We start from the raw sequence: 72,089 nt of genomic DNA, 5'->3' as shown, positions 1-72,089 counted from the left end.
AGCATTTGAAAAGAAAGCATGCATGTGTGCGGGGGTTTCAGAAAAAAATAAATAAAGAAAAACAGGGAGACAGAGAGAGATGGTGAGAGATTAAGAGAGGAAGAGAGTGAATTCCATCAACGGAGGGGTGAGATGATGGGGGGATATGGGACAGTGGAGGGAGGGGGCACATCTCGGAAGGGCAGAGCAAAGCGGGCACAGGTGACTGTCATGTGTGATGATTATTATTACTGTACACCTGCTCCTCCACACTAATTAACTTTGGATATGCAAATCAGCCCTATTGCATCATGGCCTCTCTCTCCTCCCCTACAGATAAGAGGATGTTCAGCTGCTGGATTTAATTAGGATAATGAACGGTCGAACCGCTGAGGGAAAGAGAGAGGAGGAGGAGAAGGAGAGGGAGAAAGGGATGAAGAGAGAGAGAAAAGAAGAGGGAGAGAGGTAGATGAATGAAAGTGAAGCTGGATGAGACGGAAAAGGAAGAAATATGTCAAGGGAGAGGCAAAATTAGACAAAAGATAGAAACAGGGGATGATGAGGGGGAAAGTCTGGAGTTTTGATTGAAAGAGAGATGGATGGAGGCAGAAAAAGAAAGAAGAGTGAGGGTGGGAGGGACCGTCCCCACACAGAAACCCCTCCCCAGCTTGACTTCGAAAGCTTCGTTTGAAAGAAGAACAAACAAACAACAAACAATACACCGAAGAGCGCTCTGACATACTTTTACAGATCGTACTTACTAATGCGCACGCTTTCTGTCGTGCTCTGAAGTCTCCTTGCCGATGAGTTTGTCAAGCCTACTGAGCTCTGATGGGGTTGGATTGATGAGATCTTCGGGGGAGGACTGGAGCGAGGCTGCGGAGGAGACGGCAGGTGTTCTGACAAGGACAACAGCACTCGTGACTCCGTGCCAAAGGAGAAGTGCAGACTCTGGGGCTGACAGGCCGCACTAGTGCTGGCCTAGACCGCACCGGACAGAGCCGTCTCCCGTTAGCCAGTTACCCACTGTGAAAACAAACCTGCCAGAGTGACACGTCCGCATTTCCAAACAGCTCAGTTCAGGACCTTATTGTCCAGTTTTATAGCACCGGCTTTCTTTTTAATAGCAATTCAGCTGGTGAATTGACGGGCTGCGGAATGATAGTGTTGCCGGGAGTTTAGAGATCTGGTGCTCAGACTAATTGCCCTGTCAACACCAGGGCTGGAAATAGCCCTATCTCTGAAATGACAAGAGAGAGGATGAGCCCGAGACCGGGCGGAAAACGAGAGAGAGATGGAATGATAGGAGGAGAGGAAGAGAGAGATGATGTGTGTTAAAGAGCGAGAGAGGAGGAAATGCCATTAGTTTTCACTCTCTCTCATTCTGCATGACAAACAAAGCATTTCATATTCACACACACACACACACACAGAAAAACAGGATTTTTCTATCATAGGACTTTCCATTGACTTCTGTTTTTTTTACTTCTGACTTTTGTTTTTATACTGAGCTGCTCATACGAAAATTCTGTCATCAATTATTTAGCCTCATGCCACTAAACCTGATTGACTCTTCTGTGATACAAACCTTTGTATTATTCTATTTTATTTTAAATTTTATAATTTTATTTTTTAAATGTTTATATTTTATTTTAATTTCATTTTATTTTAGAAGAATACCTCACCTGTAAATAAAAATGTCATTATTTATATTACATAAACAAAAGTGTATAAAAGAACTATAGAGTGGAGGAAAAAAACAGTTATCATAAACCATATACATAACATTAATCCAATATGCCCAATATAAAAATTGATGGCTGGCTACTAAGTGTAAACATGTAAAATTGTCGATATAGTTACAAAAATCAATGATGTTTGGAATCACTGATATTAAACCTGACATCCTTTACTCAACCTCATATCCCCATGTACCTCTTTCGTATGTAGAACATAAAAAGAACATATTTCAATACACTCTTAAAAATAAAGGTTCTTTACTGTCATCAATAGTTCTGTGAAGAACCTTGAACATCCATGGAACCCTTCAAATGCAGAAAAGGTTCTTTAGATTTTTAAAATGTTCTTCAAAATGGTTATTTTAGAAACTGCTCACTGAGGTTCTCTGAGGAACCAAAACTTGCTCTTCTATGGCATCACTGCAAAAACACCCTTTTGGAAACTTTATTTTTATGAGTGTAGTATGGTTACTAACATTCTTCAATATATATACTTTTATGTTGAGTAGAAGAAAGTGGAGTATACGGGTTTGGAATGACATGAGGTTGTGTAAACGACAACAGTTATCATTTTTGGGTGAATTATCACTTTAACGTTTAGACTGTGGAAAAGAACAGCATGAACATTCTGCAAAACTTCTCCAATTTGCGTTCCATGAAGGAAAGAAAATGAACAATAGGAGTAAATGAAGACAGAATAGTTATGGATGCGCTTGACTCTAAGACATTTAACATGTTTAACAAGAGGAAAACATCTCTACATTGTGAGGAACATCTCACGACAGCATGTGACTCATAGGTTATTTAAATGTTTCTAAAAGTTTCAAACCATCTCAGTATTACAGAAAAAGAATGGCATCCGCAGAAGTTGAAAAACAATCAGAATTCCCACAAATACTCATACATAAACTTTACATCAAAGCACTGACCTAGCAATATCCAATATGGCGAGTGGATTACACTGTTATAAAGTGGAAAAACTCTTGATGATGAGTCTGTTCCAGATCTGCTGTTATTGTTCTGCAGGAGGAAGATGGTTCAGATTGCCTTGCACCACTGCCTCTCCAGAGCGACCTGCAGCCCGGAGTTCCTCTCCCCCACTTTTAATCTTTCTGCTTCAGGTGATTGATTGGAAAAGGAATGAGCTGTTTATTGGATGCAAGGGAAACAAATTGCTGTTTTAAGTGTGTTGCCTTGATACCAGACATGACTTAAGATGAAGCGCCTAACTCTCTCACTCGATTTTTTTTTCCTCACATATCTCTCCCTCTCTCCCCGGTGTGTGCTATGCACAACCTTCATTTGGAGAGCTGCCAACGCAATCCCACTTTCACCCGCTGCATAAGTGTGCACTCTCACATAGCAGCCATTTAACATGGCATCTGTTTCAGACGCCTTTTATCAACCTATAAAATCAGCCCTTAGGTTTCCTGCGCACGCAAACGAACTTGTGATCTGGATGAACGGTGGATTTCGCTTCATAAATAGAACCGTAACCATGCTGAAGTCACTCCCAAATAATCAGAGATTTGATCGCTGGGTGAAAAGCGGGGGATGTGGAAACACCGATAACCAGTCAAGGGTTATCATACGGGACTCAGATACAGACAACCGCTGTCAGCTTAGCCTTACATTCATTAACACATGTTGGCAGATTTCATGACTACTCAACATATACCTGACACTTTGATGGTCTTGGAGAAGAGCCAGATCTCCCACATTACAGGCCTTGTTGTGTGAAAGACATATGGACCCATCTTGGCATGGGCTTGGCGCACACTGTGAGGGCATGGTCCACTGCGGACTGGCCATAATTACACAGCAATGGATAGACAGGAAACCGACTGGAGATGAACAGAACTCAGATAGGATAACAGGCCCATTACGACTAGCATTAGGGCTGTGCAATTAATCAAATTTGATTATCATGCGCATCTAGTCAGTGAAACCGGTTTCTTGATTAGTAGTTAATCGCCATCACCTGCTTTCAAATGGAGCGGGAATTACTACACAGAACCGTAATTCACTGACAAGCTAGGCAATTTCGTGTTCATAATCGAAGGCGATTCGTATCTTGTCGGTGAACTACGGCTCTGTGTAATAATTCCCGCTTTGAAAGCAGGTGATGGCGATTTACTGCCAATCACTGAACCGGCTTTACTGACGAAATGCGCATGATAATCAAATTAGATTTAACTGCACAGCCCTAACTAGCATACTACTGACAGATAATCATCAGATCCAGACCTAGATCCACAATCAAATGGAGAGAAACAACCAGGATCTATGAACATCACATGAACAAAATATAAATATGGAAGAATAAATATAACATTAATAATATAATAAATAAAAAAAATTAATTAACATTTTTAATGTATTTCTAATGCTTTTATAGTGACCACAGGCTGTCAAACTCAAACTCTCTTACACGTGCCATATATATTTAAAATGATTCTTGTGATGGCAAAAGCTGAATTTTCAGCAGCCAGTACTCCAGTCTTCAGTGTCACACGATCCTTCAGAAATGAAATATATATATATTTTTATATATATATATTATATATATAATTATTTAAACTTTGGGTGCACTATTAATTTAAGAAAACTGCACCTGCTTCTCCAGAAGTCAAAGTTTTCTACTAACCAGATATAGACAAGTGTGGAAACTTTTCAAACAGGAGTAAGACCTGCAACAACTTGGGCAAGGTTATAACAATCTCCCGTGCATTTAGATTAATCACAATGTCATTGTCAATCAAAACACCGCCAGTTTTACGTTCATCAGATTTATGAGAAAACTCCTGCCTTTCCCCTTCCTTTATTTTATTCTTTAACCGCATGAACGAATGTGCCCGTTCTCTGGAGGAAAGCGCCACGTGACCTACTTAATGACAATCTGTCTCCGTGCTCACATTTCTCCACTCGGCTTATTTATTTGATAAAGTGCGATGCCTTTCCTTTTGTTGTCCTTAATCGGAGCTTAACGTCTTTACTCTGAGATCAATAAACTTTATGAATTATTTTGCCGCCGTCTATTTTTATGGTTCCTTTTGCTCATTAGCATGGTTGGCTTTATTAGCTGAGGCTGCCAGTGTCTTTAGCCGGTCCTGTGTTCCTTAGGTACAGTAAATATCACTCATGTTGTAATTAATATGCACACCCTCAGCACTAATTAAAACACAGACCCCTCCAACCAGCTGGGCCCAAGCAGAAAGAGCGGCAGTCGTGCCGTAATGAACTTGTTGTAAATGTGAGCCCAGCCATCGGATATCATATCCCTAGGAGCTGACAGCATGCAACGGAGGGAGAAAGTAATAAGATCCATGAACTTGTTAATACCCACCCAACCATCCAGAAGCAAACCCCCACCATCTCTGGAAAGAGAGGATATTTTAATGACACATCTCTAATTAAAGCCTTACTTTATCTCCTGTGTTTGCTTAAGAGAGATTGAACGACAGCGAGAGAAATCGAGAGAGAGAAAGAGAGGCGACAGGTCTCAAGCAATGAAATAAATGTTCATAAAAACATAACTTTGTTTAAGGTGAAAAATTACTTCCAAATGAGTTGTAATGGATAAATATAGTAGCTACACCAGCTATATGCATAGGCCTACCTTTCTTATGCATTAAACAGAATATAACTATAGTTAATTAACACAGAGCAAGTGAATACACAGAGGTTTAACCCATTATATTAAAATGCAAATTATAATTCTTCACAGAATGGCAAGTCAATACAATCCATTACAGAATTTTCATACAGGGATTACGACCCCTCGGTTTTTCATTAGTATAGAAAGCTTACTTTCTGTGTATATTGTAGGCGACCTCTCCCTAATGACCTCCTCCCTTGCAGACTAATGTGTTATAAATGTATCTTAGATCATTGAGCAAACAGTGGGAAAGGTCAAGGCTATAAAAGAAGAACAGCAGAGAGTCTGAAGAAAAAGCACAACGTTCACAAAGCTCCCATCTCGCCACTAGTCTCTGCTGTTGGATAACTTTTCAAGCCTGCTCTCCACGATCCACACAAACGTGCATTCCTCTGGCCTGAAAATGTGCCGCTTTACTCCAGAGTTCGAGAGGTTGAGAATGTGTGGATGAGAGCGTGTTCATGCACATACAGCTAGCTTTGACTGTTCTTATCACAAGTGCATATCATATTAGAACAGGTTAGATTTTAGACTACACAACCGTATAAGTCATAAAAATGTTTATGTTTAGGGAATAGTTCAACCTAAAATGAAAATTCTGTTATTTAGGCTACTCACCCTCCTGTCGTTCCAAACCGGCAAGACTGCAAAACAAACAAAAAAACAATAGGCACCGTCACAAAATTTGTTATGGTTTTCCTGGTTATAATGGGACTATTGGTTTTAATGGATACTGTAATGGACCCTGTTGGTCTCTACTGGTAATTGGTCACCTTCTATTGGTGGCTTGTTAAAACCAATAAATCCTAATGGAATATGTCCCAAAGTACACTACAGAAAACCATTTTTTAATGGTTTTAATGGTTAAAAGTTGATGGTTTGTAATGTTTGTAATGTATTTGTAGTGGAAACCATTAGAATTTCCTATGATGGTTCTGTTGTTGTTGTTTTTCAGCACAGAGAAGACATTTTAAGATGGCGTGTGTTTGATTTACAAAAATGTTCAAAATATCTTCTTTTGCTTTTCAAAGAAGAAAGAAATGCAGGTTAACAACATGAGTGTGTGTAGATAACAACATCATTTTTGGTGAACTATCCCTTTAACAGATTTCACCAGCATTCTGTCTGCTCAAAACACTGATAATTAATTTCTACCCGTCTGAAAGTCCTAATGGCAGAGAAAACTTTCATCAGCCAAACAAAATGCTATGAGGTGCTGATATCACAGCAGTTTAATTCATGTTGCAGCTAAACATGTGGTCCAAGCTGAAACTAATGAAGTCTTTCTAATTCAGTTATAGTTTATTAATGTCAAAGACACAAGTCCATTAATCAAGTTATAACGCAACTGTGTGCTGAGAGAAATGGCTGGATTTGGTGCGGTAATAAGATCACATACATTTTAAAGGTCTACGATTATCACCATGGGTTCCCGGGCTCAAGTAAGAACTCCAAAAATGATTTTCATTCGGCGCTCATTAATATGCAAAATTATTCAAATGAGATTGTAATTAAGCATCTACTCAGTGGAAACCCTTTTCATGATAATTTATGATAAACTCTGTAGCTGCTTTGATTGAGATTGATTTTTCGGTGCAGAGAAACTGTCATGAATACAAAACTGATTTCTTTCCCTTTCTCTCATCTGCACAGGTATACAGATGCAGCATACCCTATGATTATTATGATGTAGGCAGCTTATAAAGATATATTAAGCTAATCTGAAGAAATTCATCTGACGAATCTGAGGCAAAATGGAAATCCTATTTTTCATGTAAAATCGTTATCTGTACAACCTGCTTCCGGGGCCTTAAATACTATAAACATTGTGGTTCAATTAAAAAGAGAAAACAAAAAAAAGAGAGAAGATAACTCGAGTATTTTACATTTGATGCACGGTTGAACAAGGGCTTAGAAGGGAAGTAAATGGAGGGTGAGAGCATGAGAAGAGACAGAGAAAGACAAATAGAAAAAAAGGGGAATTATTATAGCCCAAGGGTTTCTGTGTTTCTCATAGTCATTCCCTGCTCTTAACAACCCACTGGAGACCAAATTAAAAAGAACTGTTAACTTATGAGGTTCACAACTGAACCACACACAGTCTAATGCTTGCTAATGCCTTTTGTATGATCTGATGGTACTGAGAGGCAGTTAAAATAGCTAAATTAATGCCCAGCACGGGATGTCAGAGACAGTTTCTTCACAGATGGACGTTAAAGTCTTAACAGGCATGGAATACGGTATTGATTTTTTCGTAAAACTTCAATTAAATATTTCCTATACAGTGTGATCTTACTCCGATGAATCCATAGTGAGTAAATTTTCAGTCGTTTATGTGAAAGTGTGTATTTGTGTGTGTTTATTTGTGTGTGTATACGACGTCCACAGATGGAGACAGAACACGCTGAAAGTAGATGAGCTGTGGGTGGATACATGGATGATAATAGGCATCATAATTAAGCAAACCCAAGCAAGCACATAAGGGACTCAATATCTATTGTTATTAAGGCAGAACATAAAAGGAAAAGGTATGCTAAGTAAAGAATATTATTGTAATTGGCACACAGGTGAATAATTCAGCAAAATTCTCAAAGCTTGTTAAGGTTCCCTGATGTGTACAGCTAGAGAAACTGTATGCCTTTCTACTGTCATTCAACTCATAGATTTGGGCTACTATAAATATCCACAACGATAAACAGTCATTGCATTAGAACTGAAGATTGCACATCTATTTTAAATTCTTTTTCTCCCTCTCATCCTTTCACAATATAAGAAACTGCGTGCTCGTGTAATTTGGTTTTGGTAGAAACATACACTAAAGTTCAAAAGTGTGGAAGAAATCTTGGGAGTAAGATTTATTTTATGTAAAAAGAAATTAATAAATGCTGTTCTTCTGAACTTCCCATTCAAAGAATCTTGAAAGAATGAAATGCGCGAACGCAACATTGACAATGATAAGAAATATTTTTTGACCACAAAATCACTATTAGAATGATTTCTGTAGAATACACCATTACCAGAGGAAAAATTTACAATTTTCTGTAACATATTTTAAAACGTTTTATTTAAATGTAATATTTAAAATTAAATATATATTTTACATTTTAATAATATTTAACAATATTAACCGGTTTACTTTATTTTTGATCAAATACATGCAGCCTTGGTAAGCATAAGAGTATTCTTTCAAAAATATTAAAACTGACCCCAAACTTTTGTATAATATTATCTATCTATTAGTGTAAACAATAACAGTTATCAAAACATTTTTCAGTAGCATATTATAATAACTTTAACAAACACATTAATGCTTTTGTCTGTTAATAGCATTTGCCCCATTTTCTGTCTACAACAGTGGAACGAGTGCTGGCTTTAGAAGCAGTGCCAGGCCTACACTGTATAAACAAAAGTAAATTATCTCCTTCAGCTGAAGACCAGTATAAACAAAGGTCACTGATTAGCAAGTTGTTGATATGGCTTAATTGTGAGAGTTTGTGTCTGAGCGGTATGAGGGAAGACACTTGTGGTCAGGCTGAGAGAGCTAAAGAGGGGAGACATGGAGAGGAGAGAAGAGCAAACCCAGAAGGGTCATAAGAGGTCAAATCAGCAAACTAAACCACACCACATTGACCTGCATATTGGCCGCCTTCAAGTAGTAGTACTGCTTGTACTATCAAACAAGCATGAAACATCTTCTAGAGAGAGTAGAAGTAAAGCCGGTTTCAGAGTCATTTCATTTTCTTCCTGCCTATTGAACTCACCAGATTCATTGTATGTTGGTTTAAAAGATCCAGTTCAAAATTATTTTAGATTAGAAAATTTTGATAATCCTTTCCTCCAAATTAAAAATCCAGAATCAGATTCTTGAAATAAAACACAACCATCAATGAGTTTGATAGGCTATAAACAGGTAAGGATACACTTTTCCTTTTTTTTGAAGGTTCATTTAGATTTATGTACAGTTTAATTAATTAATTTCTGAAAATAAAATGTCACAGACCTATTTAGACTATCTGTTTACAGACAGGCTAGCAATTAAGAATGACAGATCATTCAAACTTAAAATTAAGGATATCGTAAAAGATGTTTGTGGATTCCAAGTACACACTCTTGAAAACCTGAATTGCATCGACCAAAAACAATGAAAGGTGTCAGAAATCCGGTGGCGGCATTGCTGGTGCTTTACTTCACATCCAGCATTGTGTGGTTCTAATTGGTTGTCCTGCAGGGCAAAGAAGAGTGCACATGTCTGGGGAGACCATGTCAAAGCAGCACAGAACATGTGCACACACACACACACACACACACGGTTTGAAACACAACTCCCCTGTGCCTGACTCTGTCCTCTTTCTCTTTCTTTCGCTTGCTCTCTCTGTCTACCTGACCCTAAGATCGATCCAGGCACAGAGCACCAGACAGCTTCATTAACCCTGGGATACAGGAACTACAGGTTACAGCCAGGCCTCACTGTATGTTTACTACAGAGGAAAGAGTAAACCAACATTCTCGCCTTCCTATTCCCACTTTTATGCCTGTCTAGCTAAAGCTAACAGCAACACAGCAAACAATAGAAGAAAACAAATGCTTTCAAGTAGTAAAAAACAATAAGTGTTCCATTTGAGAAACACACTATGTAGACTTCAATTGACAAATTTGGGGTTGGAAAGAAAGTTTGTTAATGTTTTTGAAAGAAGTCTCTTATGCGCACCAAGGCTGCATTTATTTGATCAAACACAGCAAAAACAGTAATAGTCAAATATTACTACAATTTACAGTAACTGAATTTAATATATCCTAACGTAGTTTATACATAAGTTGCAAAGCAGGATTTTAAGCAGCCATTACTGCAGTCTTCAGTGTCACATGATCCGTCAGAAATCATTCTAGTATGCTGATTTGGTGCTCAGCAAACATTTATTATCTTGATCAGTGTTGAAAACAGTTGTTCTGCTTAATATTTCTGTGGAAACCATGATAACCCCCCCCCCCCCCCAGATTATTTTATGAATACAAAGTTCAAACATAACAGCATTTATTAGAAAATGTTACAATGTACAAGTGTTTACTGTAATCCTTGATGAATTATTTGGAGAAAAAAAAGTTGCTGACAAAACTTTTGAACTGCACAGCTCATATGCATAAACATACATATTTATTGAACAATTGCGGCAGAGCAGCTTTACAGCTCAAATATTTAGTATTATCATATACACTCAATGATATCAATTAAACCTTTCTGAATTTTGAATTTAATTTGCTACTTGCCCGAACAAGGACTAGTCTTTGGTCACTTGAAAAGCTATGAAAATATTATGAAAACATGTAAATGATTGTTGCCCATGGGCACAGAAACAAGAATAACTTAAAAGCACATATTCCAGTTCCTTACGTAAGCTATAATAAAGATTGTGAGCACTCAGACAGAACCAATTCAACATTACAGGAAGAAATCAAAATATCCATAAAAGGTCTAGCTCTATCTATTGATTTAAATGAGTTGGACTCCAGCTAGATTGTTGCTATGCAATATTCTCCGGGTTTTAGCCCCACTCTTTTTTATTATTTGTTTATCTAAGATGAGCACATAATAAAGACCACTGCAGAATGCACAGTTCTAAAAGAGAAAAAATTACATCATAACCACCACCAATCTGCACAAATAGTGGCACATCATGAAGAGATATATAGCCCTAAATGATGTTTGGTTTGGGGTTTTACATTTCAATTTAGCCCCAGGCCTTAGAGACATTAAGGCCCTAATGTACATCTTGGTCAGTGCGAGTTCCCTGGAGCAGTCCGCATGCTTTATTAGCAAGTCTCTGGCCTCCTCGTAATAGCAAACCAGTCTCTCATTACTGGTCATTAGATTCATATTACTTGTATTTGAAATAGCAATACATCTTGCTACCATAACTAGTTTTAAAGGCCTTGATAATGCACTACAGAGAAAGAAAATACTCGGAGCAAAACAGTTTGTAATTGGAACATGGTGTAGAGGCTGTTTGCTAGTATGGACTGCTAATGTGCTTCTCTTGTATAATAACTTGTACAATCAGTACAGAAATGTGCAGACTGAAATAATCTTGCATTTAAGGCATACTTTGACTCAGAAGAACGTATAATTTTGCAGGCAATGCCTTGGGGTTACAATATCATAAGTCGACATGTAATGCAGACAATATTAAACAGCTTCTTTTAGTGTGCTGAATGAACACTTGATAATGGAACCGATGCAATAAGACCCATAGTGGGAATAAGAGAGAGAATTTCAGCATTTTTTTCTCTCTACAAGCTAATAAAGAACTGCGCACATGAAGAATACTAAACATGTGCTGAAAGCCCCAACACAGCCAACATGTTACACCTTGACAGCGCTGCTTCTTGCCAACCGTGTATGTCAATGTAATGATCTGTGATATGTCAGGTCATTATGCCCTTTTACATATGCATACATAAATGCATTCTCAAATACATAACTTTTTTTATTGTGTAGGGTTAAGCCGTGACATTTTAAAATGCATTTTCCTCATCTGTTCGGCATATTCTTTTTTGACGCCGATGTTTTCCTTTCACAGAGTATTACTGCTACCTGACCTAAAAAGGTCAAAACCAACACAACACAATCGCGCACACGCACACGCACACGCACACACACACGCACACACACACACACACACGGATATGCACAAGTTACATCGGTGAAAGTTTTAATTGTCTTATACTAACACTGCATTTCAAAATGCAGAAAAGTATCATCTTCAGCATGTTAGAGCCCTGTCACCTGTGACCAATTCTCAGAAAAGAATAATTTTACAAAATGTTCTCATTTTAAATCAATGTTTTAGAATTATTTTTCAAAAATCAAAACACTGAAGCCAGTGTAACCCCTGTAACACATGTAAATTAACCAAGTGAAACAATTCAATTTGAAATTATACAAACAATATTTTTTGATGGCAAACTCACCATGTGCAACACCTTATTCCCTCTCTGAACTTTGACCTTTGAATGATTTTTTCACAACTTTTAATATTTTCAAAATACAAGCTCTTTTTCTTCCTGTTTTTCTTCCTATTTTTTGTTAAAATCAGTGGCATAAAGATAAAAAGTTTTTTTTATTTTTTATTTAATGAATACTTATGATTTTATATTTAATTTAATTGTATATATAATTTAACAAAAAATATGACATGAAGAGGACTAGGGGACTAATTTTTTTTTTTTTAAACATTACTCAATTTATCATTTAATAAAATGTTTGTGGAAAATGAAAGCTTTTAAATAGAGTTCACTTAACATTAAAATTTTTATTATGACATCTATTCTGAACATGGCAAATACAGGGATGTGCCCCATGCATTCGAGAAAGTGACAGACAGAACATGACAGAAGGAGAAGTGTGGCATACATTCTCAAGACGGTTTCACAAGAGCTGATCTGTCACTTCTTGATGGCTTGGGTGAAAATTACAGCCTGTTAGTTTAAAGTCCATTTTGAGTATACATAGCACATTAAGAGACTCATTATCTATTTCAGACCATATGGACCAGGGTTGAGGTGGGTCACTGCAAGGCCATACTAAGCTGCTCTCTCTAATTGCAACAATTATGCCATCTTCATTACAAGGGGCATTTATGGAAAATGGTGTCATGGCCCCTCAAGATTGGTGTCACTGCACTCTGGACTACAAGAGAGCCAAGGAGTTATACCCTGCAGCCCACACAGCCCAAATGAGCTCATATCCCAGTGATTCTGAGCTGAATGTGGCCCGGGGAATTTTTCTACTGATTTCTATAAAGTTGCATGCCTTTTTCACATCTATTGTAAGCTCTTGAAACATTCCCTGCGGAGTAGGCCTAATTAGATACAGTATATGGCACACCTAATCTATAATCAGTTTTAGCCGAATGAAAAGTATATTTTTGTAAGATTCTTGAACGAATTGTTCTTTTGATTCGGATCTTCTCAATGAACCTGCCAAAACGATTCATATTCACACTGAATGGTTTGTTCACAAATTAGGGTGAACAGCTTGTACAGGAAAAATAAGTTACTTAAAAAATAATAGTAGCCTATTAACAGGAGATAATGGAAGTGTTTTTTTGTGACATGATAACGGTTGACTTTGGATTTTATTTTAAATGTGCAAAAAAAACACACACCACAGATGTACAGTAAATCAACGTTGTCTACTGTAAATGCTAATTATATTTACTCTGCATTTTAGAAAATGACTTTGTTTTATGAGTTGAAATGAGCAGAAAGTGAACTGATTCAACTGAATCTTTGCAACAAACTGTTCGAATGAACCGATTCGTCCCTATTTTGAATGGCATCGGCTCTGCCCTGTGATGAAACATATGCTGCGGCTGTTGCTCCGCCTTTCCACCTATTTTATTGGTGGTTGAATATGAACGGAATACGCGTTCCTGTTTTTTGATTGGTTGTTCAAGATTTGCGGGAGTGTCTCTGTCAGGAAGTAGCACTAGCAAGCTGTTGCAGTAAAACGATGCGGAACTGAGTAGAAGAGTTGAAACTGAAATTATGATGAGTCGAAATTCTGTTTCTGTATAATATTATGCTTCTTATAGAGTGTTGACATGCTTTTATAAGAACGCGTTGTTGTTCGAACTAATTTGTTTGTGAAACAGCACTGAAATAAGGCTGTTAGCCAGGAGCCACTTTATATTTTCGTCGTCAGTCATTAGTCTCACTTTGTACACGACATTTTAACATCATGGCACCAAAGAAATACACATTACCCCGTCCACTTCCAGAAGGATGCATTTTAACAGATTCAGAAAAGAAGAGTTGGCGCATCGGTAAAATAATTGGAAAAGGTGGTTTTGGACTGATTTACCTGGGTAAAGACTTTATATTCTGCATAAATATGTATTGCCAAACTCCATTATAATTTAATTTTCTTATATGGCATTAGACATGGTGGCAGAGTAACTTAGGGCAGCATAATTCATTTATAAAGCAAGTGAACCTTGAATCTTTTTTGATTTGTTCACATTTTACAGCCTCTCGCGATGTGAATGTCCCTGTTCGTGATGACACTGATTTTGTGATCAAAATGGTAAGAAATATATTAAAACAGTCTGAATAAATATCATTAACAATCATATAAATGGGCTAAATGTGTACTGTGCTTCTAATTTTTACTGTCTATACTGCACATTTTCAGGAATATCATGAAAATGGACCTTTATTCTCAGAATTGAAATTTTACCAACGAGCAGCAAAGCCAGATACTAGTAAGATACTTTGTTCCTTTTTTAAACTTATATTCTGTCCAAATTTTGTAATGGAATTCTGTTGTTATGCAAGACATAATAATAATAAGAAGAAGAAGAAAAAACATAAACACTGATTGTATTATTGCCAAAGGAGGTAGAAACAGATGCAGTCTTTAGAGTAGTGTTGAATGAAAATGCTGAAGACCCCTCATCTTCATCTGAGAGTTCTCAAACATGGAGTGCGTGTCACTGATGAAGTGGCTATAGATGTAAATTAGCCTGGCTAGGCGAATTAATAAACCAAAGCAAACATGCACCTCTGTGGTCGTTAGTGCAATCCCAGCTTGTTTGAGCTCTAATTCAGAGTGAGTGACCAAATTGCTGATAATGATGCTGGTTTCTCCAAAGGGCCCCTGACCACCTGTCAATCTGGTGCACAGCCAGTCAAGACAGATTCTCCTTCCAGCTAGGCTGGAAGAAGTGCTTCTTTATCAGTGTGTGAGAGATATGTATATATCACATTATGTGTTTATAAAGCATGTGCAAATATATAAAATGGCTAAAACATTTTTAACTCTTAAATCACAGTGAACAAATGGAAGAAGTCCAAACAGCTGGAGTTTTTGGGGATTCCAACTTACTGGGGGTCTGGACTGACGGAAAGTAACGGAACAAGGTATTGTACTTGAGTTTGACTTATCTTACATCATGGCATGAGTACTTTGGCTCATGTAATTATTTCTCATCCTGTCTGGATCTCAATGGAAAATAAATAAATAATAATAAAAAATAAATGATAAGTCTGGGTTTAGTGCAAAAGCAGCTTTTAAAACGGTAAAATAAAAGTGTGTCCGGAACAAACTTTGCTGTGTATTTTTATTATTCTCATGTGTAAATAATATAAAACAGTCTTGCCCACTGTTAAACGGCTCACAAAAATCTTTACCCATTACTGACACATTTAAAGTCACATCCACTAGTATATACTGTCATACGGGGTAGCCTTGAATTTGACATTAATTTATTTTTTTTTTTTATAGTCTTGTTTTTAGTATTAATAATTGTGAATTTAAGTACATTTTCATTTTGGTTTCTGGTTGTGTAGGTACAGGTTTATGGTGATGGATCGGCTGGGTGCAGATCTGCAGAAGGTGTTTATGGAGAATGGTGGGCAAGTGAAGAAGCCCACTGTGCTACAGTTGGGCGTTCTCATGGTGAGACACCGCTGAATGTGCAACATTTAGTTTGAGTTCAGAGCTACTTGCCAGTGTTATCATCTATATACTCTTATTTTTAATGTTTGTATTTAGCTGTAATTTCAGTTTTAGTAACTTTAGTACTTCAGCTTAAACTTATTTTATTTCAGATAGCTGTCAAGTCTACATTGCTAATTTTAATTCAAGTTAATTAAGTTTTACATCTTATATTTTAATTTGTTTCATCTTAATTTCAATTATTGAAACTATTTTTAGTTATAGTTAACAAAAACAACATTGCTGTTTGCTTCATTACAATTTATCAACACACTGTAACCCATGAGTATGTATAATGTGACCTCATTATATATAGAGGGTTTGGTTAAACGTAATAAGTGTGACAAGGCAAAAAGTCTTTATAGCATTACTTAATAAATTGGATTTTGAGTAAACTTTAGTTGCATTTGCTGGGAGTCCAGCTATCTTGCATCCAGCTCATCTGCCAGTAGTCATTACGGTAGGTCATTATGGGGTTTCTAAATTATTCATGTTAACCTTCCATCTGTCACTTTGCCCTCTACAGCTGGATGTGCTGGAATATATTCATGACAATGAGTACGTCCATGCTGACATTAAGGCTGCCAATATATTACTGGGACACAAAGATCCAAGCAAGGTGAGTCTGCATACACATCAACACAATCACATCTTAAACGATTGGTTATCTTTTAGTGTATAAATGACCTATTCAAGTGCAGCACATACTCAAATGAAAGTGTTTTCTATTACTTTAATTGATCGTCTACTAAGACAGAGAGCCAGCACTGATGACATTTGGAACTTATTATTGAGTATAATCAACGTCTCAATCTGCTGTCACAACCTAAATACTGACCCCATTTCTTTGTGCTTTGCAGCGCTAACATAGCATATACAGTAGGAGAGATTCAGTTTGATAGAAAATGTCTTTGGGATGATTTATGATGACTTTATCTCCTGCAGGTGTACTTGGTTGACTATGGTCTCTCATACAGATACTGTCCTAATGGTGAGCATAAAGAGTACAAAGAGAACCCCAAGAAAGGACACAATGGCACTATTGAGTATACAAGCATTGACGCTCACAAAGGAGTAGGTAATGTGAAATGTGTCGTTTATTTTATCTTTTGAAACCACTCTGTGTTATTACATAGATAGAAACATATGTTATTATGCACAATTTTATTATGTCCTGCGTTTCCCAGTTAAAGTAAACCTGAATTGCCATTTACAACCCATTTTACTTCCATAATTTTATTTGTAAGTGAAACAGGATATTCAATGAGAGGAAGAAAAATAAACATAGATTGGGACTTTTTTATCTATCTGGAATTGTAATACGGAAAAGGAAAGTGGTTTTGTAAATTTGATTAAGAATTACATAGAGAGCCCTTCTTTGGAATAGCAATGTATTATCCATAATTAGACAAGGAACATGCATTAAGGAGGTAAATAGTGTCAGTTTTAGTCTCATGTTCACTTTAAAGGAAGAGGTTCACCAAAAAGTACAAATTCACTATCCATTTTACTCACCTTATAATGGGGTCCTGTTTATATTGCTAGGACTTGTCAGTATCATGTCCTCAACTCTGGGTCATGCTATTGGAAACACATTAACTTGTAAATTGTGTACAGTCCTTTTTATTGGATATTGATTGTTCTAGCCATGCTTGCTTGGGCAGACTTAATTCAAGAAATCCCTAATTAGTCAAAGTCATAACCTGCATCTTGTATGCATTTACTATTAATTAAAGCTTTGATGTTATGTTGAACTGGGACTCAAAGCCAATATCTCTGAATGCATTGGCCATAAGATATTACAGGAGTTCAATACTGAATACACAGTGGTAAAGCTTGCTAATAGCCATGTTTCTGTTAATTTTGAAAGTGCATGAAACAAAGACAAGATGCCCAGTCAGCAGAAAAATATTTAAAGTTCAATATTTTACAATGGGTGATTTTTTATTTTTTTTTCTCTCTAAATGTAGCAAGTTGTTGTAGCAAGAACTCCATGATGCCAAGTGGTCTACAGAAATGTTTTGTGAAATATTTATTATATTTTAAAACGTATTAAAGTATATTTTTAACGTATTAAAATATTATTTGGTCAAAGTTAACATGTTAGATTAATTTACATGTTAAATATATTCACAATACAATTTTTTAACACATTTATTGAATTTTATGATATTACAGTTTCAGTAATTTTCTTTAATATATTTAAAAAAAAATAGGGATGCATAAATCTAAATATTTGCCTTTATATTTTTGAAAGCACTATTATGCTCCTTTTTACAATATGTAATATAAGTCTCAAGTGTCTCCAGAAAGTTTATGTGAAGTTTCAGCTCAAAAATACCCCACAGATAATTTTTTTATATCATTATGAAAATGCCTATTTTGAGTGGAAGCAGAAACATGCTGTTTTCGTTCATGTCTTTTTAAATGCAAATGAGCTGCTGCTCCATGTCCCCTTTTCCTGAATAGGGCTGTACCTTTACAGCTCATATCTCAGATACTCTGCTAAAAAACAGCATGTGTTTGATTTTGATTATCATGTGTATCGCATTGAAATCATGCGTTTTAAAACCATATTAATTAAAATTTCTGATATACGGTTTTCTGAGCGCACACATCCAAAGGACGCGCACAGAAAGCGGCTGTCACACGGAATCTGACGCACTCCTCTTTTCACAAGCTTGCAGAGAAAGGCTTACGTTTCCTGGGTTGGCAGATGCACTGGGGACCTTAATATAGCACTTTAAACACAGAAAAAAGTAAGTTTTTCATGATATGTCACCTTTAAGGAGATTATCATGTTTGTGGGTCCATCGTATCAACAAGTTATAAAATCACTAGCATGACAAAAAAGTTATTTCCAGTAAGGTGTTATATTATAAATTTGGTTTTATATGTGGAGGATGAATATGTGGGAAGGCCTTTGTGTATTATTTGAAAAAAAAAAAAAAGTGCATGACTCGTAGCTCATAGCGTGGACTCAGTACAACACATTGTTTGATACATCAGAAAGTAAATCATGCTCAGGTTCAGACCAAGGTCTGGCTGCTTTCAGACAAGACCATGTTCTTACCTGATATAATTTGTTAACTTTTCATGAACAGGATTCTACATATGGTCCTGATTCTGTCTCACTGCTCTGTAAATGTATGGCCAGTTGTACTGTGTAAATCACACTGCATATGGCAAGTGATATAACACTTGAGAGTTTATAAAAACACCTACCCACTGATGCACCGACTCGGGAGTTCAGTGTCCTGATCCACTCCTAAAGCTAAACTCAAAGCAGAGAGGCTGTAAATTTGACAAAGCTCATTTGTGTCACTATCAAGCAATCTGTGGTCGAGGTGACGTCACCGCACTAGCTGTCTTGACGTAAGCTGTCGTCGGCTGTTGTGTAGGTCATTAGCATCGTCTGCCCTGAAGATGAATGCAGATTGCAGAGTGTTTCTTTTCATTTGGCCCCTGGCACCCTATGTAGATGTTGATTTGTTACCATGGTGAGGAGTGCTGAGACGGGCACTTCATGTCCTGCTGAACCCCGTGCTAAAGGCCTAATTATCACCTGTAGGGTTGAAGTGAGCCGGCTGAAATTCAGAAAGAGAGGTTCAAGAGTTTGACATGGCGCTTTGGATAATCACAATAACAATAGGCCATAATTATGAACAACAGCTTCTATCTGATGGAAGGTGTTGTACTCAGCCTGGAATACATCATTCTTGTGGATCGGCCTTTTTATAAGTGAATTGGTGTCAGGACTAGGCCAGGCAGCCCACCCCTTCGGTTCCCTATTACAGAGGCGGACAAAATGTTTACAGAGCATGCCTTATCTTGTGCACTTTGGTCTTTAGTCATAGTGCCCTTTTTACATGCCACTTAAGAGGCTTTTTTTTCCTCAAGGTCAGCTGTGAGAGATGTTAAAATCTTTTCTATTAAATTGTGTGTTTGCTAAATTAGTTTGGTCAAGGTTGAAGAAAAATAAAGAAAACCTATATACGTGGCCTAATGGTGTTGCTGGCTAGCGGGCAGGGAGGCTGACTCCGTAATGGGCATGGCAGGATCAATGATGGTCATGGATTTAGGCAGAGATTTTCCCTTTTGATGAATGCAGTCGATAGGTAATTTCTCAGGAGATGGACTGCAGTTACAGTATTGAGTTAGTACACTCTCTAGGCACGAACAAATGATGTGCCTTAATTTACCCTTATTGATGAAGTTGGAGCTTTTCATGAAGGGACATGCTTAACGGGAGTTTAACTCTCATATATGAGTAGAACTGACAAAACTGTTCCATTCAGATTTAAATTTAGGTGAATGTAATTCATTGAGGGTCCTTGGCTTAAAGTCAACCTGTAATTGGTCAGTCTGGCCCAAAATGTATTTTAGTTTAATAGCTGGGATCCAAAATTAATATTTCGTATTTAAATGTTGCTGCTGTCTGTCTGGTTGGTGTAAGACTAATAAGTTGGTTTAAGTGAGGCCATTTCACACTCAGTGCTCATAAGCAAATGCTTTTGCTGTAATATTAGAGTGGTGTTGTTAAAACTGAACTAGATAGATTCCCATTGAGCTTATGCAAGTGTGAAACTAGCTCTCTTCGGCTTATTTGAAGACCAAAAATACTAATCTCTTCTGCTCCTGAGGTTAAGAACAGTTGCGTAGAATCTAGTGTGAGTTGTTAAGCATTTCAATAAAAACGAAATAAAAAAATTAGTGCAGAGTAAAAAAAAAAAAAGTTGATTTTAAACTCCTTTGAGTTGTTCTCACAGGCTTCACGCAAAAACAAACATGACCAGTTTAGTCTGACTTGCAAGCAAATGACTTTTGTGAGCTGCTTCTGTTCAGTAAATCAAAAATATACAGCATGAATCGTGTAGCCTGATTCCTAAATAAATGAGTCTTACGAGCTGGTTCTTTTCAGTGTATCAGAAACATGCAGTGTGACGTGTAGCCAGAATCCCAACTGAGTGCTTCAGTTTCCTTTGAAACATCAGGCTCTTATGAGTTGGTTCTTGTAATGAATCGTCCAAGAAGATGATTTGAATCCATCTGAAGCTTGGTATAATTTACAGAATTAGATGTGTAAGAATATGTAAGCAAAATTGACATTTACAACGGCATGATTAAAACAGTTGGCATCTTACTTAATCAAATTAAAGTCTGAATCAAATCAAGAGTTTGCGAATAAGAAATACACCGATTTGAGAAATCTCTATTGATACCTAGCCCAGGGTAGACACCTTTAGAACATCTTTAGAACAGTAAAAGATGAAGTGGCCTTGTAAAAAATGTTTAGTATTCAAAAGACATTTACACTAGATGGCAGTTGTGTTATGTGCTACAGCAGATGTGGAGTTGGAGGAGGTCTAGGGAGCACACGCGCTCAAGCTCTTCTCTTAAGGCCAGCAGAGACCCCACGGAATCCAGAAACATGTGGAAACTATTTGGGCCCAGACATTTATTTCTTTGTTTTACTGCTTGGCTCTCCATCGGAGAGAGTGTCGGGCCGGGCCACAGGCTGTCTGGATCATGTCAGAGGCCGTCAGGATCAGGTTCCTGGACGAGTCGCCAGACCAGACGAAGGAGGTGGGAGTGTGAGAGAGATGTGAGGAACGCTGGTGGGAGGAAACTGACCTACTCTTTCAACTCTCAGCCCCTCTTAGAAAAGCCCCGTTAGCCTGTGAGGCAGGCCAGGGCACCAGCTGAGAAAACAAAATACTCCTCTCTATCAACCCCCCCCTCCATTTCTCTGCCTTTTTATAAGGGCATATTTCAGTAGCCAATGGACAGGTCATTCAATCAAAGGGTTTTAACTTGCTTCTCAGATGACACTCAACTTTTTTTCCTTATCTTCGCTTTCTCCAACAGCCCCATCCAGACGAGGAGACTTGGAGGTGTTGGGCTACTGCTTGCTTCACTGGCAGTGTGGAACTCTGCCCTGGCTCTCATCTCTGAAGAACCCAGCTGAGGTCCAGGAGACCAAGGCCAAGTACGTTCCCCTTTTCACCACAGGTCTAGGCCTTGTGCTCTGCTGTGTACAGTGGCTGCCGATAGGGCTGCACGATTAACCTTTATCGCATCGATATTGAGGTTTTAACTCCCGCAATAACCTAACCTCAGGAGTCTGAGGTTTTTTCCCCCGCCTGTGACATTTGAGTGACAAACCTATTAGCCAATCAAAATGGTCGAATCTCGCGTTCCTGGCTTGCTGGCCAATTAGAAATGGCAATGGAAACAAGGTTGTATGCAGTGCACCGGCTTTCTGTCAGCAGCAAAGCATCTAACACACAACGTGTACCTCGAATTGTGCCAATAGAAAAAGCTTGTAACTGCGCAGAAATGGCCGAAGGCACTTCTTCGGTGACGGGAGAGGAAGCGGGGGAGCACTTGGTTAACAAGAAGGGTGGTACTTCAGCTGTTCGGACTTATTTTGGATTCACGAAGAACGACGTGGAGCAAAAGAGTGCTAAATCTAAAATATGTCGACGTGCCGTGGCCAGATCCAGAGGAAACACTACCAATCTATACCAGCATCTTAAAAATCACCACCGACAGCAATATGATGCATGCACATCAAAATGCACGCAAAAATCGAAAATCGCATCGCAATCGCAATATTTGTCAGAAAAACCGCAATTAGGTTTTTTCTCAAAATCGTGCAGCCCTAGCTGCCGATCAGAAGCTTTCTGTGCTTTTTCAGCCTGAATTATTCACTCAACTGCTTCGTTAAAGCCTTAAAACTCCACCAAAGGTGTAAGGCCACATATTTTCTTTCTTGACTGGAAATTTAAGATGTGGATTATAAGAATCTTTAGAATAGAGAATAGAGCTTTTCACAATAAAATATGTTGTGTATTTCAATGAGTTGAAAGCAAAGATGTGTATTCAGATGCATTTAGCAACATTACCTTTAATCTTTCCCTTTATCATCTCTTGACCACAGACTGATGTCTAAACTGCCAGATTCTGTCCTGATCATGTCCACCTCCAACTCCAGCACGGGTAGGTGCATGTGAGCGTGCGGACCATTTGCATTGATCAACAAGGTATGGGGCAGGGACTTAGCTTCCTCGCCATCTCCACAAGCGCAATCTCCTTGCCTCTCCTTCATCAACGGACTCTAGAGTCCCTGCAGTATCTTTCCCCCCTCCACAGGGAGCGAGGGCACGTGCGTCTTCTGAAAGGGGGCTTTGTGATCTATGATTATGATGAGGCCTTATTCCCCCAACCTTGAGAGGCTGGCTGCAGCTGGACCAGAAAGATAAGACCTCTAACATGCATCAAGGCTGCGCATGTGGTATACATTCAGCTGGGCTGCCACAAAGAGAATGCGCACCGGCGTAACACTGCATCTAGCATATTTATTACAGTGAAGAATGGAAGGTGCCCATATTAGACACACATTTGTGTTCTCGTATGAACAGAGAGGCCCTTCTACATTGTGCTCCTGCCATCGTCCATTTGTTAGGAAGATGTGGTTTTTGTTCCCTTTGGAATGAAAATTAAGTCTGCAGATGCAGGTTGTCACTTGGCTGGACTTTTGCACATGCTTTCAGTAAGCATCTAGGTCAACTGCAGGATGCATCAACATAAAACATGCAGACCAGCTCAGTTGGGGTTTATCTGTGAATTATGCAAATACACAACCATAGTCCACCTCCACAGTAATCCTCACTTCTGAAGTTGCCAAAAAAGATACATTTGGGATTTTTAACATTATGAGGTGTTTCGACAATGCATCCTGCTCAACATCTGATTTTTAAGATATTAAATTGTATCAAAGTTATAGTCCACCCAAGAAAGAAGATCGTCATCCCTCATGACGTTACAGACTTGTTTTTTTATTCTGCAGAATATGAAGGTTTTTTTGGAAGAATGTTTCAGCTGTTGTTATCCGTATTATGAAGTCTAAATCTTCAAGCCCTAAAAAGTTCATAAGAGTAGTGTGAAATTAATCCATACAACCTGAATGGCATAGTCCAATTCTGTTCTGTATACACGCATGCACAGCCTACATCGTTTGGTCGACGTTTGGTCATGTAACGTGTAAGAACCAATGAGTTTTGATGTTATTTGATGCTTGTGTTGCTATATTCGATGTAGTCTCTACATTTTGATTGAATTAATTGGATAAATGGAGGTGTTTAGATGAATTTCATGCTACTCAAGGGTTTTGGATCCCAACTTTCATTGTTAGAACAAAAACTGAAATGTTCTTCAAAATATCTCTTTGTGTTCCACAGAAGAAAGAAAGTCTGGAATGATATGAGGGTAAATGGTGACAATGTTCTTTTTATTTGGTGAACTATCCCTTTAGGATTTGCGTATTCGGATGTCCTTCTTTCTGACCCTTTGCAGAGATTGCCAGGTACCTGTCCATTGTGAAAAACCTTGGCTACAATGAAAAGCCAGACTACCAGGCTCTCAGGAAGATTCTGTCAGTGGCCGGGCCGCAAGGCCCATTGGACCTCTCTAGGCCGAGACCGTCGGAGACGGCCAGGCCGACCGCACAAAGGGTGAGTGTGAGATGCTTTGGCATAGCAGCCCAGTAGTCTTAATAGAGACCATATGAGCTGGGGCTGTAGCATTCAGAGCAGCCTGTGGGCTGCGGCAGATTTATCTGTCTGGGAGAGAGAAGGAGATGCTCAGGTTTGGGAACCCTCCTTTGACCCTTTCCCTGCTACACTGACTCCCACTTCTGCTCAGAGCTGTTTAACTGGCCTATTGGCGGCGTTGAAGTTGGGCCGAAGTAGTGCATACCAGAAAAAAGTAGATTTACACAGTGGTGACAGACTCAGAGTTACTGAAGGCCCTCAGCCTGGGGCCACAGCTCAATGCAGTGTCAAAACCTTACAAGAGAGCTATTTAATTAAAGCGCTTTTATTTATTGCTATCACATGCAGGCTTGTATTTCAGTGTCTATATGTGCATTCAGAATTGAACGGCGTAAAATACACCACACTGAATTCCTGCACTCTATTACAAGAGACAAGAATGGCACTTTTCCTCTATAAGGGGAATGAGCTGGTGAATCTTGACCGTGGTGTCGTAGGTTAACCTTTGCTGACCTTGCCAAAAGGCTTATTGGCTCTCAAGAGGTCTGGAGTGGAGAGACCTTAATTCCTCTGGAATCACTTCACAGTTGATCACTGCCAACTTGAACCGCTGAACTTTTGCAAGCAACCCAATTTGAGGCTGTTGAATACACACATTTTGCTGAGGCCAAAAGAGCGCCAGTTAGAATTGCCTCTCATTTTTATATGGAGCTGTCCAGCGGTTTGATCTGTGGTTCAATAGAGAAGACTCAGTGTTGAGGATTTGGAGAAGGGTTGGTAAATACCCTCAGTGTTTAAGGTGTCATTTACTCTACTTGTAGCCTGATATTGAAACCACTCTGCACAGTAAGTAATACAGTGGGCCACCTGAAGAACACATCTCAGTTCTAAAGGTTTAGTTTGACCTTTGAATTTTCAAGTGTTTTATAACCAAGCATGAATCATACAAACGATGATTTGAATAATATAAAAAATATCATGCCATGAATAAACGTCAGGCAGCGTGAGGCCAGCGGTTCCTTGTGTCACTCCAACAGTCCTGGAGTTTATTTTGCCTACAGCTGACCTCGCTGGTGATCTGTGGCCAAATTTAGTTTGGACAGTTGCCACCTTAGGGAGAGCAGATGATGTCATTAATCAGGGCAGGTCTTCTCCTCTCAGGATCCAGGTCAGTGAGGGAACATTGAGTGCTCTCTTCCTCTCTCTCTCTTGTGAATGCTCAGAGACAAAAGCAAGTACATTTCTGTCATTTAATTTAACTTAACCTCCCACAGGCTGCAAGCCCGCCCAAGACTACTGAGAAAAAAAAAGCAAGATCAAAGCCTGTGGTGACAGCAGAGGAAGATGATAAGGAAGAGTTGGGCAGGTCAACACCAAACAAAGTTGGGACCAAGACAAAACGAGAGACACACAAACAGGTAAACATTAATTTTTGTTTAAATTAATACAATTTAACCCCCTCCCCCCTAAAAACCAGTTGTTCAATTTAGGAATCAACTTATTTTTGTCACAGTATAAATGGGTATTTACAGTATACATGAAAATATATACACTACTGTTCTTAGTGTTTGGGGTCTGCAAGATTATTTTTAATGTTTTTGAATCTCTTATGCTCAAATAGATGCATTTATTTGATCAAAAATACAGCAAAACAGCAATATTGTAAATATTATTAAAAATATAGCTGGAAGCAGCAATTAAAGGGTCAAGCACAACAGCGCACAAAAATAAAGAGATAAGGAGTTGTCTTTAATTATATTAGTGATACCAAGTTTTCTAGCTTACATGTAGAACTGCCAGTAGCCAATTGACACACAAAGTTCTAGAATAGTAAATCAGAAGTCGAGTCACTCTGTATTATCAAAGCCTTGTGCCACGTTCATTTTGGGAGAATGAGGAGCAGAAATGGAGCTCAGGAATTCACACGCTTCGTACGGTGAGTGCATTAGTTTGGTCTTGCTGTGCTTCATGAAGATCTTCAGAGTAGCTGGATACTGAAGAAAGGTCTACAGACCTGCCTCTTTCAATTCCTTCCGTGTTATACTGAAGGAGCTCCGCTTCTTTGCTGTCGCGGGAAAGAAGGTGGGGAAAAAGCTCAACATCGCATCGTCACCCGCTTTCACAGAACCACGGCGTCTTGCTTCATTTAGAATCAAATTCCAGTCGTTGTAGCATACCAGTCTGAAGGGAAACACTTGCAGTTTGGAGAGATCCGTTGAAGCTCTGGAGTAAATGTGCGCGTTCGATCTCAATATCTCTGCCCGCAAGTGATGGGATCCAGATCGGCAGTGACCGTTTCAGAAAGCCAAATGGGTCATCCCTCTCGGCCTCTTCAGGTAGTCCCAGCAGCCGGAGATTACTGCGTAATCTCCAAAATGTCCTCAAATCGCTTTAGAGTGACCGCCATATTGTCTTCAATGTCGGCTCGGCTCGCAGCGGCTGCTGGTTTTGTTTTCTTCTTAATTGGCGAGGATGATGGTGAAAGATAAGCGAGTTTCCGACTGTGTGACATCTCCAGACCAACGACAAACTTACCCCAAATGTAAAAAGAGAAGACGAACAACAGTAAAAGACGGTGATATACACAGAGCTCAGCTAATGTGCGACTTGACTTGGCATTAGGGGCGTCACGTAACACCCCTAATGTACTTTATTCTTGAGTTTTCAGCAGCTATTACTCCAGTGTTCCTTAATGTTTCAGAAATGCTGATATGGTGCTAAAGAAAAAGGTTGTATTATTATCAGTTAGAGTTGGGTACTTGTTATACATTTTTTCAGTATTTTGATAAATAGATAGTTGCTCTTGCATACATAAATATATAGTGTTATCATACAGTGGTTTATTTACTCTCATTGATATTATTCATTGGTGTCATCTTCACAGAGACCAAACAAGGCTGACATGGCTTCTAAAGGAAGCGCCAGGCAAAGCCCTATGCCTTATGAAAGTGACGAGGACATCAGTGATGAAGATGAGCCCCTCCCTCCGCGAGTTCATCCTAGAACAAGAGCAGGAGCCAGACAGAGACAGGAACTTGAACAAGTAAAACCAGTAGCAGAGCACAGACCAAATGCCAAATAGAGCACAGTCAATCATTCACTTATTCAAATTGGTCAATGTTTTAAAAGCTTCAGGAGTCACAGGAAATACAAATATGGTTTGCAGTGTTTATTGTTTGATACAAAAGCCTATTAACAAATTCAACATACCAGCATTCTCATTTCTATTTCTTATATTTTGAAAACATAAAATTTGCTCCAACAACACAGGAAAAGAGGAACACAGATGTTTATAAGGGCAAGACCTTGATGACCATGAGGGGAAGACAAAACCGTCACTACGAGAACCACCGAACACATACTCTGAGACTAAATGATGACCATAACTATAGCAGGAATCTATACGATGACCAGAACTATAGCAGGAAACACAGCTGCAATGAGAACCAGTTGGAAGAAACTGATGGAGGAGGAAACCACTGGGGAAGTGATGTTTGTGGACAGGAAGATCAATGTACTCGGTACCATTACAGAGAAGGACACAGTTTTGGGAAATCTGAAAATCAGGGTAAATGGCCAATCAAAAGAATGTTGATCATCCTTGTTGTTATGATGATACTGACTGTTGTTGGTTGTTGGTATTACCCTCAGTGGATCCGTAACACCACATGACCACTGTTCTGAATGAACAGACTGTCGTTAAGTGTTTCCTGTGACCATTTTCACAGTGATGGGCTAGGAAAAAAGATACAAATTAGCATGAATTATTTTTCAGTCATTTTTTGCACTAGACCTGAGCTATAAGTTTTGCCATATGTATTTTTCAGTCATTTTTTTGCACTAGACCTGAGCTATAAGTTTTGCCATATGTATTTGTGGATTTAAATAAAGTGTTGTTTTTTTTATTGTGCATTTGCTGTATTTTTGTGATCAAGTTGAATATTACCTTGCTGCAGTAAGGACATTCTCCAAACACAATATTGAAGCTTTGGCGACTGGTGGACAGACCTCTCAACCACTGTGAAGACAAATCAATCAACAAAAGATTAAATAAACACTAACACATTAAAAAAAATTGAAAATTGCATATTGGTCTTGGTGTAGTAATCTATGATTGTTCTGTTGTTTAAAATACTGTTAATTTCTGCGTTTCTTCACGCTCTTACCTCATAAAGACACACTTGATGGAAAGGCTGGCCACAGCGTGGGTCATTGCAGACCTGATCTGGAATGGCTGACTCAAGTCGATAAGAGTAGCAGATGCCACATTCAACACTGAAACTCTGAGTACACAACAACAAAATGATATAAACTTTCAAGTGTACAAGCTGTCAGTAAAGGAACAACTATAGTGTATCCAGCAATTACATTTCTGTCATTATTTACTGACCTTTGTGTTGTTTCAAACCTATAGGATTTTCTATTTTTCCTTGGAGCATAAAAGGAGAAATTTTGACATATCTACCAGATGTTATTATGCTGTATGCCATTACAACAAATGGGGATAATGTTTTTAATCTTCAAAAAAAGGTGTATAAAAGCAGCATCATAAAAGTGGTCCACTCATACAATATATTCCAAGTCTTCTGAAGCTTGATAGCTTTGTGTGAGAAACAGTTTTTTTTTTCTTCCTTTCCAGTAAGCAGTGTTGATGTTAACTAAAACGAAAAATATAAATATGTGAAAAATTTTAAATTAGAAAAGCTTGCCTTGGCAACTGAGTTAGTGAGTTGAACTCAAATCATTCAGACTGGTTTTGTACACTGGATGAACCGATTCAATAAAAATATATAGCAAGAAAAGCAAATACAAATCATTGCTACTTTTCTCATGAATGCACTGATTTTCAGTAAACAATGATTTTGATTTGTTCTTCACACTAAGCTTTAAAATACTTTATAGGATGTACAGTATGGACCACTTTTTTTTTTTATTTAAATTAATTTTAAATCCAGTCTCCATTCATTGCATGATTGGTAAATAGTGACCAGTACTATACACGAAAACAACATTTCTCCAGTTGTGCTCCACTGAAATAATTCAGAAAGTCGTGCAGGTTTGTATTCACTGTGAGTTAAAGGTGAGTTCATGATAACAGAATATATATATATATATACACTTTATTGCCAAAAGTACTGGGTCACCCCCTTCTAGCGAACAGGTTTGATTACTTTAGTAATTTCCATTGGACATGTCTAAAATGACAGTACCCTTATGTACAAGTCATTGGTGTTTGGTGATGAGATTTTGGCTCAAGGTCTGGCACTGTCATGTTAGAATAGAAAAGGGTCCTGTATAAACTATAAAATTAGAAACACACAATTCCCTAGAATATCATTATATGCTTAAACATTAAGATTTGTACTCATAGAAATGACTAAAGTAGTCAAACATGTTCATTAGAAGGGGGTGACCCAATACTTTTGGCAATATAGTGTATGCATATATATATATATATATATATATATATACACACACACAAATAAATGAAAAGCATCTCATTCATATATTGTATCCCTGAGTTTGATCTGAAATTCTGCATTTGAAATTCATTCTCCTTGCTGGTGCGCGGCGGCTCATATTTGTTCGTACAGGTTGAGGACACTCAGGTGGACTCATCAACCCTATATATTCTTGACCCCCTCTTCACACAATCCTTTGTGTGAATGCCTCAGCCAGGCAACCCCCCCCCCCCCCCCCCCCCAATGCTTCTGTCTCTTCTCTTCTACTGTCTGTGTTTGCATATTGCTGTTCAGATAATTAGAGGCTTTTTTTCCTGAGCAATCCATTAAAAGGATGGAAGATAAAAATTTCAACATCTGGTCAAGTAAACTTTTCTCGCTTCAGAATGTTAATGATGGTCAAGCATTAATCTGCGGTACAGACTGTGAATAAACACTGCGCCCTTTCAACCCGCGAGCTGAAAGAGAGAAAGCATAAAAAATGCACACAAGGAAAAAAGATAAATGGAGGAGAGCTATGATTAAACAGCTCTTGATAGTGCTGAAGATTCTGCCACCTTTGTTATTGTAATGATCTTATCTGTAAACAACCCAATTAAAGGAAATCCGTACCCACCTCTCCCGATGATAAAAACATAAAGAGAAAAGGAGGTGGGGAAGAAAAAAAAAAACAACCCTGCAAGCTTCAAATGTGATGGTGCTGCGGAACTAATTGTAAGTGGCAGCGTATGAGACGAAAATATGCAACGTACAGATTTTTCGTGGGTGGTAGGCGATGGAAATTCTATCTCCAACACATCCTTCATATTCTGTAGGACACTGCAGTCAGGGTTCCTATGAGGAGAGAAGGAAATCAGCCCTTCATACACTAATTAAACGCATACAGTCAAGTCATGGTGGTATAATGAATACAGCTCAGTGATTACTGCCCAAAAAATCCAGGATATCACTGTGAGAATCAACACTCTTGGCCAAGACATTCTCACCATGCGGTTTCTGATTCATTTTACACTGTAATACAGATATCCACTGAACGATATGTGCGGCATGCATATGAAATGGAAAATTTGCATTGAAATATGCAACATTCACTTTGATTCCCCATTAATCATGTTCAAACTCCTTCGAAAAAAGTAATTGGAATTATAATTATTTGCTTACCATAAATGCATATTAGCATTCAACTTATTCCTTAAAGGAGTAACAACTGAAAGACACAAGCAAGAGTTAAAATGATTAATAAAATTGCAGTGATAAATGTCTAAAGTTCAGATGCTTTAGTATTAACTCGATACTAGCAAACAACACTAATAAAAAATGTTTAATGTTTTTGGTAAGATTTTTTCATGCTTTTGAAAGAAGTTTCTTAAGCTCACAAAGACTGCATTTACTTGATCAAAAATACAGCAAAAACAGTAATACTGTCAAGTAATATTACAATTTAAAATGACTTTATTTTTTAAATATATAGTTTAAAATGTCATATTCCTGTGACGGCAAAGCTGAATTTTCAGCAGTCTTCAATACCACACGATCCTTCAGAAATCATTCTAAAGCTGATTTGGTTCATAATAAACATTTCTTATTACCACTGATGTTGAAAGCAGTCTGTGATGCTTTTTTTCAGGATTACTTGAATAGAAAGTTCAAAAGAACAGCATTTATTCAAAATGGAAATCTTTTTTAACTCTACAAATGTCTTTACTGTCACTTTTGATGAATTTAATGTGTTCTTGCTGAATAAAAGTATTTATTTCTTTAAAAAAACGGTAGTGTATATTGTTTAAAAATATATCCATATGAATCCATATTCATTTAAATATGAACTAATTATTTAATAATTAAACTATATTTATGTCATCTAATTTTTTATTGGTATTTTATTTATTGGTAATAGTGGTATGATGTCCCTAGTTAACACAGTGCACTGTTATCTGTTCTGTCACATCTTCAATTATTCATTATTAAAACATACAGACTTATTTATGTTTTTTTGTAATAGCGATCCACACTGGACTTCATATTGTTTGCAAAGCACTGGGGGACAAAAACGCCATCAACATAAATCATATCAATGCATGGCAAAAACAAGCCCGAGGGAGTGTTGTATATGAAGGCAAGAACGGCGCTCACCCTCCTAATGTAGCCGAGCAGTTTCAATTAACTCTACCTCATCTCTCATTCAGCGTTCCTCACCTGATCGCAGCGCACTGACAGACAATGCACAGCCGCGTCATTTCTTTCCTCTAATCTCTATTCTCTCGAAGAAATGCCACAGCAGAGCGACCGAACGAACAGGGCATTTCCCACTGTGACAAACAGTCTGACAGAAAGGGAAATATTCAAATAATTCAAATAAAACGCGCTCATCATGGCTGTTCCACCCGAGAGATCAATCTGGGAGGAACGTGATAGCCGCACTCTCTGTTTGTCATTTGTAAATGCAAAAAAGCAATATTTCTGTCTGACCCCGCGCTCGGAGGGTCTGCGACTGCCACCGTCTTGACTATTGAAGTGTGGATTTAATATCAATGAATAACATTGCTAGGCAACTGACAATGTGTTCTGTGTGCCATTGTCAGCCAAGCATGACCTTGGATTTAAAGAAACAATCACGGCGGCTTAAATAGTGCAAACTGACCTCCATTCCGGCACCATCTCACTCGAAATCTAAAAGCACATTGCGCCGCAAACATATTGCGGGCTGTCAGCTTGGCCGCTCCAGCTGTAGCGCTCCTGTCTAAATGCAGTAAAGCATTTACAGCATGTGCACTTATGTATGGAGGTAATTGAAAAACAAGAGGCACGAGTTTCTCACATCCGAGCTGCCTCTCACATGCAGGAAAGCGTAATAAAAGCAGTATGGAGATAAACAGAGAGATTTGCAGATATAAAAAATGCCTACCGTGCTCAGCCCCGAGCAAACAGCACTCCGGCAGCATTTTGGGGTGTCTGGGGTCAATTTGTACCTTTATTGAGACATTGTTTCCTGGGGAAGAACAGCGATATGGCAACTTAATATCACGGGAAATGATTGTGGATGGCATAGTTGGATGGATGGTGGGTGATCTGCAAATAATGACATTCAAATGTAGTAATATGAATGTAATGTTACCGATGGCGATCCTTCTCATGGAGTCTGCTTTCGTGGGTTTTTCTGGTTCCAGTACCCACGTCTGCTCATCGATGTCATCAAGCACCGTCCAGAACTCGGACAGAGCCTCCACATTTAACAGGAACTGACTGTGGACGTTGGTTAAGGTGCTCTGAGAATAAAAAAAACAAAAAAAGGCAATAAATTAGTCTCAAATATATTTATTTATTAAGGGAAAAAAGCTGTCCAAACCTACCTGGCCCTACGTGAAAATTAATTGCCCCCTGTGATTAACTGTGATAACCACATTATTTTAGAAAGCTGTGTTAAATTTCACTAGCCAAACCCAGGCCTGTTGAATCAAGAAATCACTTAAATAGAACCTGTCTGACAAATTGAAGCATGCTTACAGAGGAACACATCATGCTGCAATCTAAAGAAATTCAAGAGCAGATGAGAAACAAAATAATTGACATGTATCAGTCTGGAAAGGGTTATAAAGCCATTTCTAAGGCTCTGGGACTTAAGCGAACCACGGTCAGAGCCATTGTCCACAAATGGAGAAAACTTGGAACAGTGGTGAACCTTCCCAGAAGTGGCCGGCCGACCAAAATTACTCCAAGAGCGCAACGACGACTCATCCAGGAGGTCATAAAAGAACCCTGAACAACATCTAAAGAACTGCAGGCCTCACTTGCCTCAATTAAGGTCAGTGTTCATGATTCAACAATAAGAAAGAGACTGGGCAAAAACGGCATCCATGGGAGAGTTCCAAGGCAAAAGCCACGGCTGACCAAAAAGAACACAAAGGCTCATCTCACATTTGCCAAAAAAATATCTTAATTACTCCCAAGATTTTTAAAATATAATTAAATAATTAATTCAATGCATATGAATTGTTTACAATACGATCAATAACATCCATGAAGAAAATAGATATGGTGCTTGCATTTCATGCCCATCTGCTGAAGGAGTGGAATGATTGTACTATTTAAGACATGAACACAATTTCTGCCACAGTATTTGAAACACTTTATGCCACTAAGCCGTAATCATGCAACTGATCAATTAATTACCATGTTATATTTTTATATATATGATATTTTTTGCATTGCATTTAAAATCCAATTGGCTCAGACAAACATTTCAGTCCGAATGGACATAAAGCCTCTCAATCCGCGGTTGTACTCTTAAACGTTTCTCCGACTCTCAGAAGTGCCTAGACCCTTGAAATGGTATCCTTTTAAATTTTTGTGCAACTCTTGATCTGCAGGAACAACAGTTTTTTTTTTCCAGTCTGACATTGGCTAGGCTGTCTTTAATAACTCATGAACACTTCTGCATATGGAAGATGTTGATACTGTCCACATGTCTGGTTTCATATCACTGCTTTATACAAACTCTTCAACCCTCTGCCATCAACACTCGGGGAGGAAAATGAAAAAAAGAAACATTCCCACTGAAGTCTTGCCAAGTCTTCATCAACTACCTGTCAACAAACCATTGATTAAAGCACCAACCAAGAACAAATCAAATATAAAAAGTGACTGAACAGGAAAAGACCAAAACTCATACATCAGCAAACAAGAGAAATTCAGCAATAGCGTTTGATCACTGAGAACCACAGACGACCCATCTACGGTTCAGCATAACGGCTTCCTCTAATTCTAACATACACAAACACAGTAGGCCTCTGTTTCCTTTGGAGCTGTCCAGTGGCGAGGCAGAGCTAATGGTTTGAGTATGGCCGCTCATAAATCACAGCTGATGATTGACAGCTGATAGGCTCTGGCCCTGTTTCACTCCATGCTGTCAGAGTGAGGGAGCACAGGTCACCCACACCACTGTGACCTCAGGCCCACACTCCTCGCTTTCCACCCGGCTGCCAAATCAAGGTCTTTAATCTCAGCACAAAATCAGAATGCTTTAGTCTGGACACCAGATCCTCTCTGCTCAAAGCCACGACCACTGCTTTATTTTTAGTGCTAATAAATACGAATTTAGCATCCAAAAAGGCAGCAGCTGCAATGAACTTTTAGTGTTACCAAACCTTTCAATATCTAAAATGATGCCACCATATATTATAAGCACTGTAAGTACATATACTGTTGAAGGTAAACTAGATATATATATTGAAAACTTTTTGAATTTGAAGATCAAGGTAAATTGTACTTAATTTGTCTTCCAGGAAACATGCAAGTAGCTTCTGTTGCTTCCGAAGGGCAGAACTAAATGGAAAAAAAATTATATTTCTACAAAATAAGAAAAATTTGGACATCTTCATTCTGTTCAAAAGTATTCACCCCCGGCTCTTAATGCATCGTGTTTCCTTCTGGAGCATGAGTGGATGTTTGAACCTTTTTTAATTGTTGTGTTTGAGTCCCTCAATCATCCTCAGTGTGAAAAGGTGGATCTCAAAATCATACAGTTACTGCTGGAAAGGGTTCAAATATGCAAAAGATGCTGGTAAACTGAAGATTCTGCAGGACCTGGAGGATTTTTCTGAAGAACAGTGCTCAGTTTAACTGTTCAGAACAAACAAGGGACTCATGAACAACCATCACATAACATCGTAGATCATCCAGGTAACCACACACAGTATTAAGAACCAAGGGTTCCCAAACTTTTGAATGGGGTTATTTTAATAATTTCAGCTATTTTTTTGTCTTGTGGACTATATGTAAACATCTTTTATTGAAAATATCTTACTCAGGACAGTACTAAATAAAAAATAATATGCATTTTGTATGATCTCTCTTATTTTGTTAAAATTATTCACATTTTCTGCAAGGGGTTCCCAAACTTTCGCATGCAACTGTATATATATATATATATATATATGAAAGAAAAACATGTCTATATACACACATAGACAGTGTATTTTTAGTGGACTGTGTATTTTTGCTGTAATCCAAAGGAAAGCTAGATTGATTTTAGATTGTGAGATGTTAAATCACATTTGTCAACAGTAATTTTGAAGCATTGTAATATCTCAACAACATAATACAGGCAATCTCAGCTGATTTAAGAGGGACAGGACTTGCTGCATAGAGGATGAGATCTCATGTGTTTTTCTTTTGTCACATAATTTGTGTGTGCTGATGTTGATTATGTGCCTGATTCTCGGATACATTTCCATACATGTTAAATGGAAGAGCACAGAGTCAGAGCTGAATGTAGCAGGCAGAGCTGGTAATTGAACATAACAAAACAAATCAAATGAGTTATTTATTTTTTTTTTTTAAGACATCGGCACTAAGGCAAGGGATATACAGGTAGGAAAATCTGAAAAAAACAGCATAGTAATCTGCCTGAATCTAGTCTTTCTTAAGACTACAGCATATTAATGTGAATAAGCTTTTTCCTGATGCAAGGGGACGATTTGATATAGGAAGGAGAGCATAAAACAAATATGATGGGTCATTGTGCAAATACAGCACACACAATTTAGCATTGCACAGGTGCAAAGACACAGCAATTATTTCCCAATTAATGCCGGTTGTGTGATTATAGTTATGCTTTTATTTAAATATATGGTGCAGGCTGGATGTCCTCATAATTGTATTTCTCTTGGAAATGTGCCCGAAATGTGGAACGGCACAATGGATTCCTCCCCAATGAGGTGACAGCATGCTTACTGTTCTGTTAACTCTCCCAATTAGGTCCCTCCTCATAATGTTCAATGGTGCATTTTCAGTCATTTAGTGAACAAGTGTCAAGTAAATAAATCAATAATTGCACACAGAGAAATGTGTTCCTTAATGCTCATAGTCTATAACTGTAATTGTTAAGGACCCACCACATAATGAAGCAATGCTGGGCTAAACAAATTATTATTATACAGTATAAAACACACTAAACAGTGGAGAAGAGCCATAAATGACCTCAGTACCTTGGAGTACATTATAAACATAAAAGTACATGAATATGGTAATCATTCATTATCACTGTAAACGGTTGCATCAATAACACAAATTGGCCTTTTGATATCTCAGTATAACTAATAAATAGATACCCTGACAACAAACAAACAGCCTTTAGTGAGTGTCAATACATTCAATAATTAAGCAGCAATTATTAATATTGAATCACTTAATTTACGTTCTTAATTTTCAGTTTTACATTCTTACACTGTTTTGTCGTTGACATGTTTAAGGAAAAATAAAATAAAAATTAATAATAATAATAATAATGTTTATTATTTTATAAGAGTATATATTCTTCTAAATATATATTTAGCTCTTATGAATATAATAGCTTATAAATAGCTTTCTTCTTACTTGTCAAGCATCTGCTAAATAAATGTAAAAAATAAAAATTCTATATAAATGTATTAATATTAATATAATACTTTTATATTATCAGTTTATATTGTTTAAATATATATATACACATACACACAATCATACATATAATGCATATAATGCTATATAAAATATAATGCTAAATAAAAGTGGCAGTAAAGGAATTTGATTTATATTAATTCAGAAAAAAAATTATATTAAATTGTAATATTTCACAATATACATATATTATTTTTAATAAATCCAGTAAATCCATCCTGGTGAACATATAGGACTTCTTTCAAAAACATTAAAAGATCTTACCAACCCCAAACTTTTTATTATTTTTATTTTTTAAATAGGCCGAGGGGTTAAAATTCATGTAGTGATCATTGTTTCTCTTTGTGCACTCCAGTAGTCGGACCGGGTGGCTGGTTGAGTGTAAATCCCGCTGAGACACACCTGCACTGCTGTGTCCGCCACCAAACAAAGAGCACACCCCGCCAAATCTCCTGATCCATATTCTACATTACTCACAAACTCACTGACTCTCTCTCTCACACACACACAGTCAGTTGAGTGCAGGTAATCATTACTCATTCAAATGTACGTGAGAGGCAGGCAGACAGGCCTTTCTCTTCCCTGAACAGAGGAGATGCATCAAGACATCAGCAGCGCAGCAGGACTTCAGCCGACAGAAGGCTGCTGTGTGCTGAGCTGGTCTTCTCTGTCAGAGAGCCATGTTCCACTGCCATCCCTCACCCAACACAATGCACAACCCTCCCTAACTCACACCACTGCTGTGCAATGTGCCAAGTCGCTTTCATCCACCTCAAAGTAATTGGAACAAACGTATGACTGAAGAGGAGCCTGTTTTTCAGGGGAGGAGGCGAAAACAGAGGACGATGTTAAAAAGAAAACGACAGTGAAAAATGGGTCTCCGTTCTCACTTTTAATTGTTATACGTAAGAGGAAACTCGTCAAGGCTCATTAGAGGCCGCTAACATATGTAGCTTTCCAGATCGCCGTCCTGTCGGTTTATTTGGCACAGTTTGAGCCTTTGTGATCGGAGTTATTATTTTTTATGGAAGCAACATCAAAGTGGCGGTGGAACGGAACACCTTTTATCAAGAAAAACACACCTTCAAATGCCAAAAAACTTTGTTAATTAAAAACATTGTACTTTTTTTTTTGTACTTTTTTTTTAAAAGGACAATTTGGTAATATGATAAAAAGACAAATCAACTTTTCAATAAAATGTTTTTTTTCTATTCAAAAAGTTAAGTAATTTACGACTACTATGTACCTGAGAGGTCCACGTGATGACCAACGGAACAGGAAGATCTGCAGAAAACTCTGGGGCCTCAGTTGGATACTAAAAAGAGAGAAAACAAAGAGAGAGAGATATATAATCACCATTTAAAACAGTATACGTGGTAAGCAAGTAGTAATTTAGCAGATGCTTTCATCACTAAAAATGTTAATGGATGTCTGTAATGTGTTTTTCAAATATTAAAGTGTAAAAGGTAAGATGCAGGTAGGTAAACATTCATTCTTATTACAGTGTTTTGTTATGTATATAATTATAACATATCTTCCTTCCTTGCGCTTAGTGAAAAACATGCTTAGATTATTTACTGTTTTAAAATGTTTAATCTACTTAGCAAAATTGCAATTTGACTGAAATGATGGCTCCCATAAGTAAAAGTATAAGAAAGTATAAAAAGTATACTTGTGACAGTAATTTATAATATTACAAAATATCTTTAAATAAGTGCTGTTCTTTTGATCTTTCTATTCATCAAATACTCCTGAAAATGTCACGGTTTCCACAATAATACAGCACAGCTGTTTTTAACATTGATGATAATAAGAAATGTTTCCTGAGCACCAAATCAGTATACTAGAATGATTTCTGAAGGATCATATGACACTAAAGACTGGAAATTCAGCTTTGCCATCACAGGAATAAATTACATTTTAAAATATATTCAGACTAAAAACAGTGATTGCTGTACTATTCTTCATATAAGAATATCATATCATAAGAGACTTGGGTAATGACAATGGTACAGTTGGGCAAAAAAAGTATTTAGTCAGCTACCAATTGTGCAAGTTCTCCCACTTAAAAAGATGAGAGAGGCCTGTAATTTGCATCATAGGTACACTTCAACTATGAGACACAGAATGGGGGGGGGGGGGGGGGGGGGGGGAATCCAGGAAAATCACATTGTCTGATTTTTAAAGAATTTATTTGCAAATTATGGTGGAAAATAAGTATTTGGTCAATAACAAAAAGTTACTTCTGTCATTTAGCAGACGCTTTTGTCCAAAGCGACTTACAAATAAGAAAAACTAAAACTAAAAGTTACAACTCTATAAATACTATATATCCACATATTTAAGAAAATAAATTAAAATTGACATGCATATAACATTTCAATAATAAACAAATGAAAAAACTAAAATAAAAAGCGATACTTCTATCCCTTGCCGGTGTCCCTGCCCGGTGGAGTCGCACGGTAGAGTCGATGGTCTTTACACTCTTTACTTTTTACTTTTGTCATAAAAAAACGAAACAAAGTTGATCTCAATACTTTGTTATATACACTTTGTTGGCAATGACAGAGGTCAAACGTTTTCTGCAAGTCTTCACAAGGTTTTCACACACGGTTGCTGGTATTTTGGCCCATTCCTCCATGCAGATCTCCTCTAGAGCAGTGATGTTTTGGGGCTGTCGCTGGGCAACACAGACTTTCAACTCCCTCCAACGATTTTCTATGGGGTTGAGATCTGGAGACTGGCTAGGCCACTCCAGGACCTTGAAATGCTTCTTACGAAGCCACTCCTTCGTTGCCCGGGCGGTGTGTTTGGGATCATTGTCATGGTGAAAGACCCAGCCACGTTTCATCTTCAATGCCCTTGCTGATGGAAGGAGGTTTTCACTCAAAATCTCACGATACATGGCCCCATTCATTCTTTCCTTTACACGGATCAGTCGTCCTGGTCCCTTTGCAGAAAAACAGCCCCAAAGCATGATGTTTCCATCCCCATGCTTCATGATGCAACTCAGCATTCTTTCTCCTCCAAACACGACGAGTTGAGTTTTTACCAAAAAGTTCTATTTTGGTTTCATCTGACCATATGACATTCTCCCAATCCTCTTCTGGATCATCCAAATGCTCTCTAGCAAACTTCAGACGGGCCCGGACATGTACTGGCTTAAGCAGGGGGACACGTCTGGCACTGCAGGATTTGAGTCCCTGGCGGCGTAGGGTTACTGACGGTAGCCTTTGTTACTTTGGTCCCAGCTCTGTGCAGGTCATTCACTAGGTCCCCCCATGTGGTTCTGGGATTTTTGCTCACCGTTCTTGTGATTATTTTGACCCCACGGGGTGAGCTCTTGCGTGGAGCCCCAGATCGATGGAGATTATCAGTGGTCTTGTATGTCTTCCATTTTCTAATAACTGCTCCCACAGTTGATTTCTTCACACCAAGCTGCTTGCCTATTGCAGATTCAGTCTTCCCAGCCTGGTGCAGGGCTACAATTTTGTTTCTGGTGGCCTTCAACAGCTCTTTGGTCTTGGCCATAGTGGAGTTTGGAGTATGACTGTTTGAGGTTGTGGACAGGTGTTTTTTATACTGATAACGAGTTCAAACAGGTGCCATTAATACAGGTAACGAGTGGAGGACAGAGGAGCCTCTTAAAGAAGTTACAGGTCTGTGAGAGCCAGAAATCTTGCTTGTTTGTAGGTGACCAAATACTTATTTTACAGAGGAATTTACCAATTAATTCATTAAAAATCCTACAATGTGATTTCCTGGATTCTTTCCCCCCATTCTGTGTCTCATAGTTGAAGTGTACCTATGATGGAAATTACAGGACATCTCTCATCTTTTTAAGTGGGAGAACTTGCACAATTGGTGGCTGACTAAATACTTTTTTGCCCAACTGTATATAATATGAATATTGAACAATAGTGCATATTATATACAACATTAATATAAAATTAAATAATAAATGAATACAATTACAGTTAAAAGTAAATTAAATTAAAATAAATTTAAAGAGCATATCCACTCTCCATGCTAGGAGAACTTACCACACCTGAAGGCCTTTCTTAATCAACCTCTTTAATCTTGAAATTCTCTTACATATGTTTCCATGCTACAACCAATAATACAACTATGTGTATGACCCCACAACCCACATTTCCTCCGGCATCAGAGATGCTTTATTGGCTCCTGTTGAGTAAGCTGCTGCTGGGTGACAGAGGGCCTTGTGAGAGGTGCCCGGCTCCGGGAAGATGAGCAGATGTGAGGTGGGTAGATCACGGCTATTTTTAGCACCCAGCAGGACGGTGGGCACAGGGGGCTTCTCACGCCCTGCTGAATCTCATCAGGACCCCGTGCAGTGTCCACAAGGAGCCACTGGCATCTATACCATGTCACCACTTCCAATGCCAGGCAGAGCTCACCACTCACACCGCCCGACTCTCAGACTAAACCACTCACACGCCACAATTTTCTGCTTCTTCTGTGGCCCCTGTAATCACCTTATGAGGATCACTCATGGTCTTATCTGTGCCACCGCATCCCCGCACTCTCTCGCCTCTCCTTCAGGCCCTGCCACAATCTCACGGCTCCATCTCTCAACATAATCTTACAGTCACAGCACATTAGTGCCACCTGCTTAAAGTTAGATACCTAAACCAAAGTTCTGCTCCTTTTGCAGTCCAGCTGAGTCTGAGAATCTAGATACAGAAAGCTGGGTGAACTTATCCAGCCATCTGTGACCCACAAAAATCAGAAATTTGCAAATTAAATTTGCTAAATATTTGCAGTTTCTTTTTGCGTGAACTCCAATGTAAAATTTGTTTAATAAAAAAGTGGAAATGGTCACATTTAGAAAAATGTGGCTCACTTTGACAGTTTTTAATGAAGTTTTAATATTTAATGTATAGTTTAAATTGCGTTATACTACAATAGGTATCTTAAATTGTAATCATGCTTCAGAATATTAATGTAGCCTTGATAAGCATAAGAGATAAATAAATAATCATACTAAATTATTGTTAAATTGACAAAACCTAGTTCTTACTGGATGTAAATCATACAAGCCTAAAAAAGGTCTATGAAAAACGATCATAAAATAAAACATTAAGCTGAGAGAAAAAAAAAGAAATAAAATAGGGCTTGACCCTTGGTTTCACCTTGGACTTGAGCTTGACTGTAATGGCGTGTTGACGACCTGCAGAGTCCTCTGCCTTCAGCTTGAGTGTGCGGAACTCTGTATCAATGAAGAGCAGCCTGCCAAAACAGATCAATAGCACCACACATAAGAGCACATACAGTATCTACACACATTAAACTGGTCAACAGTGACCTTTTGTAAGTAAAAACAACTGTTTCATTGAAAGATGTGTATTTTGGTTATTCTAACTAAAGAAATCAGACAAGATCTTTTGGTTTGAGGGAAAAAAAAAGATTTCGGTTGATTTAATTTAAAGAAGCTCCTCAGACCTACACAATCCTTTTTCCCAGCAAAGAATGCTGAAAGTCTTGAATCGACTACAGCGACCACAGCTGATTATTGCTAAAATTCCAGCACTTCACATGACACACTTGTATTTCATCAGCTTATTTACGAGTCGTGTAACAGCATATCATGGTTAGTCCATACATGCACACTTTGCTCTGATTGTTCCCACTGGCAAAAACTGCAGGATCACATATCCACATTCTGTCCCTAAGCACTTAGATCCACATAAAACCTCTGGGAGAAGAACTTCTATGCTTTTCTTTGGCTCACACTCTCCTCTGCTATTACTGCAGAAAATAAACAACTTTTTGTACATACATTTTTTTACTCACTAGTGACCATTTTGCAACTTAAACTTCAACTCATGATTATTTCACTGTTTTTCACCTTTTTTTCAATATTGGGGGAGGGTGATTATTTTCCTTTTAATTAACAAGTACAGTGAAATGTAGTAGATGCAAACAATCAAGTTAAAAATAAACAAATAAATAAATGTATATATTACACACTGTTACCATAATGCATTGTGGATTACCCTAATGGCAGCAGTCCACTTTTTAAATAGATTTCTATGAACAGGGTTTCCACAGGTTTTATGACCGTTAATTTAAGATTATAAAAATGCATTTTATTTAACATAAAAAAGCCACTCCTAACCACTAAAATATAGGAATAACATAAGTGATCACACTGAAGAAAAGTAATGTTCTTCCTTAGTATTTGTCTAAATATTCTTAAGTCAAGATACGCATTCTTGAGAAGTAAAATGACATAAGAAGTCTTGTTTTCAGTGAAATTAATCAAAATGAAGTGACTTGATTAAAACAAAAACAATGTTGTATCTGATACTGATATCCGTCAATGGGCTCAGAAAAAAATAATTCAAAAGGAAAACAAGTTCTCATACCCTTTTTGTTCATGTTTTTGGAAAACCTCACTTAATTTTGTTCAATTTCCCAGAAAACAAGACTATTTCTATTGGAACGCAAGGCAAAAGCACTGAGGAAGATATTAATTTCTAGCAATGCATGCAACATTAATGTCACAACTATTATAATTTAAAACTTTTTGCTCGGATTTAAGACCTTTTAATTTGTGGAAAGGCAAATTAATACTTTTAAAAGACCTTTTTAACACCGGCAGAAGCCCTGTATGTAAGCTAAGTGAATGCAAATGTACTATTTAGCTGCTATTTTCTAAATTTTTTGAATGAATATTAAGAGTTAACAATTGCACTGTTAGCTATATTTGATATCGGTGGTAACATTTGAACAGTTTGTCATTTTTGATGCAAACATTGACAGATCCACCCACAAACAATCTTTTCTTTTTCTGTTCCACTGTTCAAAATGTCCTTAATACTCAGTGTTTTTCTCTCACAACCCATGAAGCAATGGGACAAATCTTTTGCATCACATTCAATTACATGAGCTTTTGGCACAAAATCACACCAATCATTCATTTCTTCAAAATTGAGATCTCTTTTCTGAGCTGGAACCCCATTCAGCCACTCTGCATTCTACAGGGATCTTCCGCCACAGTATCAGGCCTTGCTGGCGTTCACCTCAGTTGATTGAAACAGCTTGACGGCTCGATGTCTTGCTGGGAGGATTGATGAGAGCATTACATTTGCAACTAGAAAATCAGCTCCCCTCATAAATGGCGAAGGAAAATTTGGCATGTTTGCATACAAACAGGCCATAGATGAAAGCTTAAAGCTGTACAAAAAACAAAAAAATCGAAAGAGTAAGATGGGGAAAACACAAATAGTAATGCCGTCAAGGCCAGTTTTGCAAAGACTTCTCATCACAACTTTCCAGATATGCAAAAAGCCAGCTGCTGAAAATAGTACAGTTATTCCATTCTCACAGGTGCCACCAGGGATCATGGGTTTTAAGATATAACTGCTGGCTAGAGTGAGATGGTGAGAAGACCAGCCAATAGGAAACCTGCTCAGGTGTCATTATCTTGGCGGGGTGTTAAAAGACCACAGCGAGAGGCCCCGCGCTTCTCTCTCATACATGTGCAAGGTGTGACAACCTCTCACCACGGCTCCCATGCACCAATTGTCTAAAAAAAATCTGAACAGTTTCAGATGACGATGTCAGACCAAACGCAATATCTCACAGTAAAATGGGAGCAAAATGGGATCAAAGTCAAAATATTAAAGTTTCATTTTCTTATGACCTAACGCTTTGCTATACTCCAAATAGCACACTCACACAGCAGCCAGAGACTGATGTTTTGTAATTTTCTAAATATCTGACTCTTTTGAACTATTCTGGGGATAAGAGGGGAGAACAGACCTGAACCCATCTATACAGTAATTAACAGTAAATGTGGCTTCTTCAAGGCAACTAAAACTCATTAAAATGACCAGGTTCTGCGGCACTTCCCCCTTCCTAAACCAATCAGGGTCCGCAACTGTGCCGGACTTGAGGCTATTAACAGAGACACGAATTAAGGATCTTAATTAATCTCAAGTGCATTTACAGATAGCGCTGGTGTATAATACTTCTGACCGCAATTCAGGTCTGAAACGTGCACCTTATTTCCAGCCTAACTTTTCAGCCTACATTTCCCCATTAAACTTGAGAGTGGGTCTCCAATTAGACCAATTTGCATTTGCTAATATCATAATTATATCTTTGGACATTAATAGAAAGTGGAAAATGAGAAGCCTAGTGAAATCACAGCTTGATACATGGCTGACAGACACCACATTAGCCTCTTCTATTACAAAGCAAGAAATCTGACAAGCTGTTTTCATGAAACTATAGTGAGTTGATGACAGAAGTACGTGCTATTAATGTCCTACACATTTACAGTAAAGCTGAGGGAAGCAGTAGACCACTAGAAACAACATACTTATCCCATCCTAAGATCTCCATTTCTGTTATCAGCTGGGAATAATATTGAGGTGGTGAGAAGGACTGACATCCTGGTTGGCTCTTCAACGCCACTTCCTGATAATAGACAAGTTCGTAATGAGAATCATTTATTCAATCTGCGGGACTCATGTGCTTATTATGGTAATATGATGCTGAACATTACATCATGTATAACATTTGTCAACACGAATATGGTAATGCCCAACCCCGGGGATAAATCGTGCAATATTTTAAGAATATTTACCAATACTGTCCTGAGTTCCAGGATAAAAGCCATCAAATTAGTTGAATGCTGTAATCTCTGTTAAAAGAAAATCAATAAAATACAAATATTGTGATTAAACTATTAGGATACATACACAATATCAAAACCAGCACCTGTCATTTGACAAATGAGAGTGACCATGAGAGTTAATTATTAATCATTTTAAATTCATAAGAAAATAATGAACTTTAACTAGTTAGGGTAACGCATAAATCTAAGCAGGGTAAATCATAAATCTAATCTTTTTACCCTAGAGGCATATGGAAAAAGCTTTCCCCCCCACGCCAAACATTATGCCTTAATTAAGACGTATTTCTAGAATGATGAGAAATAGCTGCAAACTATTTCCCTTTGATTTACTGTACCTGCTTCACAATCTGTTGATAACCATGAAGTAGCCGTTTCATTTGCCAGCAACAATGTAATCTGAAAAACAACCAAAGACAAGCACAAGAAAATTAAATAATATTAATAATAACATTTTTGGAATCATTTATATTATATAGAAATATATATAAAAAAAGTCAAAACGGTTAAAATGAAAATAAAAAAAATGTACCGTTTATAAGTGACTTAATTATACCGGCTCAACATTCTATACACAAATTTAATAAAAATGGAATGAAAAAGCTTTGAGCAGTTCAAAAGCATTTTGGTAACTTTAGCAAAAAATATAAAAAATAATTACTTTTACAGTAATTTTGCTTACAATATAGAGTATTTTAAGTGTAACTGAGATTGATTAAGACATTTTATATGTGCCTATATCTTGGACTAATGTTCTTCACGGTGATATTTTGTTTGATATTTTGTTTATTTTCTCTGCTACCTTAATCCATAAAAAAGGCAATAACATTCGATAGCCATCATATACAACAACTGCTTTTAAAGAAATACTATTACAGTCATACTTTGCCCGTTTCATCTGACGATCAGGCGGCAGAGATATTCTTATCCTGAAGTCTTTTTCCTGTCAGAGATAAAATAATGAGAAAAACGTGACACTTGTGACAACCGGTTCACCTTCTGGTAACTTATACGATTCACACATTACACATTCACACTGTAAACGACGCTGTCTTATTTAGCATGACTGTGAACTGAGAGATGAAACTTTTCTTACCAGTACCGTGATGAACCCGTCATAGACTGTCTTCTCCTTATCAAGCGGAATAATCATAGGACTTTCTCTCATCAGCAAACAGTTCATGATGAAAAATAAGTATGGCACAGCACAGGCTGAATATAAACCGCTAGCTAAACACCTATTTAGATGTCTTGACAATAAACTAACAAATATTAACACAAACTAAAGCTTTATAGGCAGAAGCTTTGCCCGCTGTTGCTATACAAACAAAGCGAAAGTAAGTTCCCGCGAAAAGACTCAAGCGTCGCTGACGTCATTAAAGTTTGAATGGCCGAACTTTATTTGAACTAATATGCAACAGATATTAATAACCAAATTTATCTATATTAGCGGTGTACACTTGATGGATATTTGTATTCGCTTCTTTCAATTAAAGAGGGCGCACCAAAATCAAAACAAGCAAACACTGCGACAGGTAACAGGCCAAAACAGCCGTGACACAATTATTCTAGAAGCATTTTGCAGCAGTAAAAACACACTACTATGTTATGACTTCTGTCCAAATTAAAATTCCAGATCGTCATATTTTGTTGTATCTGCTGGGTGAACAAGTGAACGCAATAAACCCAGACTTGCATATATTAAACAAGGTATAGTCAACTAACGTATGAAGAGTTGAACAGTCTTCTCAGGACTGATATTTTCAGGTAGGGGCATGTTGTCACACGTTTTTATTAAACCATACATTATTGTAGTTACTTGTGCAATTCAATCGATTGTACGTCACCTTTTACATTTTTGCTGTTTCATTAATAGTATGTTTTCCTCTTATGCATTGCTGCTTTTGGACATCTTTTTTTTTCTTTCCTTTGTTTTTTTTTTACTCGATTGGCTAATTTCGATGTATTTATTCTGTAATTATAAAAGAGGTGCTTATTTATTTATTTAAGAAAAAGAGTATTTGTATATTAAATTAAATAACAGTGTTTCTTCAATACAAAACAATAGTTTTTGAGTGTGGAACATGATTTCAGTTTACGTCTTTTTAAATTAAGTGAGATTTAAGGCCCCCTAATGTAGTTGAGAACTGGTTCAAGGCGTGTATTATTTGTACCAAAGATTACGGTGTCTTTGTGTTTATACTGAAACTAATCGTGAAGATATGTTCACTGGACTAAATAGCGTGACACATGCAATAGCCAGAATCTCACAAATATCAGCATCAGTTGTTCTCTGACAGGTTTCCATTGAGGCAACACCCCACTTAAACATTTATTTTCCACCTATAGACTATAGCAACTGTCTTGCATTAATACTTTGGTGAAAATATAAATAGTGAAAAGTAACTTCCCCTGCCTTTATCATTTTCTGCTCCAATGCTATGGATGCAGATGTCTATGGATGGATTTTTTAGTGGCTTCATTAAACATCACAGGCTCTAATATGCAGTGTGTTTTTAATCCAAAAATGCTCAAATATTCAGTAAAGCTGCCTTTAAGCAAACACACATCATTACAGCTGAGAGCCCTGTATTTGAGTGTGTGATTGTATATTGCTTGTGTAGAGTGTCAAGCGTGCGTGCTACACATTGTGCCTGGAGAGATTGATGTTTTGTCATCCACCTGCTTCTAAGCTGTAAAAGCAAGCGCAGCAAAGGCAAACCTACCAGCTTCAAAATCCAAACAAAGAAATCTTAGTGGGCTGTTTACATATCTGTGGAACGATATCTGGGCTTGTGTTGACGGGGTGCTAGAATGGTTGAGAGATCAGTCCCCGCACAATGGGTGAGTGTTAAATGCTTTTTTTTGTTTGCGACAGTGAGGAACAATTTAAAGCGATTTTGGCTCTGGCTGTGGTTTGGAGAGGGTGAGCCTGGCAATCTCACAGAGAGAGAGAGAGAGAGAGAGAGAGGTTCCTATTTCCCTTCACATGCAGATTGTTACAGCCGTACACTGCACAGGGTTAATGGCAATCCTGAATAAAGGATTTAAACAATTATGCTGTTCGGAATTGCTGAAGAAACGTGGATTATATCTTTTCTTCTGCTATTGCCTTATTCCTGCGGCATCTGCCTTTCTTTTATACCTTTTGAGGAGCGTGATCTATTGTGCGTTGTTTATCTCCAGCCACGGTCACTTCTCTGGAATGCAATTGGCTGGAACTACATCGTGTGGGTCTTGCTCCCTGCTTTTTCTCCCCTCTCCCTCTCTCTCTAACAGATTCTTTTGAAGCGAGACAAGAGCAGGGGTGGCCGATTTATCGCGCCTCTCCCTCTCCTTGCCATGCATTCATCTGAATGAGAATAAGGAGCTATTGTTCTTTTCCGATCTCGGTAGACAAGCTTTAATGCTGTTTTTACGAACCAGTTTGAAAATATATCGTTATTGCTAGACTGCGGATCGTGAGATCCTTTTATAGGTGATGATTTATCTAAGCTTCCTTCAGTTTCTCATATACGATCAGATTAGAACATTCTTGATTGTAATGCATTTTTTATTTAGTATTTGTAAGTTTTAGAGGACATTTGAGAAAATGATTATATTAAAAATATTGTATTTTTTTTGTAATATTATAGTTTTTTTTACCAATATAATATATAACATTATTATTTTTTACATAGTTTTTAGATAATGTTAATTAGGTAAATTATTCATTTAATATTTCAATATATAATTTTGAAATAAGTTTTTTATATCTGTTTATATAATTTAATAATAGTATGTTATAAATTAAAAATCTAGATTTATATGTTTATTTTGTCAGCCCTGAACACCTGTGCATACTAAGCAGACAGCGAGAATGAACCACTATGATGTAGACTTTGGCATGTGTATTAGTTGCAGCTTTACCAGAGCTCCCATAGCTGCCCATTATTTGAATGACTAGTGTAATGAGACGGATCAAACCCGGTGCTGAGCTGACCAGGGAAGCCATGCATGTCAGCTATTTGGCCAGGGTCCTGGACCATCATTACACTTTCTTTATGGAGCCATTCAGACTGTACATGAAGCACAATATGTCAGTGGAAATTAAAGTGTCCCAGCACTCTCTCCTCGTTCCTGCTCATTTACCGTGTGCACTGGCCGTTAGCCTTTGCATGTCTGTAATGGGACACCTTCCCATGTCTCACCACCAGCCAAATACTTCAAAGTTATATACTGCTTGGACATAGTTCACCAGTGGCTAAAAGTGAAAAGAAAAAAAAAAGAAAAAGAAAAAAGGATATACAAAAAAATAGAAAGAAGAGAAGAAGAGACTGTACCTTACTGAATGTCTACAATATGGGAGACTGGGGCTAATTGTCACACCTATCAAATATCTAGATCAAAACCCTCTTAATTTATTTTTTATTTTTTAAATTATGTCAACCAAATTCATTACAGCATCATATCTTCGTAGTTAACATTCAGACAAGAGTCAAGTATATAATGAAGGTAGATTTTAATTGAATGATCAGGTCAGGTTGAGGCAAGTTGTACTTGACTCAACCTGAGGCAAGTCACATTTTTTAAAGTTGTAAATTTATACAGTTTATTAATTACAGTATTTTTGGCTAAAACAATGGTTTGATATTTTTGTTACTGTTTATGTTATCATGAAATGGCATATGTATTTTTTTATATATTGTTTTATTTCAGTATGCCTGCTATTATAGAAATTGACTTTCAAAAATAAAATGAAAATAAAAAGTGTGACAACTAGCCCCATTCCCCCTATATTGCATGTGCCAACTGTAGTATTGACTATAGGAATTAGCTGAATTGCTTATCCAATTATGCTTAGCTGTTAGCACACTGGCACCCATCCACTGCAGTGTGTCTGAATGTACACTACGACTAATTTGCTGTATCACGCTCTGGACCAAACCCTTTTCTTGTGGAGGTGAGGCAGGCAGTGTGAAGACTTAGCCCGGATTACAGGACTTCAGAGATAGCGCTGAATCCAGCCTCCTGTCTGACATGAATTGATCGGATTAGAAAGGGTGGATTCCATCCTTGAGGGGAAACCAAGCACGTTGTATATAATTGACTTTTTTTCTCCCTCCATGTCTTGTGGGTTGGCAGCGCTAGCAGAAGGGAATACTTTAGTGGGTAAATATCAGAAAGGACTTGGGTTTGACCAGGTTGGTGGAGGCTTAGGAGTCCGATCGATATCGCTGGTGTTGAGTTGCAGCGGCAGCCCAGGGACACGGCACAGAGGAAGCGTCTCTGCGCTGTGATGCTCGACCTGCACATCCACCGAGGTCCAAACGACTCTGCCACGGGTCTTGTTTCAGAGGGTTTTGGTTGTTTACCTCCTTTGTGCTCCTTTTCATCCACTTCCCTCTATCATCTGCTCTCTTAAACTTTGCTGTTTGCTCCTACACAGTGGAATAGACACACATGCTCCAGCTCATCAGAGCGGCATGGATAAGGTTTCATCTTTTTTGGTAAATCCTAGTGTCAAAAGTGGAACTCTCACTTGCAGCTTTGAATTGGGCACATCCGGTAACCTTTGAAGTGTGTGGAGAACGATCACAGTCATGTGAGAAGGGCTCGGTAAATGTTAGGTCACTTCAAGAAAAAAAAAAGTTGTAACAATCTTTTGTTCTTTACACGAATGATGGCTCTTAAATGTTACAGTTCAGATGTAAATTTACTGTACACATCATCTTTAAGGTCATTAAATAAAATTTAATTAGATTGTTCATCAGATCTATCTATCTATCTATCTATCTATCTATCTATCTATCTATCTATCTATCTATCTATCTATCTATCTATCGATCGATCGATCGATCGATCGATCGGTCGGTCGGTCTGTCTGTCTGTCTGTCTGTCTGTCTGTCTGTCTGTCTGTCTGTCTGTCTGTCTGTCTGTCTGTCTGTCTGTCTGTCTGTCTGTCTGTCTGTCTGTCTGTCTGTCTGTCTGTCTGTCTGTCTGTCTGTCTGTCTGTCTGTCTGTCTGTCTGTCTGTCTGTCTGTCTGTCTGTCTGTCTGTCTGTCTGTCTGTCTGTCTGTCTGTCTGTCTGTCTGTCTGTAAAATGATGTAATAAGTCCATTTCATCTTCAATATTGTGTCATTAGACCAGAGTCTCAGTGAAAAATTGCAATTCTTCACATAACCATGTGTTGAAAACTGAGCACCTCTCCCGTTTTGGCAAAGAATTAGGTTGAGCTTAATGGATCAATTTTTTGATTATTAAAGCCAAGTCTCTGTGCTGAGGCGTAATGTGTTCAGCATTGATCCCTCTCCAGCCTTTTATTGCCGTTACTCCAGTGGCTCTCACATTTAAAAGATATGTTCACACAAATAAAGATTTTACAAAGTGACACGGAGTTAAATAAGATCTTGGAGTGCAGAGATCACATTCTTAAAGGAAGGTACAGACGGGAGAGAAGTCTAGGAACCACTCAGCGAGCCTTGAGAGGTGCCACAAATTTTGAAACTATAGCATAAAAGTGATTCCTGGAAAATTAAAGCTGAAAAGACTTGAAACCCTGGCCAATTTAAAATTCAGTTTACTTATGTACTACTAAAGTTTCAGCGATGGTGGAAATCATAGTGCACTGCCAAAACATAATTACTTCTTTTTTCCTATTTTATATTAGATTGATATAAAGTATCAATTTGTCCAACAAGTTTCTGTTTCAGCATAACCTTGATTCACGGTCAGTCAGATGGTGGAGCAACGCTACATTTAAGTATTTCTTCTGGCTTATCCTGACAGTAGAGTTTGATTTAAAGGACGCTGTGGAAAAAGCATCCCGACGTGTTCAAAGGGCCAAGAGCATATGGAGTCTTTATTGACCATATGAGCTGAAATGAACCCAAAAGCATGGCGCGTAATGATTGTTGCACACTGGGCCCACGAGCTGTGCTGTGAGCTAACCAATCAATATCCCATCAATAGCTTTTTATTAAAATTGTTCGCAAGCAAATCAAAATCTATATCGTTTTCACTGAAGAAAAGAGTGTGAAATATTCCATTTATGCGTCAGATGAACGGAGTGAAATATTGGTTTCTATGCATGATGGAATTAGTGCTCGTTGCCTATACGTATTGTTATTAGAATATCTCACCCGAATTGATTTTCCTAAGCGATGCGTTTGTGATTAACTTATTTCCATTCATTTCAACTAAGTTGAATTAACTATCATATTACCCCTGTATAAAGATGAGATTAATAACACAAGTATTCATTATACTTATGAGATGAATGATATGCTGCACAGGCCGTATCGATTCAGCTGTGAGGAGAGAGCGTGGGGAGGGTTGCTTATCGCCAAGCTCTTATCGTTTATTTACCGCTATGTATTGGACAGTACAGGCCGTTTAAACGACTCTATTTCACCAGCTTGAAATATGAGCCACCGAAATTCTCGATAGTGCATCTGTCACCACAAAAGTCCTTTTTCCGCTCCTCCTTTCCACTCTGCATTGTTTAAATCAGATCAGTAATCCTCCCTCAGTGATAGACCATTAGACATACACTGGAATTTGAAGAGCATCTTTATTTAGATCAACCGTTCTGAATATTACTGAATAAACTACCCACCTCTTCACTTTCCCTGAGCTCAGAGATGAACGAGGGAGGAAAAAAAGAGAAAGCAAAACAGATAGTAGGTGTGGAGGCTGAAAAGGATATTCACTGAAAGTTCCCATTGCTGGGGTTTGTTTCTTATCTTTGCAGACGAGTGGGAAATCAAAGACTGGAATGCTGGGTGAATGCTGGGGAAACTGACAAAGGGGTGAGCTCTGGAAAGGAGGATGGATACTTCCTGTTCCTGCTGGAGTGACCCGCAGGTCTGAGGAGGAGTGAGGGAGAGGAAGGCGGAGAAAGCGAGTGAGTATGAAATGAGACGAAAGCACAGGAGGAAATGTGTTGGGAATAGAAAAGCAAATATTCATTAACACACATTTATAGGGTAGTTTGGCCTAGTGTGATGAGTACAGGTCACTATTTATTTTTTATTTATTTTTTTACTTTCTTTAACAGGTTTTCTTTTTCAAGTTTTCTTTTACAGGGTTTCTGTTACAGGTTTTTTACTGGTCATCGCAGTTTAATCCATCTATCAAATCCAGTCATTTATGTTTTTGTACCATACTACGTAGGGCAACTGCAAGGTCATTTCCTTATCATATCTGATTTTCAAATATCTCACATTCATATTTTACATTCTTCAACGTCTTATCAAGATATCACACCTTTATCCTTTTTTAAACATCTGCCCATTTTCAAGCAATTGTAATTGTCAGGAAAGAATCTGCAGTCGCATATGCCAGCCAAAAGAGGGCAACATGATTTCAGAATTCCTCAAGATACCAGGACAGAACAGTGTCTAGAGGGTTAAACGTGTCAGTAACAATAATTTACATTTGCGTTTGGAATGGCTTCACTATTCTGTCAGTTGGCAGTTCAAAGCAGTTCAACACTCTTGGCAACAAAGGAAGGTGTTGTCACATGCGTGAGATATTCTGGGGCTGAAATGAAGTTGCTCACCATCGGCGTGCCATCTTGGAAGGACATCTCCTCCATGATGACTGAATGAAAACAAAAGAGAAATTACATTAACCTATCACTGCTGAAACAACCTGCTGTAGCTTGAGATCATAAGGTTTATTATATTTAGGCAGTTCTGGTGTTTAAGAGTGATGTGATTTAATGAGATTTTCTTTTCTTTAGTCAGTGTAACATAAATGTAGATTTAGCGGTTCTTGGAGACACTGGTGATATTACGTTCCCAATTCGACATTATCACTCATGAGCTTTTCAATATAACTGCACGTGTTCTTTGCATCAATCAGACGAAGACTAATATTCACAACAGAATTATTATCGCAAGATTGTTCTGTTTCTTGCTTCCAACCTGATACAATAAAGCACATGCATACCTTTGCATTAAAAATGCATAATTGCATACATGTGCAAATGTATGTATCTGTGTACTTTTTGTTTGCAAGAAAGGCTTGGCAGCATGTATTTACTGCCTGAATGTGTTTGGTGCACACAAGCGTGGATGCAAATTTTCTTCATATGTGTTTGCTCAGCGCATTCTGGATCTCACGTCAATTTCTTTTACGAAATTGACAGCCTGTTTTGACACAGGCTGCTGCTTTTGTTAGTTGACAGAGGCCACTGCAGGAAAACTGTAGAAGGGTCAACTGCGCTTCAGTCTCTGACCAGCAGAGGGCGGCCTTTCCAGTCTGGGCAAGCAAAAGAGCATTTTTGTGGGCGAATGAAGCTGTATTTGGATTTTTGACAAATGAGAATGTTATTTACAGTTTTATTTTTTTTTGTAAATATGTAGTTTATAAAAACATGTAAGTTGAAACATCAGATTTGATGAGTAGTCGTGTGATTTGGAAGCATTTATTCATATTTTTAAATTGTTGTTTATTTTTAGTGTTTACATAAGCATAATAATAATTATTAGTATTACTACTGTTAATTTATAATAATTTGTACATTTTAAAGTTTTTGATCCTGTTTTACACATCTCACAGAATCTTTCAGTGTATGATTTTTTTTTTCTTTTAACCTAATTGTTTTATTCTCCATTCAGTGTCTCTCGTTCAATCTCTTATCACTCCTGTCAGTATTATTTCCATAACAGTAATGCACATGTAGAACAATTAAATTAGGCTGGACATGCTGTACAATTAGGTTTTCCTGTTATGGAATTTAACGGTAAATTACTTGCATATTTTCCAGTCATTTGCAAGTATGCAGGGCCCATTTCATCTCTGAATAGGACTGGAGAGAAATCATACAGCCATCCTTCTTCCTCTTTTTTTTTTTTCTTTCAAAACCAGCGGCTCGACATTAAAGAACTAAAGGTCAGACAAAACTCTTAAAGTTGAAGGTGACCTATCTAAGCCTCATTTAAACTTCCTGTGGCAGTGCAGTTCTCCAGATCATTGTGATTATAAAACGTCTGTTTTATCAATATCATCGCTGCCCTTTGCGGGTGCAGCCGTGCTTGTGAGATGCAGATCTCTCGCAGAATGTCACATTAAACAGGTGTACAAACACTCCGTCTGTTTATAAATGAAGTAAACCTGCATTCTTATGCACAACCTTGCAGTAACTAATTATGAAACTTCAGTTTCTTCTCGGCTTTTTGTTGTAAGTGGGTTAAAGTGTGAACGTGAGATTTGCTGATGTCTGCATTTTGTATTTTTAAGCAACAACAAAGAAGTGCTTGTTTGTTTCTTTGCATTAAGCTAATTGATCACCGCATGCTTTTGACTGATATGCAAACCGTTGTTTAGTAGTAAATGAATTCAAGCGAATTCCAGCTACTATAATATTCATGCAACTGTAAACACATGTACACTTTTATTCTTGCAGGATAAGTTTAATTAAGCTCACTTGAAAGTAGATTATCTGTCTTTATTCTGAGTTGTATAACACTTGTTTGCTCAAAACACGCTGAAGTCTAACAGTTACGCACAAAATCTTTGTTTTGTACGCCGTTCCTCCTCGTTTCTAATTGCGGGCTGATATTTTAGCCCTCTGAACCGAATCAAAACTATTCTCGCCACAAGTCTTTTCGCTGGGTGGCACAGATGTACGTCGCTTTTTCAGTCTGCCCGTGTAGACCGTCTCGGCGAAGCACGATTCTTCTCAGAGCTGTAACTGACATGACACCTTCTCCTCAGCGCGGATCCAGGGATGTGTCTAATCAGCGCTGGCAGAACACTCTCTGCTTAATTTTAGCCATAATGGCTGTGAGGGGTGAAATGATACTTTAAAGAGGATAGAGAGAGAGAAAGGGAGTGAGAAGGAGAGCGAGAGACAGTGAGGAGGAAAAAGGAAAAGAAAAAAAAAGAGAGAACTTGAAGGTGATTAGTTGTTCTGGAGAATCTTGGCTGTGGAGGCAGGAACACTAATCCTTGCATTGGTTGGAGCCATTTTGCGCAATAGGTCCCTGATTCCGCCCCCTCTCAATTTTAAGACCCGTGTCAAGCTCAAGCTCCTCTCCTGCGCCTCGCTGCTCTCATTTCCTATGCCTTCTGGCGAAGCCTGCTATTTATAAGAAATCATTTTTCTTCTTGCTTTTATTTAATTCTTTCCTACTTGTTTGATTTTCTGCCCTGCTTAGGAAGGTGGCCAGATGAGTGGCAGGGATCCAGAGGGTTCCACCACTCGCATTCTCACACCTAGAACCCTCTGTTGCGGCCCAGCTGCCTCTCTGGCTACCTGAGCCTCATCAACACAACAGCCCCCCCACATAACATCACACATGCGCAAGCATAGGCTCTAGTAATCATATAGTAATCTATATAGCCCAGAGCTCATGCAAACATGCTTTTGTTAAAAGCGCCTACTTTCTTTTGTGAGTGCTATAGGGTTCTAGTCTAGTTGTGAGCGAGCTAACAAGCTCTCTGATCCAGATCTATTATGTTTTTATTGATAGGTGTATCCTCATCAAAGCTAAGCTTTAGGCAGTTTCTCATCATTTGCTATGAATGCGCGCATGTTTAATGTTTTTTTTTTTGCTGTATGGGGATTCGGGATTGATATTAGTCGTATCTTGAGTGAACTTTTTTGCTGTGATGTCTATTGGTATATTAATGTATTAAATTGGTGCATGTCTACAAAATAACATGTTTGAAAATCTTCAAAACCTGGAAGTTGGTGGAGAATGCGGGAGGTTAAGGTTTTTATAGTGAGGTGAATTTCTCTTCGCAGGTCTCTCGTCTAATTTAGCTGTCGCAGTGTGATCAAATCCTTATGTGAGACTTGCATTAGGAAATATTGAAACGTATTGAACAGTGAATGCTGAATTAACTGCTGTTGAAATATTTAGTAAAGCAGAAGTTTTTATTGTGGAATCACCTTTTTTCCTTTCCTTACCTCCACAGTCAGTAAAATTAATTTCCCTGACCTTCGGGTTTTCAGAGCAGCTGGACTCAAATTCCACATATTACTATTGTGGCTTTTTATTTTACTATGAAATACATGAAAAAGGATAATGAGGGCTCAAGGAAATCTACCTATTGATTTTTATTTCAAGGCTAGAAATAATAATTAAAACAGAACAAACCAGCACCTGGTCCTTGGCTGAGTGATTTTAGAAATACATTTGTGTGTAAAGTGCTATTTTAGTTTAGGAATGTTAAGGTGGTAGAGTTGATACTGGTATGCAGTATTCAAGTCATATAGTATTTCAATTTTAGCTTCTTTAAAGAATGAAATGCTTATTTAAGTAGCCGTTTCTTTAAAATGACAAACTTAAGAGATAAACTTCACTGTACTATTGGCTGGATAAATAAAGTTCTTTTCTGGGGGAAAATAGTTGGACAACATCAATTAAACTTTAACTATGTGACTGTTGTAAAAATAAATAAATAAATGGATAAATACATTTCCTAATTTTTTTTAAAGTTTTTATTTTGCTAGTGAAAAGCAACAGTAGATATTTTATCCAGGTATATGTTGCCAGGTTTTATCTATGAAACGTTACTGTTGTGAAAAAAAATGGTCACGCTTGTAACCATTGGGCCATTAATAATATAATGAATTGAGTAATGCTTTTTACACCTCCATCGAGTCAGGGCATGAAGTCTCTATTTCAAAGTGTTGTCTTGAAGCGCTGCTCCACTGTCCTTGCCAGCCACGTCCAATCAATCGTCGAAAGACGGGCAGGAGTGGCAGGAAAGAATTAATGAAGGAAAAGTTTCTCAGACCGGTGTCACTTCATGCCAAGAAACTTTGTCTGAAACCCTAGTGTGCACAGGAGACGACCGAGGAGTGGGGTGGTGAGAGCAGTGTCCGCTGAAAGATATTGATATAGATTTTAATAAATGTACAGGTGATGACACCTAAAATGCCACTTCCACAATGCAGTTTGACAGTGTATTTGTACTAATAAGAGCAAGTGGAGATGAAATAGAGGCTGTTCCACTGTAGCCATGATTAATGTGGCTGAAGTAATTAAATTCCATTAGGCCCCGGGATCACCTGCCAGTGGAAGCGGGTGGCGGGCCACGGTGAGACAGCCATCCTGGACCTGGAGACTAATGCTTTTTAAAGCAGCGTTCCCAATCCTGGCCAAGGATACGGTAACTGAGGACATCTGCTCCCCATTGATGGCTGAAGGTATTGATGCATTGGATCATTAATGGGGGGGGGGGGGGGGGGGGCAAAGCTGTGTTTTCGCTGTTGACAGGAGAGATGTGCCAGAAGAAATGCGTCCGCCGTGCCTGCGCTGGCAGTGCGCTGTAATCTCTGGGTGTAGAAGGCAGCAGAAGCCTGGCTGCGGGCTGTAGCATAGCAGGGCTCAATGGGAATAGCTTTGCTCTGGGTGCAACGTTGGGCTGTTGTTGTTGCCTTTTTTTTCTCCTCTGCAGCGGTACTCTGTCCTCCCAGTAGATGGGTACGGCACCGCCCCCACGTCCCCTGCTGTTTTGCGGCAGATTCCCGAAGACTGGCATCATTGCTGGTGGAGAGAGGCCCGTGCCCTTTGCAAATGGCTACAGTAATGACCCACTTGGGAGGTAGCGGGTCGCTGTGGATGCGGATGTGTCCAGGTGCCACAACATAAGCATTTCATTAAATATTGAAGCGACTGCTTTCAGTTATCGAGGTGGGGAAAAAAATTTGGCCACATTCCAAAAGTGACTAAACGTATGTGAGATGCGAACATCGCTCGCTCGCTCTCTCTTCTCTCTTTTTCTGTCTCCTCTCTCTAATCACTTTCTGGTTTTACTTGACCTTTCTTCTGCTAATTAGTTGCCTTCTTGAAATGCATTATGGGTAATCTATCTTGGGCGATCCAGCTTCCCCCCTCTTCTCGCTCCGGCAATCACTCTAAACGTATGAATGATTTATTCAGCCGAGCTATTTCTCACAATCTTAAAATACACAAACCATAAAATAAAACCCAATTATTACCTTATGCCTGCAAACCGGACCTTGGTTCCATGCCTGTGTTGTGTAATTGTGGTGACATTGAAGCAGAGAGAGTTATCTGGGATGTGCATGAGCACAAGTGGGCAGGAACTTGCAGAGGTCTCAGGAATGCAATTGCACAGATGAGTGTGGTAATGTAAGGTGTTGAGATGTGCAAACGCGTGCCCATGCTGTGTTAAATGCTGCGTGTGTGGCGGTATGAGTGCGAGTAGTTTTACACGGGCTGAGGAAAGAGCTGCGGCCAAGCACGTCCTTGTTACACACACTTGGAGAAAAACAAAAACAAAAAAACTGCAAATGGATATTCAAATGGATATTCAAATGATATGAAATTTTGACCTTTTGTTTAACACACACACACACACACACATGCACGCACACACACACATGTAATATTCAATTATATGTGTGTGTGTGTGTGTATGTATATGTATGTATGTATGTGTATATATATATATATATATATATATATATATATATATTAGTGCTGTCAATTGATTAATCGCGAATAATCTCATCCAAAATAAAAGTTTTTGTGTACATAATAAATATACACCGTACACACACATATATTATGTATATATAAATACACATACATGCATGTATATATTTAAGAAAAATGTTGTTTATATATAAAATATTTATATTTATAATATAAATTATATTAATCTAAATTTATCCATGTAATTACATGTAAATATTTAAAAAATATATACTGTATGTATGTGTATTTATATACACAGGTGCATCTAAAAAAATGTGAATATCGTGAAAAAGTAAAAAACATTTTTTAACTTATTTCAAAAAGTGAAACTTTCATTTCTAGATTCATTACATGTAAAGAAACTTTATTCTAGACATTTCAAAACTTGTTTGTTTGTTTTTGTTTCAATTTTGATGATTAGAATTTTAATTATCATGAAAGTCAAAAATCCAGTATCTCAAAATATTAGAATATTTCCTAAGATCAACCAAAAAAAAAAAAAAGGATTCGCAAAACAGAAAAGTTTAAGTTTTTTAAAGTATGTTCATTTATGCACTCAATACTTGGTTGGGGCTCCTTTAGCATCAGTGAGGTGTAGCATGGAAGCTATCAGCCTGTGGCACTGCTGCTGAGGCACTATTGAGCCTTCAGCTCGTCTGTATTGTTGGATCGACTGTTTCTTATCTTTCTCTTGAAAATATACCATAGATTCCATATGCGGTTCAGGTCAGGCATGTTGGCTGGCCAATCAAGCACAGTAGTAGTTTTGGCACTGTGGGCAGGTGCCACTGGAAAGTCCTGCTGGAAAAGGAAATCAGCATCTCCATAAAGCTTGTCAGCAGATGGAATCATAAAGTGCTCCAAAATCTCCTGGTAGACAGCTGCATTGATTTTGGACTTGATAAAATACAATGGACCAACACCAGCAGATGTCATGGCACCCCAAATCATCACTGACTTCGGAAACTTTCCACTGGACTTCAAGCAGCTTGGATTCTGTGCCTCTCCAGTCTTCCTCCAGACCTTGATTTCCAAATGAAATGCAAAATTTACTTTTATCTGAAAAGAAGACTTTGGCCCACTGAGCAACAGTCTAGTTCTTTTTCTCCTTAGCCCAGGTAAGATGCTTCTGACATTGTTTCTGTTTCAGAAGTGGCTTGGTAGCCCTGAAGATGTCTGTCTCAAGTGTTTGAATCGACTTTGCTTGACAGTATTCTCAAGCTTGCGGTCATCCTACCCAATTTTCCTACCCAATTTCTTCCTTCCGGTCAACTTTGCATTTAATATGCTTTGATACAGCACTCTGTGAACAGCCACTCCTTTCAGTAATGACCTTCTGTGAATTACCGTCTTTATGGCGGGTGATTGTCAATGATTGTCTTCTGGACCATTGCCAAGTCAGCAGTCTTCCCCATTATTGTGGTTTCAAAGAACAAGAGAGACCCGGAATTTATACTGAAGGATGGTCATTTAATGAAACTCAAATGTAAATATTCTAATATTTTGAGATACTGGATTTTTGACTTTCATGAGCTGTAAGCTCTAATCATCAAAATTAAAACAAAACAAACAAAAAAACTTTTGAAATTTTTTACTTTACATGTAATGAATTTAGAATATTTGAAAGTGTCACTTTTTTAAATAAGCTACAAAAAAAAAAAACTTTTTCATGATATTTAATTTTTTTATTTTTTTAGATGCACCTGTACATAATAAATATACACAGTACACAAACATATATACATATATTATGTAAACAAAAACTTATTCTGAGTGTGATTAATTGTAGGTAATCGCTTGACAGCATATATATACAGTATATATATATATATATATATATATATATATATATATATATATATATATATATATACAAACCCGATTCCAAAAAAGTTGGGACACTGTACAAATTACGAATAAAAAAGGAATGCAATAATTTACAAATCTCATAAACTTATATTTTATTCACAATAGAATATAGATAACATATCAAATGTTGAAAGTGAGACATTTTGAAATGTCATGCCAAATATTGGCTCATTTTGGATTTCATGAGAGCTACACATTCCAAAAAAGTTGGGACAGGTAGCAATAAGAAGCCGGAAAAGTTAAATGCACATATAAGGAACAGCTGGAAGACCAATTTGCAACTTATTAGGTCAATTGGCAACATGATTGGGCATAAAAAGAGCCTCTCAGCGTGGCAGTGTCTCTCAGAAGTCAAGATGGCAAGAGGATCACCAATTCCTCCAATGCTGCGGCAAAAAATAGTGAAAAATGGAAGACCTTGCATTTTCCAACATGACAATGCCAGACCACATACTGCATCAATTATAACATCATGGCTGCGTAGATGGAGGATCCGGGTACTGAAATGGACAGCTGCAGGTCTTTCACCCATAGAAAACATTTGGTGCATCATAAAGAGGAAGATGCAACAAAGAAGACCTAAGACAGTTGAGCAACTAGAAGCCTGTATTAGACAAGAATGGGACAACATTCCTATTCCTAAACTTGAGCAACTTGTCTCCTCAGTCTCCAGACGTTTGCAGACTGTTATAAAAAGAAGAGGGGATGCCACACAATGGTAAACATGGCCTTGTCCCAACTTTTTTGAGATGTGTTGATGCCATGAAATTTAAAAAACATTATACATTTTCTCAGTTTAAACATTTGATATGTCATCTATGTTGTATTCTGAATAAAATATAGAAATTTGAAACTGCCACATCATTGCATTCTGTTTTTATTCACAATTTGTACAGTGTCCCAACTTTTTTGGAATCGGGTTTGTGTATATATACTATTTAAATATCAATATTATTATTATTTTTATTTGTTTTTTTTTTATTATTTGATATTTTAACCAGGTTTTTGTAGCCTTTTATTCTAAACACAAGGTTATTTTTTGCACTTGTGTGTGTCTGAACGTATAGTGTTTTTGATATGTGTGCCCACTGGAAGTGGGTACAGCAGATGTGTGGCGCTGGGGCCCCCGGCTACTGCCAGCTCCTGGGATCCTGTGTTGACAAGTGCCTTCAGGTGCACAACACTCCCCATTGCACACATAACGGAGTTAGTCCCTGACATAGAGCCAGAGAATGCTGTTGAGCCCTTTGTGTGCGTGTGTGGTTTTAAACATACTAGAGTGCTGAATTAGGGAGAAGAATTAGAAAATAGTTCATTAAAAAAATTAGCTTTGCAAATCAGACTTCTTGTTGATTATGTCTTATTAATCACCCCAGTGTTTTTTTGTTTCTAAAAGTCATGATCATGATTTTTAATGCTTGCTTTAAAGGGAACATATCTTGACCAGTCACAATTTTTTGACAACAACAGACATTTGGTGTTGAGAAACTTGGCCTGCCCAGTCATTTGAGGTAAGCGGCAAACATGCCCCTTTTATTGTAAGGTGGCACACTGGCAGTTTAGTTCAAACAGTGCACAGTTTGCATGAAAATATTATGTCATGTGGACCCAGGAGCACACCGCGATACCGAATCCAGGACAACCTGTAGGAGGTGATATGAGTTTGGTTGCAATGAGACTATGGCACAATTTGCGTAAATGTGAAAGCAGCTTAAACTTGGGTTCACACTTCTTTAGGAAGTAAAGTACCATGCATTTTAGCTAATGATGATGTTCAACAAAACACATGTAGGGGATGACAGTGGTGATACGAGCAAGAGCCTATAGTGTAATTGCAAATGAACGCAAATGCATCAGGGTTCGATAGAATCAAGTGGCTCTGAAACCAGACCAACATTGCAGGGCTTACCAGGAAATATCACAATTGGATTTGGAAGGCAGGAGAACGCGCCTAGTGTGAAAACTCTGTAAGATTCAGGTGTATAATGGTCACAAAAAAACAAAAGATAGGAAAAATAAAGAAAGAAAAAATATATAGGACTAATAAAGATAAATAAAATAAGATAAGTACTATTTTTTTAATGTTTGTTTTTATATACGTATATGGTTTTACTTTTATATTAAAAAGAATAAAACTAATATTACCCATTTAAGACAGTGTGTTGTAGGCCTATACATTTAAAATAGATGAGTCAGCGCTGAGAATATATATTAGTTGAATATTTATTTATCTATAATACTACATCTTGAAAGTGTTAGTGTCTAAATGGAAGACCGTATTGTTTCCCTGAGAATTATATGCGTGGGTCTCCATATGAATATGCATCAATTAAATCTGTAGTAAAGAGAAAGGACAATTTATTGCTCTGAGGATTTATTCAATTTAACGCTGTAATTTTTTGCAATTCACTTGCTCATTATAGTACAATTTAGTGCATTTAACAGCAGCTGTTATAGAGTTAATGACAAGAGCTATAGGGAGGATCTACATTATCCCAAATGACTCTGTGCAAGGTGTAATTCCACAGTCAAACACTCATTCTGCATGCAGGGACCACAGGTTCGAGCAATGAAACAGAATTTAAAGTGAGCGTTATTTTTAAGTGAGAGAGAAATCAAGGATTTCTTTACTTGAAGAACTATTAACTGATGTAAACTGATCCCAAGAATGGACCATGGATACTGGATTCATTTAGATTTATGTTTATTTTCATAGTCTTCCACATAATATGAGTAGTACTTGCCTTTTAAAACTAAAGGCAAACATTTATGCTAACATACAAATGTATTAAATAAGTTGCAATGAGATGCACATATACAGTACCTCAGCACATGATTCTTAACCATGGTGAGGATTTTAAATCAGTAAAAAATGAACTCTGATCCACATGACAGCTAACCGACAGAGACAACAGCAGCAGCAACATAAATGAAGCCAGTAAAATTTAACACAATGATAATATTTTAATACTAATTAACATAAAATGTTTTCAAGCTGCAATGCATGCTGGGAACTTGTGCAATGTTGTTCAATGTAAAATTGTTTGTTCAGATGACTCAATTTGAAAAGTTGGGAGAACATTAGGATATGTTGTGAACAAATACTTGAGTATCTAAGTAAGATAAATAAAACAACTTTTGACATGTTTAGAGTATGTTTGTTCAGTTCACACAAAAAATTACACTGACTTCTCCTACTAAAAATTCTTTGTTCAGGTTAATTTTTTTACATTGGTTAGTAATATTTTTGTATTTTTTAGAGTGTATATATATATATATATATATATTGTTATTATTATTATTATTCCTTTTTTTAAATAATAATTGGGATTTTTTTAAAACTCAATGAACAATACATGTTCTTGACCACTTTTGTGAAGTTCATCCATAATGATGATTGCTAACAGCAATAATATAACCTTTTTGATACTTGAAATAGCTTTTAAACTGATTTTATTTTTTGAACAAGTAGTGATTTAAAGTGGTGTTGAGGAATCATCACATTCACTAGTCTATATGCTATTTCAGATTTGTCTATATAGGTTATTGTGGCTGTTTTTGTTCTCACTTGTTTGTGTGAACCTGTGTATGTGTGTGATTTTGTCAGGCACTTTTCTAGAGGTGTTCAGAATGTGTGACTGACTGTGAAGATGCCTTTGAGCAGTGGCCGTGTTTTCTGTCTGATTATTTACCACTCCTCCCTCTCCCTCTTTCTCTCTCTCTCGGCTGTAAGTCTAAAATTTTAATTATGCTGCCTGACAGGCTCGGTGCGTGATGCACGGCCCTGCATCCATCACGACGCGAGGGCCAGTGGCGGCCCATGCCTTCCCTGGTTCCTGAACGCCGGAGCAAGGACTGAGCAGCAGGTGCCATATTACTGTGTACAGAAAAGCAATTAGGAAGCATATTGGATGAATGAGGAGTGCATTAATATTAGCGAGTACATTTGTCAGTGGGCTTGATGCGAGTCTTTTTCTTTTCTTTATGCAACATTAAGATTGTGGTGCTCATAAATTCTCTGCTTAAATTGCCATCTGTTTCCCTGTCAGGGCACTCTGAGACTCTGAGAGGAGAGGAGGGGGAAAGTAAAGTTTTCTCCTTTCCTCTCTGTCTCTCTCCTCTCTCTCTCTGTCGCTCATCTGATCTTTCTGTTCTTTCTTTAGAATAATGTGGTTTTGCAATTTATCAAATGGTTTTACACATTAAATTGATAGTTCACCTAAGAATGAAAAAAAAATTCAAAAAGAATTGTTTCGCTGTATGTTCACGCTGCCCTTCTCCATGCTATGGAAGTGAATGGTGGCCAAGGGCTGTTATGCTCAAAAAATGACAAAAAGCATCATAAAAGTAGTCCATATGATGCATGAACTATATTAAAAATTTCTTAAGCCATAAGACACCTTTATCTTTCTTTTCACAACAACTTTCAAATCTTATTCACATGCTGTATATTTAAATTGGGCACATTAAGATGTGTGAAGATGTTATCAAGATGCCAACTGACCATGATATTTCAAATTTTGAAGTGTATATTTAACACTTTAACACTATTTATTCACAAACGTGACCCTGGTCCACAAAACCAGTCATAAGTGTCAAATTTTGAAATTGAGATTTATACATCATCTGAAAACTGCATAAATAAGCTTTCCATTGGTGTATGTTTTACTCACCCTTGAAGCATCCTAGGTGTATGGGATTTTGTTCTCTCAGACGAATCCAATCGGAGTTATATTAAAAATTGTCTTGGCCCCTCCAAGCCTTTCAATGGGGTAAGCGGGTGTTTTTTGTCAACAGTTCAGAAGAAGTGAAATAAAGTAGCGAATCCATGCAATTTTGTAAGATAAATATATATATTTCAAAAGGAATAAACACTTTTCTCTCACTTCCGCTGACTGTGGTACATGGAAGCTGTGCAGGTGGATGACGTAGGACGTAGGCGTCATGCGCACGCCTCTGAGATATGCTAGTCTCGAGAGTTTGTATACAGGAGCAATGGAAGCAAAGTTTCCTTACTTTAGTAAAGGAAAACCAGTTCCCTCTTGGCTTATATCGAAATCCTCCGACATTTGTCTTTACAAATCCTCATTTTGTGCTTCTAATTAGTGACCGGTGTTTTGTTTTGTTCTCTCTCCGCTTTCGTCAATAATCATGCAATGCCGACATTCTACGTCATCCGCCTGCATGGCTTCCACGTACCACAGTCAGCGGAAGTGAGAGAAAAATGTTTATTACCTTTGAAATATATATATTTATCTTACAAAAATGCATGGATTCACTACAGGAGGCCTTTATTCACCCCCCAGAGCCGTGTGAGGGACGTTTTGTTACGGATGCACGCACTTTATTTCACATCTTCTGAACTGTTGACAAAAAACACCCGCTTACCCCATTGAAAGGCTTGGACAATGTTTAATATAACTCTGATTGGATTCGTCTGAAAGAACAAAATCACATACACCTAGGATGCTTCGAGGGTGAGTAAAACACAGGCTAATTTTCATTTTTGAGTCAATTAATCCTTTAAGATAGGTTTTGTGGTCCAGGATCACAAATGAGATTTGACATCTACTGCACAGAGGAAGATTCTAGTAAATAATTAACTATTTGAAATTCATTCTGTCCTACACACAAAGGGACTGAAACTTCACAGAAAATGTAAAAAAATAAAATAAAAAAAATAAGAACAAATGTTTTGATAATTAAATATGAGTAATTGGATAACTGAATTTGCTGTTCAGGGTTTTGTTCTCAGGCTGCCTCTTGATATTTTAGTCAAACAAATTTTACATATTGCTAATTTAACATAATTTTTGGTCCACAGTGCTGAAATGTTTGCATGTTGCAGTTTATTTACAGTTAATATGCGTAATCAGACAAGCTGTAATCAAAACCTGCTTTGGTCAATGATTGCGGCCTTCCAAACTTATTTGGCCAAAACTTAATTTTTTTGGGCTGTTTACTCAAATAATTACATAGCTGAAATTTCAAAAATTCGATTTCACTTCCTTCGCATATAAAAGAGCAGCCAGAATAATCTACAAAAATATATAAATTTGTATTTACCACGAGAAAGAATTGGGAGAAAGAGACCACGCTAGTTCGGAACCACATGAGGGTGAGTAAATGATGTGTAAACTACTCCTTAACTATTGCCCGTTGTTAGCGTCCTGTCTTCATATGCTTAAATTAGATTTGTTTTGGGTTTTTCTTATAGAGGAGATATTTTTAAGTCGATTTTCTGTTTAATTAAGTCAACATGCGGACTGTAAAATACTCCTTGGCAAAAGCATGTTAAAAGCACGGATTAAACTGGTGTGGCTTTCGGGAAAGAGGAAAACTGTCTGTCCTCCCTTTCTTTCTTTTTCATTGTCTTTCAGCCGGAGAGGAAGAGCTGCTCATCGCTCACTCTCTTTGGCATGATGGCCACATTCTCAGGGCTATCATCTCAATAACATGGACGGCTTAATGATGGCACGTCCAAGTGCTGTCACAGGGAGATTACTGTCAGTGCGTCCCATGCCCGCAGGGGATGTGGGGGTGTGCTGAGCTCGATTGGAGGGGGGCAAAGGGGGATAGCATAGAACCCCATGATAATTAGCCAGCCTGCAGTGTGCGTAAAGCAGTATGAGCAGCCAGTAGAGCAGCAGAGAGGGCAGTGCATTCACTCTTTGTGTATCTGTTCTCCCTTCTTTGACTTCATTTCAACTCAGTCGAGTGAGACTGTTGGGAGTGGTACTTGCGCACTATTAGGGCGTAGTAATTGATGATTTAACGTGTTTTTCTTGCAGCCAACTTGATTTGAGCGTATGTGGATTGCTTGAAGATTTAAGTGCAGTGTTGTGAAATCAGTGCCTCTGTGGGCCTGTCATGTGGCTTTGAACAACCGATCATGTGTCATTAAACATCCACAACCCCTACCGGCACTATCACCGCAGACGGTTAATATACACCCGTCAAATGCACACAACTTGGACGAGGATTTCTGCACACTCTGGGCTTTGTTTGCTCATTTTAATGCGAGTCAGTGGCCGCCAAATCTGACCCTCCAATGCGGTTGTGTTCACGCTGGCTGCCTGTTATTAAAACATTTTCCCTTTTGAGAATTATATTCAAATAATTCTGTTGCCAGAGTTGTCAGCCAGCTAAGATTTAACTGACTTGTCAGTATAGCTTCCATAATCTTTATTACAGGCACTGGCACAGAGATTAAAGATCAAGAGATTTTAGAAAACTAAGAGAAGAAAGAAATCAGAAAAAAGAGTTTGGACATTATGTGGCACCATGCATCATGTTTATGGTTGGAAAATGGCAGTGTCCCATTTGAAAAGAGATGGCAAACTTGGCATATTCTCTACCTGTACCTTTTCTGTATTAGTGTTTGTCTTCTCTTTTTTTTATTATTTTATTTTATTGGCTTATGGATCACCTTAAATGTTCACATTAAATCTATATACAACATGACATAGCAATTGTTTTTGTTGGTCAAAATATTATTTGGCTACAATTAAAAATAACTCTTCTATTTTAATATATTTTAAAATTTAATTGATTTTTTAACCTAAATTTTCAGCAGCCATTATTCCAGTCTTCAACATCATATGATCATCCAGAAATAATTAGAATATGCTGTCATTCAAATAAATTTTACAAAAATTCTGATGTCCAGCAAAAGATAATTGAGCTTAACAAATTAGTCAAGTGGCTTTAAGAAAAGAGCTAGAGCAGTGAAAATTCCCATTTCCACCATCAGGGCAATCATTAAGAATTTCTAATCAACATAAAATGTTACGAAACTGCCTGAAAGAGGACGTGTGTCTATATTGTCCTAATGCATGGTGAGGAGGAGAGCTTGAGTAGCTAAAGACTAAGGACCACAGCTGGAGAATTGCAGAAAATAGTTGAGTCTCAGGGTCAGAAAACCTTAAAAAAAAAAATATATATATATATATATATATACAGTGCCCTCCATAAGTATTGGAACAGTAAAGACAAAATTGCTCTGTTGGCTGTGGAGTCAAGACATTTGCAAATATGATTAAAAGATGAATATGAGACAAAACTACAGAATGTCCCATTTTATTATTAGCCTTTTCAACACATACATGTTTTACCAAATAAAAAGAACAGCACTTTTAGAGTTCATCCCACTCATTGATGTGAGCATAAGTATTGGGACAGTTGAACATAAGGCAGATATAAAAGATTACAAGCTATTATTTAGTTGCAGATCCCTTGCGCACAATCATAGCAGTGAGTCTGTGACCCATAGACATCACCAGACTCTTGGTCTCATCCTTTGAAATGCTTTTCCCAGCCTTTAATGCAGCCAATTCCAATTGAAATTCATGTTCAAGCGGATTTAAATCTGGAGATTGACTTGGGCAATCTAAGACTTTCCATTTCTTTGCCCTTATAAATTCCTTGACTGAACTGGCAGGGTGTTTTGGGTCATTGTGCTGATGCAATATGAAGCACTTCCCAATGAATCTGGTGGCATTTTCTTGAATATTGGCAGGCAAGATGGTTTTTTACCCTTCTAAATTCTGCTACTGATGCGCCTAGCGTTTTCCACGCGTTTTTAGGCACGACATATGAACGGCCCCGCGCTACTATTGTAATCTTCCGCTTTTCGAACGTGCAAGTGTGCTAAAGGGTTAAAAGTAGTTTTTTTTTTTGTTTTTTTTCAAGCAATCAGAAATCTGAGGCCTAGCTAAAAAGTACCCCATGTTTACAAAGAAATATACTGCGGTATTTTTAAAGTTATGGGCCTATATTTCTGCTGGAGGTCCTGGACATCTTGTTTAGATACATGGCATCTTTGATTCTATCAAATACCAACAGATAAAAAAATCAACAAGTGACTGACTCTGTTAGAAATCTTATAATGGTCCATATTTGGTTCTTCCAACCGGACAATAATCCAAAAACAAACCTTAAAAACAACGCAAAAAGGGGTCACTGGGTACAAAACCAAGCTTCTGCAATGGCCATTCTAGTTCACTGACCTGAACCCTATAGAAAAGGAGTGGGGTGAACTGAAGAGGAGAAGCACCGTCATGGAGCTGGGAATCTAAAGGGTCTGGAGTGATTCTGGATGAAGGAATGGTCTCTGATCTCTTGTCAGGTGTTCTCTAACCTCATCAGGCATTATAGGAGAAAACTCAGAGCTGTTATTTTGGCAAATAGAGGTTTCAAAAAGTACTGAATAAAAGGGTATCGTTAATTATGTTCAATGTGTATTAGAGAAAAAACATTTATTTCACAATGATATTTCCGCCCATTTTAAATCCTTATTCTCCAATGAAAGGTTAGATTTTTGTGAATTTTTTTAAATAAAAGATCAAAATAATTAACAATGCAATTTTTTTTCACAGCCTTCTTTGATCATATGGGTACCAACTGGGTACTAAAATATTGCAAGTCTTTTAGTTTTCATTTTATTTCAATTTAAAAAACATCCCAACATTTCCGGAATTCGGGTTGTATATAATGTACACACGTGGTCAGAATTGTTAGCACCCATGGTAAGATGGTACCCATGTCATTGGTGTTTGGTGATGAGTTCTTGGCTCAAAGTTTGCATTTAAAGTCACTGACTGAATCAATCTTGTCTTTTTTAACCGTGCCTTATAAACAGAGGCACTGTCATGTTAGAATAGAAAAGGGTCCTGTATAAACTATAAAATTAGAAGCACACAATTCCCTAGAATATCATTATATGCTTTAACATTAAGATTTGTACTCATAGAAATTACTAAAGTAGTCAAACATGTTCATTAGAA

At 37.8% G+C, this 72,089-nt stretch overlaps 2 protein-coding genes across 6 annotated transcripts; one reads left to right on the top strand and one right to left on the bottom strand.

Moving 5' to 3' along the window:
• Positions 1 to 13,826: 13,826 nt before the first annotated feature.
• Positions 13,827 to 28,512, top strand: vrk2 (VRK serine/threonine kinase 2). Of its 2 annotated transcripts, none has more exons than XR_013785415.1 (13): positions 13,827 to 14,240; positions 14,403 to 14,458; positions 14,567 to 14,636; positions 15,207 to 15,294; positions 15,724 to 15,832; positions 16,398 to 16,490; positions 16,817 to 16,949; positions 21,740 to 21,860; positions 22,815 to 22,873; positions 24,230 to 24,387; positions 25,701 to 25,844; positions 27,311 to 27,584; positions 27,697 to 27,773. XR_013785415.1 is itself a non-coding variant. In XM_079439793.1 (13 exons), the coding sequence occupies exons 1-13, from the start codon at positions 14,114 to 14,116 to the stop codon at positions 28,096 to 28,098; spliced, it is 1,719 nt and encodes a 572-aa protein (XP_079295919.1). In that variant the 5' UTR covers positions 13,827 to 14,113; the 3' UTR covers positions 28,099 to 28,512. The 2 variants fall into 2 exon arrangements, 1 of the variants encoding a protein (XP_079295919.1); XM_079439793.1 differs by having other exon boundaries at positions 27,311 to 27,469; positions 27,697 to 28,512.
• Positions 27,525 to 47,746, bottom strand: LOC306884110 (E3 ubiquitin-protein ligase FANCL-like). 4 transcript variants are annotated; one of them, XR_013785416.1, is made up of 15 exons: positions 47,087 to 47,746; positions 46,875 to 46,933; positions 46,329 to 46,389; positions 45,943 to 45,999; positions 45,676 to 45,773; positions 42,479 to 42,575; positions 38,572 to 38,640; positions 33,004 to 33,154; positions 32,794 to 32,877; positions 31,050 to 31,095; positions 30,641 to 30,722; positions 28,593 to 28,709; positions 28,373 to 28,444; positions 28,072 to 28,161; positions 27,525 to 27,982 (listed from the first exon to the last, which is right to left on the bottom strand). XR_013785416.1 is itself a non-coding variant. In XM_079439794.1 (14 exons), the coding sequence occupies exons 1-14, from the start codon at positions 47,171 to 47,173 to the stop codon at positions 28,126 to 28,128; spliced, it is 1,116 nt and encodes a 371-aa protein (XP_079295920.1). In that variant the 5' UTR covers positions 47,174 to 47,349; the 3' UTR covers positions 27,582 to 28,125. The 4 variants fall into 4 exon arrangements, 2 of the variants coding, with proteins under 2 accessions (XP_079295920.1, XP_079295921.1); XR_013785417.1 differs by lacking the exon at positions 45,943 to 45,999 and having other exon boundaries at positions 27,577 to 27,982; positions 47,087 to 47,359; XM_079439794.1 differs by having other exon boundaries at positions 27,582 to 28,161; positions 47,087 to 47,349.
• Between the last annotated feature and the right edge of the window lie 24,343 nt (positions 47,747 to 72,089).

This window comes from Barbus barbus (genome assembly GCF_936440315.1).
Source record: "Barbus barbus genome assembly, chromosome: 18".
Lineage (NCBI taxonomy): Eukaryota > Metazoa > Chordata > Actinopteri > Cypriniformes > Cyprinidae > Barbus > Barbus barbus.
Note: the sequence above shows the minus strand (reverse complement) of the source record. Positions and strands in the feature narration are given on the sequence as shown.

Excerpts from the sequence above, each read along its gene's own strand:
- vrk2 (XM_079439793.1), top strand. The coding sequence starts at position 14,114 with ATGGCACCAAAGAAATACACATTACCCCGTCCACTTCCAGAAGGATGC. Across the intron at positions 21,861-22,814 it reads GTCCAGGAGACCAAGGCCAA|ACTGATGTCTAAACTGCCAG; the intron begins GTACGTTCCCCT and ends TCTTGACCACAG. Across the intron at positions 25,845-27,310 it reads AACGAGAGACACACAAACAG|AGACCAAACAAGGCTGACAT; the intron begins GTAAACATTAAT and ends TCATCTTCACAG.
- LOC306884110 (XM_079439794.1), bottom strand. The coding sequence starts at position 47,173 with ATGAACTGTTTGCTGATGAGAGAAAGTCCTATGATTATTCCGCTTGAT. Across the intron at positions 46,934-47,086 it reads ACGGGTTCATCACGGTACTG|GAAAAAGACTTCAGGATAAG; the intron begins GTAAGAAAAGTT and ends TATCTCTGACAG. Across the intron at positions 46,390-46,874 it reads CGTCAGATGAAACGGGCAAA|ATTACATTGTTGCTGGCAAA; the intron begins GTATGACTGTAA and ends GTTGTTTTTCAG.